Source organism: Diceros bicornis, chromosome 24, assembly GCF_020826845.1.
Source record: "Diceros bicornis minor isolate mBicDic1 chromosome 24, mDicBic1.mat.cur, whole genome shotgun sequence".
NCBI lineage: Eukaryota > Metazoa > Chordata > Mammalia > Perissodactyla > Rhinocerotidae > Diceros > Diceros bicornis.
Genome location: NC_080763.1, coordinates 31,360,726 through 31,432,814, shown reverse-complemented (window position 1 = coordinate 31,432,814; position 72,089 = coordinate 31,360,726). Strand labels below are relative to the sequence as shown.

At 35.1% G+C, this 72,089-nt stretch overlaps 1 long non-coding RNA gene across 2 annotated transcripts; it reads left to right on the top strand.

Annotated features, from left to right (window-relative positions):
• The first annotated feature begins 31,523 nt into the window (after positions 1-31,523).
• On the top strand, positions 31,524-46,954 carry LOC131421000 (uncharacterized). Of its 2 annotated transcripts, none has more exons than XR_009223729.1 (4): positions 31,524-31,618; positions 34,037-34,189; positions 45,752-45,833; positions 46,791-46,954. It is a non-coding gene; the product is annotated as an uncharacterized LOC131421000 (long non-coding RNA). The 2 variants fall into 2 exon arrangements; XR_009223728.1 differs by having other exon boundaries at positions 34,037-34,373.
• Positions 46,955-72,089: the final 25,135 nt, after the last annotated feature.

Here is a 72,089-nt window from a genome sequence, read left to right as displayed (position 1 = left end):
AATAAATGGATAAAAAGTGGAAATGTCAGCCTCTTTCTCTGTGAAAACAGGAAACGCACACTTCGGAAAAAGACAAGGCTAAAAGAGTCGCTGTCAGAATCCTTCACTCTCTTGGAACAACTGCACAGCTTGCCCTTGAAAATCGAGTGAAGTGTTCCTAATTCAGAGTTATAGCAGTCCTGCTAAATGAAATCTCTTAATATTAGAGTAAAATGTGAAAAATAACTATATTATTTTTCAAGATATAATCATTCGCCTATTGCCTTTTAGGAATTTTATTTTACACACCGGGTCCTTTTCCTAGACATATAACATTATTTCAGTTCCAAAGGTGTAGATGAGGAAAAACAAGTATGATGTGGTTTAGTAAAAGACAGAGAATAAACATAAAGAAAAAGAAATGAAAAAAAAAAAGATAGTGAATAATACTGACCTAGCTTCAAATAGCAATTCCATCAGTTAATAGGAATTGACCCTTTATATGTTATTTATCCCTTTTGCCTAATCTTCATGTGCATAAAATTAGTTTATGCTGCTTCACAGGGTTGATAATGACATTTAACCAAAACATGTACCATGTGCCTAGCACAGTGCAATATTTGTCCCATTTTGGCAGCTCACAGTAAAAATAATATAGGAAATCTCTTTTTCTTTCTTGAATTATTGAATCTGCCTGAATATACCAACTTCTTAAGCATATTTTCTCTTATTACCGAAGCAAGTTAAAATTTCTCTTTTTTATAAATGCCTATTCACTTACATCCAATTAGACTCAAAATAAATTTATCATAGCCTGTCTTATATTACAATTTTAGAAGTCTTCTTCCCGCAAGATGACCCCTATTTTAGAGCACAAGAGCCATGATTTATATTTTTGCATAAATAACCTCACTCAGCCTTCATCTGGCATAAAGTTGTTTTGTCTTTAGTTGTAAAATGGTTGTTGTATGAATAGCAGACCACCAGCAATGGTTGGCTCTTAGCTTTGGCACAAAGTGTAGGGAGAAATAGATGTGAAGGTTTTCACATGCTGTTTTCTATCCCAAAATATTGTAATAACAATGCCTTATGAAATATAAACTGTTAAAAAAATCTAAAAGTCAATGTAACAAAACACCCACGTACTTAAACAAAAGATTGTAGGGGATCCTGGAACACTGTTTAAATTGGATGGTGGTAAAGAAAAAGTTAAAGAATGACCCAAATGGAATGCCAAAGGAAAAGAGTTCAGAAAAAAAGATAAATGAATGCCTTTGGAGCAGGCGAGGCATTGTAGAATGTGGTTTTACTTTTCCACCTATTTTTTGAAGAATACAGGCAAGAGCAATCATCAAACATATTTTTTTCAAGTGAAAAGGAGGCAAGATAAAGGAGTGAGGGAGAGACTGTCCAGGCCTGAGAAAAGATGACCCCTTTTAATGTTCAGTTTGGCTGTATCTCAGGAGGGCACCGCTTTCTCATTTGGGGTTCAGCTTTATGTGTTTTCCAAGCAAGTTGCTTAGCAAGTTGCTTTTTGGCAAGCCCTAAACATCACTGTAATATAAAGTCACTTTCTTCATCTGGTGTGAGGTTTCCTGAGTTCTTCATGGAAAGCTCAGTATCTTTAAATAAGTAAATATAGCTTAGTGAGAATCACAAATGTTAGCTGCTTTCTTGGGATTGCATCCTAACTGGAGCATGCCCTTGCAGAGGTTTTAGAAGCTGGATGTTTCGGGAGTTCTCGTCCCTGGAGATTACGCAGGGTGTTGATGTTTTTGATGACCAGCAAGAATGGAATGGGCAGTAAATCAAGTTGTCTCCTTAGACCAAATTCTTGTGGCTCTCTAACCATTGTATTAGGTTTGGAGACTGTGTCATGTAAATAAAAGGATAAAGGGAACCAGATACACATAAAACCCACAGAGTCCAACTGGCCATATAGAAGAGGAGCTCCTGCTTCCCCCTCTGCTGGACATTTATAGGCTGGTGTTAAATATGTTGATTAGCATTCTGCATTTTTATTGGGAGAATTTGCAAAACCACCAACAGAAACCAGAAAGCAACCACTATTCTTATGAGTTTTTCTTTTCATTCTTTCTTTTCTCCTCCCTCTCTTCCATCCTCTTAACTCCTTCTGACTTTCTGTCTGCTTTGGTTTGAATCAGGTAACTTAAATATTTCACCAGATTTTACAGAAGGCAACACATTACTTCTACTTTTGGTGGCCTTTGCCAACTATTACAACAGCATTGAATTTAAGCCTTTTAAATTTGTTGCTTAGATACATTGTCCGTTTCAGTCTGTATCCAGACGTATGTTTTTCGGTATCAATGTTACTACTCTGAAAACATCCCTATGCATTGGTCGCATCTATTCCTTGACAGACTTAGGTATCTAACCTGAATATAAGTTACAAGTGTTTACCCAGGCCAGAAGGTGTCTGTCATTCTGTTTTCCATCTCTAACACGATATCATGGGAAGACAGCTATATTTCCAATGTTAAAACTGTTCTGTAGTCCTCTGGGTAATGTTAGGATCCCTGAGTAAATGTACAGACCCATAGTTTTCTTCTTTTAACTCCGTATGATATTTGATAGTTACTGAATGGACCTTTTAAAAAGTTATTTTTAATCTTGGTTACTTTTTTAAAGTGAGTCTTCAGTCTGTGTGTGTGTTGTGGAATCAAAAAAATTGAATTCAAATATAAACTCTATACATTAATAACTATGATTTGAAAAATATATTCTCTAAAAATTTAAATTCCTCACATATAAACATGAAAAACAGCCCATCTTCTCTTTTAAAATTGATATGAGTGTATTAGATTACGTATTTGTGCTATTTTTGTAAATATCATAAAATTCCATAAATTTGAGTTACTTTTATTATCTTTCAACCAACAAAAAAGGATTCTAAATTACATCAACAATAATTATATTAAAAATGAAATAAGATAAATATAATTCCTTGTAAGGCTTTCTGTAATAATCTATAACTTTGTTAGATAGATACCTACTTAAGATTTATTTTTTCTAGGGGAGTATTTTTTGTCTAGGCTTGTCATAGTTGTCCACAATGGCCAAATATGCCTTTTACAATTACTGAAAGCATCGCTACCTAAAACTAATCACTACGTTTCCCTTCACAAACAATATAAGGCAATTGGTAGACTTTACTTCTAATTATCCTTCTCATTGTCCGTGTTTCTATTGTCTAATTTTACCTCCGTCTTCTCTTTATATCCCATTAGAATTAGTCATTGCTGTTATTTTCACATTATTTTAGTGCTAATGTTCATTTTGATTTATCTACATATTTACCAGTTTACTTGATCATCATTGTCTCTTGTATCCTACTTCTTCATTCTGTATCAAATTTTTTTCTATTGGAGAATCTCCTTTAGTATTTGATTCATTGAGTGTCTATGAGCGATATATCTCAATTTTTGTTTGTCACATAATGTCTTTATTATTAATGTTTGGGGACTTCTGGTGACAATTTAATATATTTCATGGTACATGTAAGATTGAAGATAAGGTGGGCCTGGGTTGAAGAACAGGATATAAGTATTATATATTCTGACAGATAAACATGGAAGTAACATGATTAAAACATAGTGGGCAAAGAGAAATGACAAAGTAAAAGAAGAAACTCATTGGTTGCTGTGTAGGTGATAGGTGGTGTTGAGGGAGGTTTTATTTAAAATGATAAAACGAAATAATAGAAGTCTAGGGAATGGAAGGGAGACATAAGGCATCGTAAAATGTATTATTAAAAATTTACCACTGGAAAAACTATACAAACTTTCTTAAAGATAAAATATATACAAAAGAAAATAAAAGGAAAAGAGAATGCAAAGAAACAAATGCAGTAAATATGGTACACCTACTAAATATGAGTTAAAATAATATGAGAAATTTCAGATAAAATAAAATTGTATGTAAATAGATTCATAAACCTACATAAAATGGATAATATTCTAGGAAAAATGTCTATTTTTTCCTAGAAGAAATAGGTAAATTTATAACAGAACTCTACCTCCATAAAAATACACCAAGTCTAGAGGGGTTCACAGAGGAGTTTTACCAAACTTTCAAAATCTAGATAATCCCCATATAATTTAGAATAGCTCCACAGTGTAGGAAAATAAAGAAAATTGTCAATTTTTTAAATAAAGTAAGTATAGCTTTGAGACCTAAACATGACAAAAATAATACAAAAAGAAAACTAAAGACCAAACTCACTTATGAATATCAATGCAACATATTAAATAATTTCTTAGAACACAGAATCTAATAGCACATTGAAATAATGTATAAGGACAAAATGGGTTTTTGTTCCTAACAGTTTAAAGATATTTCAGTATTAGGAAGCTTGTAACATAATTTACCACATCGATTGATGTGCGGAGAAAAAATATGATTGTCTTCATAGACATTAAACAGGGCTTTGACAAAACAGTCATGAGAAAACAGTCCAGAAAATAGAACAGATACTTCCTCCAGATGATTTTCACGCGCAAGTGTGTATGTGTGCACATATGGCATCATACATATGTGTGTGTATATATATGTGTGTATATATACATACATACATATCAGAAGTATAAATGAGAGACTAATGAATGGTTGAGACTAGTGAAATTGTTGTCTATACGAGTAGGATGGAATAGGGAAGACAGTGAGTCTTCCCTGAAGATATATTTTTAAATAATTTTGACTTTTGAATCATGAAAATGTTTTACATAATCACCAAATAAAATTGTCATAAAACGTGAAAAAGGCACCGTAAAATTGAATGCATACACACACAATAGCAACAATAGCTGCGCGAGCCTATGTTTGAGACTGCCCTTGGACACCCACTCACTCGTATTGCATGTTTATTTACTGCTCTGGCTATGAAATTTCCTGTGTATTTCTTGTACCTGAAGATCTCTCCTTTTTCTTTCAGACTTGCTTATATATTTAAAATTTTAAAAATATTTCATCTAACATTTCTATGTGCTTTAAAAGGAACAGGGTCTTTATTAAATCATTCTACCAGTTGCCCAAATAACACATCTTTGATAAGACATTCTTAAACAATTAAATTTATCCCAGTAAAATTTTTAAAAATCACAAGTACATGTGTGTTCTTTGGCTAATATACAATTACATTTTAATTTTCTTTTCCTGAAATAGGTTTCAGGTCAGTCTCTCCAACATACATTCTTCAACCAGGTTGTAAGCTGCTTGATGAGAAACCGTGTTATCCACATTTTCCCCAACATTATTAGAAACTAGCATAAAGCTAAATCTTTGGAAAGTACTCAATAAAAAATAGAAAATCTATAAATATTAGTTATATTCTGATAAATTTATAATATTGAGAACAAGACAGAATGTGACTGCCTTGTGCAGCAATAATGATTAATCACTTGGACCATTGCTCTTTGGGGCTTGGTATTAGCAATGACCCTTCAATTATCTTGACTTGTAATAATGCAGCCCAAAGCTAATATCTACAGAAAAGACCAGCATATAGGATTACCTTTATCTTAACAACAAATAGACACAGCATACATAGCCATAGCTCTTGCCTCAATTCCAGGCTATCTTGAACATTTGTGTACCCATTCCTGTTGCGGAGATTTAAATGATCATGTGACAGATCATCCGTTCAAGGTCAGGTTGGCTCAGATCATTGGTATGCTGATTTATTGGTTCTGTCTACTTATGTTTCCTGAAGGATTATGCTATATTGCTAGGTGCTTGTTTAAGAGTTTACTTAGATTGTAGATACTGGACCACAGAATGAAACTCATCCACTCCCTGGACTACACATTTCCAAACTTACATAGGGAGGTAATTCAACAAAAACAACACTAATCAACATAAACAATACAAACAACATTAACACTAGAGAATTCAACATAAACAACACTAAATATAACAGCTAATGCTGACTGAGGACCTCACATGGGAAGGCACTATTTTAAAGATGCTGCACTAAAAGACTCATTTAATCCTCCCAATATAGGATCTGAGCACCATTGTTTTGCATAATTCTATGTTTTCTCAAAGTTTCATGATTTACAAGTGGCCATATGATTTGGGAGCTGAAACAAAGTTCAGTTTCATGCTTTTAACCACACCTCACTGCTTACTCCTAGTCCACAACTTCCTGGTTTTAACATTTGTTTTTGATGAGAGAGAGAGGTAAAGAGGAATTACTCATTCTTCCATATTATTAATTGGAGTGAATTTTTACACTTACTTTCTTTTCACAAAGGAATATTCAACACGTTGATGGGGGTGAAGAATGCCACAAGAAAGAGTTGGACTGATGAACATGTGCCATTGTGCTTGGAAATAAACTTTTGCTGTAATTCCTGTGATCAAACCAAATGAGCAAATCTCACTTTTAACTTCCTGAGACGAACTGCACGTTTCAACTTGCTTGCTGTGTCGTGAACTTGTTACTGGAAAAATCACTTTCGAATTACAGTAGCAGTTGTTAAAGAAGCTCCTTACAAAGCATCACAGATGATTTATACTTTCTACATTTATAAGAAAAATTCCATTCTTCACTGCAAACCTTTCAGGAAGTCCTTGAGAAACCTTAAACTCAATCCTGCAGACATGACGGGCTGATTAAACATACAACATGTGGGTCCTCCTTCTGAACACCTTTGAGGGCCATCCTTCATAAACAGTATCAGTGGCTGCCACATGGGCTTAGTCACACAGAAGTAAGGCATTTTCACAGCTTTCTCTGCCCTCTCTGCTAGATGCATGTGAGACCTAATTTTTAATTTTTTCATCTCTGGGCCTTCTTGGAGCAGACACTAGCAGTTGTGCCAGAATGTACAGGGTTTAATGATGTTCAGAATTGCTTCATGGCCAAAGCCAGAGAGAATAGTCCTTGACCTGGGTACATTGATGATCCTGGACTTCTGAATGGAAAAAGGAGAATACTGAGTTTTAATATATCCTTTCTGTTTTACACCCAAATCTCATGCATTGTCAGTTTGAAAATAACAGTATTTATTTTTGAGTGGCTGAATGTTTGTTGATATTTATAGCTCCCCAAATGAGTTGTATACTGACATGTGTTGGGAAGATATTGGGAGTTTTAGACACTTTTTACACACTTTGGGGACAAATGTGAATGTAAGCCCTGAGGCTAACAGTTTCAAAGAGGAGAACAATGGTATTTGAAGATGGATCTAATTATTAATAAAAAGGGATGTTCAGAGAGAGATTATTATCACTCGATCTGTGGTTTGTATGCATTAAAATTAAACCAATTATTATAGAATTTTTTTTTTTTGTAATTTTAGGAAGAGTATTATAACTATTAGAAGTTCCAGGCTATATTCTGACACATTTTAAAATATTTCTAAATTGTATAGATATGGAACATGTATTATCAGTAGCAATTTTATTTATTGAAATTTCCTGAAGGCATTTAGCATAGTGTTTTTGAAATAAAAATATTGTCACTTAGTTTCACACTTTCAGTAAAATTTTAACATGATGTTTTTTTTTGCCTAGAAGACAAGAATGCATATGGTCCAAAGTTATCCAGAAAAATTGTTAATCAAATAATATTGGCAGCAATAAATCTAGGAAGGCAGCTCTGCTTTGAGGAGCTCCAATAAAGTAACAAGTGGAGTTTTGCAATATTTTTTACAAATTTGAAGCAAAAACCAAACCACTTTTTCATGCTTTTAGTGGTAGTGTACAAGCCTTGTCTTCACAAAAAATGAACTTAATTATTAGTTGTGATACATGGTGAGCAATTACTATAATACATACACATACATATATACATGTGTGTGTATATATATACACAGTTGACACTAATTATATAAATGTAACTATGTTTAGAAAAATGTCTGGGAAATATCACAAAATATTGACAGTTGCTAATGAGTGGTGGTACTTTTTGAAATCTTTTTCACAGTTTTTCATATTACTCTCAAGTTCTATAGTGATTCTATATTACACTTATAATAGATTTGATGTTAGATTTTAAGGTGAGTTTGAATACAGGGCAATCCCTCATTTTCATTAATGGAATATAAAAAGAGAAGCTTTTTGGTCAACTTGATTATGTAAACATTTAAAAATGCAGATGAAATAGTCACATATCCCCCATAATATTTACTCTACTCTTCAGTAACATATATAAAATCGCATATTATATGATATAATCTGGAATTTTTTTCTATTGTTTCAGATCATAGAGCAATTTTTTCGACTTCTTAATGTGGATCCTGGACATCAGTGTCTTCATCGACACTAGAAATACTTTCTGACTTCGTTGTCACTGTAGTTCCAAGCACAGTCTCTTTCATTTTACTCTATTTTGTTGAGATACAGCACTTTTAAAACTGTGTATGATGTTGCTACTGAGAATGTTTGCCCAAGTACACAAATTCTCCTTTGCACGGTATTCTGACATTTCCCCCCATTCATCCTGCATTTGTAAATTTGTGATCTGCACAGTGTAAGCCCTTACTGTATTTCTTTGTTAGTCTTGTAAAAAAAAAAAGCATGATTAAGTTGGCGTCTCCTATGGAACTTGCTCCCAAAAGAATTGTTACTAAATATGAAAACAGCTCTGAATCATCCACCTCCATATTTATATATGTATGTATGTGTGTGTATATACATATATATATGAATTGTTTAGACAAACTGCATAAACTTACCAAACTAATGATAATTTGTTTATTTTCTGGCAATTCTTTTTCTCCAAATGATATTTTGTTGTCTAACAGAAAGCAATTAAGAAAGAACTGTGCTATAAAGACTACAATATAAGATGACTCTCTTACATGTTAAGGGTACTTTTAAGAAAAAGGAGATGTCTTGTCTTATATTTTGGCATAGAGCAATACAAATATTATTTTTAATCTGTAATGTGCATATGTTGTATTGCTTGAGAATATTGCAGCTTGTAGTTGCGGACAAAGAAAACAGATGGGTGTGAGGAAATTCATGAGTTAGAATAGATAAATTGTTGTTGAGTAGTGCATATGTATGAACATAGAAAGGGATGAAAGGACAAAATGGCACCCAACATGCATGAAACACTGAAGACACTTAATATACATGAGACTCTAAATGTAAGAGATCCTAAATGTTCATCAGGTATTAAATATACATGAGGTATCTCAGGCATTGAATATTTATAATACACTAAATAAACATAAGGCACGTGAGACAGACAATAATCAGGCAGTCTTGGTTAAGCTTCCCATTGGTGACACCCTTTCTGTGCTAAGTGTCCTCTCCCCAAGAAGCACATGAAATCCAGAGATGTCCAGCCAGCTAATTGGTGAGCTACAGTTGTGGCCATGCAGATGCACCCTTGCAGTCCTCAGGTAGGACATGCGTGTGTCATTGGCTCAAGTACTCCCCACACTATGAGAGAGAAAGGATATCTGAACAGTGTATATCCCAGGATTTTTGTGGTCCTTCTGCTCTGTACTGTATCCTATGCGTGCTCTTACACTGTCACTTTGTTTTAGATTCTCACAGCACTCATTTCAAATGGATTTAATAAACCACACAATGCAAGCATTTTAATTCAGTCTGTTGAATGTTTCTGTCCCATATCTCTAGGATAGCTTGCCTGATAGTGTACTTTGACACTACCGTTGTATCAAGATAATTTCTTCCATGACAAAATTAACTTGCACCCCAGCTCAGACTTCACCATTATCATCAAAAAAAAAAAAAATACTTAATGTGTAAGAGAAGTATCACAGACAGGGTTTCACTGCACTCTTTCTTCACACTTGAAAACAAAAGGGGAGTTTGCTCTGCAAAATTTTTTCAATTGAAATGTAGATGTTACAGTTAAGAAAATTCAAGCTGTCTGGGCTATGTCCTATGTGTGTGTGTTTCTGAGGGTGAGGCCTGGAAAGAAGTAAGATCCTAAGGTAATGGCCTTATAAAAGTGTCTGTTCAAATATAACTAAAGCCAAGAGACAATTGTACGTTTTTGAGACGAGAACTTGAAGACTGAGAGAGATCGTGATGATGCTAAAACACGAGGAAACACAACCTCTCATATTTGAAGGGCCTGTCAGTAGGATTTAAATTTACAATTAGAGAATTCTTCTTTGACTTTTATTAAGGCTTTCTGAGAAGACTAATTGAGATCCCCTTGGGAAAATTTTATTCAGAGAGTGCCTCAACCTCAATGATACCATGGCATCAAAGGTATTAGAATTTGTGATTGGATTGAACAAGAGCCTCTGTTGTCTGTAAACCGAGGTGGTGAACTTGGAATATTAACCTTTCAGACAACACAAGAATGTAAAATTCTAGTTGCATTTCTTTTAAAAATGTAAATAGACTTAACATATCCACCCAGGCTGACCTGACAACATGTCAGGTTACAGAATTTTTAAAAACCTTTATAGATTGATGTCTTCCTATAGATTTTGGATTCCAATGAATTTCCTGCAAGTTTTAGGGAAAACTTCACAATCTTCTTGTTACAAGAAGTTATATATCTGCAGGTTTCAAAATCTAGATTCTCCTGTAAGTTCACAAGAGAATATTTTATGATAATCTCTCCCACTGACATCCTTACTTCCATTCTGATGGATATTGTCCTAATTCCATACATATCATCTCTAATGTAAATAAGGTAAAAATTTCAATATTTTCATTGTTTTATGCTTTCTCTGTGACTGTACATTTTTTAGTTTTCATAATTTAAGTAATCTTACACGAATAAACTATGCATTTGGAAAATGTGGAAGAACATAAAATGAAAACATCTACCATCTATATGTTTTTAAAAGAGCTATTTGTACCTATTTAGGGACTTTTGTATTGGAAGTGTGTGTGTACTTTATTTATGTGTTTTTGTCTTTATTTTGAATAATATATACATTATCTTGTAAGCTGCTTTTTTAATTTAATATATTATAAATATACTTGCATCTTAAGAACATTTTCATCAGTATCAATTTTAGGGTACAAATATAATTCAGTTTGTTGTATATATATATATTTCAATAATTTATATAAATAGTATCTTGAATCAGAACCACCACTTTGCAAAATTATAGGACTATCTATCTGTATGTATCACAGTTTACGTGAATTGCTGCTCTCTGTAAGATTGTGCCTGATGGCCCTGTCTCAAATCCATTTCCAATAATTTCAAGTTTTCATTATTGAATAACAATATAATAAATATCTTAAGGATAAAACCCTTGGACACAATCGTAATAATTTGCTTAGAACAAATTCTTATATTTAGTATTGCTTGGACGAGGAGGAAACTATTGAGCCACTTGATACATATTAATCAAATCTTTTTTCATAAAGGATAAATTTATCTCACCTACCAAATGGGTGTGATATTGTTTTTTCCTTGAACTTTCATTTGTATATCATATTATCATTAAAAATATGTCTACCGGGCTGGCGCCGTGGCTTAGCAGTTAAGTGCGCGCGCTCCGCTGCTGGCGGCCAGGGTTCGGATCCCAGGCGCGCACAGACGCACCGCTTCTCCGGCCATGCTGGGGCCGCATCCCACATACAGCAACTAGAAGGATGTGCAGCTATGACATACAACTATCCACTGGGGCTTTGGGGGGAAAATAAATAAATAAATAAATAAGTAAGTAAATATGTCTACCAGCTTAAAAGGTAAAAAATTATACTGTTTCAATATACATTATTTGTTTATTCTGTAGTTTGAATTTTTTCACGAGGTTATTTGTAATTTTTATGTCTTATTTGATGAAATTTTCAATTTTAAACTTTGGCCATTTTGTCTTTCTGAGTTTTTTTAAGAAATGTATTTTTCTTACTGATTCCTAACAGCTGTTTATTCTGAAATGTGTCTACTATATATGTTAAAATTTTTTTTTCAAATCTCTAATTTACTTTTCAGCTTTCGAAATTTTTAATAGTTCAATTTACACATTCTTTAATCCGTGTATTCTTCCTTTTCTGGACATCAGTGTATAAACTTATTGTCATTTTTTTTTTTTAATCAAAATATGCCTTAAGCCTCTCTTTATAAATTTCTATTGACCCTTGACTGGTCTCCCATGATCCAGCCTGAATCAACCTTGCTAGTCTTGTTCTTGCCTATTGTATTTAGTTTCAATAAAAATGCTAAAGAATTTTGTGACTCCGGGGTTTCTTTCTCTTTACACTTGTCTCTCTGCCTAAAATGTAATCATACCTCAGATATGGCTGTATAAATTCTACTCTTCCTTCAAGATCCTCAACAATGTCTCTTATGTGATTATCTTTTGCTAAGAATCCAATTCATAATTAATTGATCAATAACATTTGCTTTTTGTTTTGTGATTCCTTCAATTACAGGAGATATCCTACTAAGTTTTCCATCACATTTGTATCTAACTTTTACTTCATCTACTAGTTTTTTACTTGTTTACCAAATATATAAAACTATTATTTAGTCTTTTTGTTATTAGTTTATGAGCTGTGAGGTCAGGGGCTCTGTTTTCATATATTTCTATTCTCCATAGTTCAAAATAGAATATGTTTTGCTAAGTATACTCATACTTCTAAGAAAAATAGAAGAATAAGTTCATTAAGTAGCTTTAACCCAGAAAATGATTATCAGAGAATTCAAATCATTAAAAGAGCTACAAAATAGTCATTGAGCTTTTGATGAATTCTTCAAGAACAGACAAGATTACCTAGTTCATATGTTATTCTTTTTTTTTTTATCCTATGCCAATTATTTTTACCACTTTAGATTTAGGTTTCTACATTAATTTAGTCACACAACATATAATAATACAGTCATATATCCACCAGGAACTTCCACCAAATCATTTTAAAATCGAGTAAATGTTAATAATTACAATGACGTTAGTTGATTTTTATGGTGTGCTTACTTACTACATATCAAGCACTTTTTTTTAGGTATTTTCTCTTTGTCATCAAAATGATCATCTAAGACAAACATTATTATCCCTGTTTTTCAGGTGAAAAAATTGAGCCTCAGAAAAATGTAAATGATTTGCTTTGCAGAGTCAGGAATCCAATTCCAATGACCACCTTCTTTTTCATGTACAAGGCTGCCTCCTTCGGTTTACCTTCATTTAAGTTGCTCAGGAGGGATTTATTTGCATAAAATATTGTAACAAAAACTTTCCATTCATTTGACTATATTATGAGGGCCTTCACTGAGATCCTTATTCTAGAAATGATCTCAAACAACTAAAATGAACTAGAGCTGTATAAAGAACTTATGAATTCTGGTCCATCTACAAAGACAATTCAGAAGCATCAGAGAAAAATATCATGGTAATGAACTCTCTGGCAGAGAATGGCCCTTATTTTCCTCTCTGATGGGGTTTCAGTTCACTTTGCCCTGAATAGATTCAGTCTTAGAGAGAAACTGAAAGTTCGACTGTCACTTGCGCTTTAAGTCATTCTCATTGATATTTCAATGATTAGAGGATTATAAGTGAAACATTCCGACAGCCATACCCCTGAAATGACCTGCTTTTGATAGCTCTGAATATTGCTCTTTCCCAGTTGGAAATCTATTAAACTGAGACAGAGGTAAGCGCATACTGAGTGAAAATGATATGAAAGCTAACAAGATAATACAGAAAATCGGGAGGGTCATGAAGCCTCTTAGAATGCCATTTGAAGCTGCTGAATTTGTTGTTGTTTGCACTAGAATTCATCTAATATACTAGAAAGAATGCACTCGTTACTGACCATTCTTTTAGTTTTCAATTAATATGTTTGTGGCAACACTCTAGAGTTTCTGGATGCAAATTGTCATTTCTTCTCTATCGTCTATTGTTAAGTCAGGCAGTTCTCAAAATTGACTGGTCAATAGAAATACCTGTAATAACTTGTCAAAATCATGCACATTTCCAATCCTGCTCACTAAATCCTGAGACAAGATAAAGTAGGGCTTCAGCATCAACACTGAAAAAAGATATACGTATATAATATATATTATCTTCTGCCCCTTATGGGTAATTAAAACTGGGGAGGGGAAACCTATGAAAATTTTATATATAAAAAAAATTTTTTTTTTGGCTTCGTTCAACAATTTCTGAGTCTATACCAAATGAAATCTACTTCCTATATAAAAATATCAGTTGGTTAACAGACTAGCAAGCAACACAAATAGGTGTTGTTCTTTACAAAAATACGTGATGAATTCTGTAATCAAGGCATGATTCAAATGCTGAGACATCACACAGAAGGTAAGTTGTTCTATATTTTCTCCTGTATTATAGATTTCTGAGAGAACAGCCTCCACATGTCACAGGGAAAGTTAATTTTTCAGCACCCTGCTTCTCCTACATTATGCTTCAAAAATTTGAAAGTTTCCCACAGAGGGCTTTTCTACACAGGCATGGAATATCTCAATTTTTGATTGATATCTAAAGATTATGTCTGTGTATCAACAATGATATTTTTGGTTTCAATAAAAACAAAACAAAGCAAATCAAACAAAGAACCAAAAACTACATAACAACACATAAAAAATTAAGAGCTTCCTTGGATTGGCTAATTTGCTAGATGATATCAAGGCCAGTTTTCCCCCATTTCTGTGGCTTCCATTCAGGGCTGGAAGATGGCTGTGAAGCTTTGAAGCTTCTAGCACAATAGCCAAGAAGGACAATGCAAGAGAAAGAAGAAGAAAAAGAGGAAGTTAGAGATAGTTGCTTCTTCTCACATTACTCCTCTCTCTTTTTTTCCTTATAAAGGAGGGAATCTTCTCAGAAACCTCCAGCAGGCTTTCCCAATTTCATTCGCACTAGTGGATCATGTGCTCATAATCACTGGAAATGGGAAATTGAGTGGTCATATTGTTACTGACCCAGGTGGGCTCACCTCCTGGTGACTTAAATAAGACTCTACATCAGTGGAAGTTGTCTCACCAAGTAAAGTGTATTTGAAGCAAATAAGAAGTCATGAGGAATCATTTCCAAAGTCAGGGCGTCCCCAAACAAAAGAAAGTAGGAACTTTTATTTGGTTGGGAAATGAATATTCAAAAGGGAGAGGTGAGTATTTGCTTGCACAGGCTCAATTGGAGAACATGCTTGCACATAATGAGGCCTAAGCTCCTCCTGGAGAGATCTTTGCATTAAAAAGAAGGCAAAGGTCATGGGTATAGCTCTTGTGGTGAGGCTTGGTCAATTTCAGGATGGCTGGTGGTTACAGCTCCTTAACATATAAAAGGAAAAGAAATAACTTGGAAAAACAGTCAATTGCTTCCAAACCCACCTTAGAGTTTCTTGAGGCACCTAGTCCGTGACAATATTTATTAAGGTAGATCCTCTATGATTGGGGAGAAGGAAAGAAGGTGAGGTGAATAGATATCTTCCTTGAGTTTATTGCTAGTTTAACTTGAACAAGATCAGATTGCTCATATGAAAGATGGGCAGAATTGCATTTTGATAGGCAAGCAAGAATTTGGATGAATAAATGCCAAAGTATATGGCTTTTGATTAATCTTTGTAAAACAAGGGAAAAGTGAATGGGTAACCTAAAATATCAGATTTTAAAAATGAAGGCTTTATTTTGAGCTATGTGATATTGTATCTGAAGCTCTCCTTACATTTGTATTCTAGAATATTCCTTCCCTAAGAATATGTCAAGGAGATGTGGCTTATAAACCTGCTGACCAGAAAAGTGGACAAGTAAGAGTTGTATAGATCACGAACATTTCTAATCCATGGCAGCTCTAAAGAGGTCAGGCATCTGCTTTATAGTTCAAAGTTTATAGATGTAACAATACTTAAAAAAAACCTCAGGAAATATAGGGTGTCCTGCCTGTGGACATCAATATGAACTAGAAATTTTAATGAGACGATAGCTTCAAAATGAAATAATCCTGCTTTAAAATTTACATATATGTGAAGAAGGTAACCCCAGAGAATAAATGAATATTTTCTTAATTTATTTATTGTTTAATTCCCTTCATGTAATGTCCCCTCAAATTCCATTAATTTGACAGCCTGGGCTAACACTTCAGAATCTTTTGACTAATTCTCTATAGGCATGAACCTGTACAATGAACCTAATGGGAGTCCTCAAAGTGGCTCAGGCAGGATCAAGTCCTATTAAATCCTGAGCATCATGACAGTGAGGGTTAAAGAAGATTGCTGGGGATTATTGAAAAAGAGAGAAGACAGAGGGAGCGGGTGGCCCAACTGTGATTTATTGTTAGTAATAAACTTGGCCAAGAGGCCAACAGGCCCCAGAATTAATCTTACCCAAGAAATCACAGTGACAGTTCTCTCAGAGCTGGTTTTAAGCAAAACCAAATACTTTCTGAAGAACTGAGGAGAGGTATGTTCCATACACGGCTCCAGAAAAGTAGGTCAGTAGATCAAATGACAAATTTTGAATAGTGAGACAATGCTAGGGAAGGAGAGGTGTGGCTTGGGAATGAAGAACTATTTCTATGCATTGTGAACAATTAGCAGAGATAATATTTGTGTGATGATTATCATATGGGAATACATATCAATGGTATACCATAGAACGTAAAGACAGCATTTATAAGTGTTTACAGAGCGCTTGCTCTATGTCTACCACTGTTTTGAAGGTATAAGCACCCTCTTTGTCACACTTTCCAGTGCATTAGTCTATGTTCAGCCTCAGGTCTAAAACCAACATGAAAGAGACAGAAGGAGAAGCTTGCTTTTAGGGAAACAAACACTGAAACATGTTGGTACCCAGGATGACAATTTGTTCCCTGTCAGCACTTCACTGGTGACTTCAGGTTCCTTTATGTTGGTCTTGGCAAGGAATGAGCCAACCAAAGCTAAAACAATAGACTACAATGCGTAATGCGTTATCCTTCATTGTGTTACTATATTTGTTTTTCCCTTAAAGTAGCCAAAGCTGTTGCAGAGTCTGGGACAGCTGAGCACGTGTTAAAACTGTCTACACAATGCCCAAGCAGTTGCTGAAAAGCTAAAACAAATTACGTATTCAACCGGTTTCTGCCTAAGGACAAACTAATATTTAGCTAATCTTTACTATCAGATACTCCCAGAGTGGAATCAAATCAGTTACAAAAAGCTATGAGTATGATACTGTGGGAGATCAAGATTTGGCCATCCTAAAATCTATCTTTATCTTGATTGTTTTCTCTGAGGGACATTTGACCTTCCCCACTAACTGAATAAAGAATTTGACATGGTGGCTCCTTCCTGGAACAGATCTATCATGATGGTGATGGTGCTCAGGGCAAGCTGCCCCAGGAAGCACCACTCTGGTTTGCGGATTATTTCGAGCTGAAGACAATAAGGACATTTGACCTCCCCCACTAACTGCCTAAAGAATCTGACATGGTGGCTCATTCCTGGAACAGATCTTCTATCATGATGGCTATAAAGATAAGGTAAAATAGATGTTGCAATGGGAAGGGCACCAAGCCCCTTTTATCAAAAAAACTCTATCTCTCCCTGACCAAATCATCAATAGATGACCCTGAAAAGAATTGTCCTTCTGCCCTCGAAGTCCCAGGCCACTACCCACCCCCAACACGTTCCTTCGCATTTAGCTGCAATACTTAAGCAAGCAGCTTAGACAGAGGGACGAGTTGCTCATTTCTGAGTTTCTCCCATGTATACATGTTATTAAACTTGGTATTATTTTCTCCTGTTAACCTGTCTTGTTGATTATTTGGCCAGCCAGAAGAACCTTAAGGGAAAGGGCAGAGGGAGATTCTCCCTCTTCCCCGACAGTTTTGGCGAGCCAGGCAGGAGCCACACTGGCTGGCAAGTTGCCTTCTCTGGCTGGAAGACCTGCCTTCTCCCTGGACTACTGCAGATGGTGAGATACGGGAACGCCTGACGAAAGCCGGCAAAAGGTAAGACTTCTTACCACATCAGCCTCCCGGAATCTCTGTCTGCGGAGTCCGGCGGAAGGAAGTGGTGAGAATTTTTTCTCTTTCTAAATTTAGATTGGCAGGAGAAAATATTTGGGAAACTAGTTTCTTGGGCTTTTAGTGACTCTTGGTTTAAATTTGGTAGAGTACTCTTGGTTTTTGATCTTGATCCCTTTTCCTCCCAAAGGTAGTCTCTGTTTTTCTCTTTTGTCTGTGTCTTTTGTCATAAGAAGGAAATACCATAGGGTAGGATGCAAGCATAGGCCCTATAAGCCTGCTGTCCGGGCCGGCCCCACAGACTGGTGAGTTTGCGGGTCTCACCAGACCGGCGTCTACAAACTTTGCTGTGGGTTATTATGCACATGAAGTGAAGGTCATTGCCAAGGGCATCTTGGAAGCCAAAAAGACCGCAAATTTAGGTGGGCGCGGGTCGAGCAGTTAAGAGCCATTAGGGCGCTCGCCACTTTCAGAAGACTCCCGTGACAGGATAAGTTGGGTCACGGAACGGGGTAGATGACACAGGTCCCCCGCCAACTGCAAGAAAATGTCCGTGCAACGACGAAGTACTCTGTAAAAGCACACAGTCCCCAACCCCGTGGCACCTCCCCCACTAGGTATTATTCTGGCTCCAAGAGACCTAAGGCGTGGCTAAAGCTGTCATTGTGCACATAAGAAAAAAAAAAAAACCGGATGAGGTTTTTCCTTCTTGTTCTGTGTCCTGAGAAAACTTGGCTTTGTGACCAGTGAGAATATTTTCCTTGGTCTCCACCATACGGAAGGTGCATTTACCGGGGTGCACCTTGGTGGCCAGTCGAGTAGACTGGGGTTCCGAACTGTCTCTGTCCGGCTGTGCCAAGCTCTCAGGGGAGTCTGAATATCTTTGGGAGTGAATTCTGTGGATCACGGGGGCTACATCATCTGCGCCCTCACCAGGGACGCCTCTTGCGTCCATAGTAGATTTATTCTAAGCATGGAAAGTTACCTCCGGGTCTTTCCTTAAAAAGGCTTATTGGTTCGAGTCACTATTGGAATAAATATACAAATGAAGATCCTACTCGTCAATGGCCAGACGACGGATCCTTTAAATTGGAAAAACTTCTAAATTGGGGGAAAAAAAATGTTTTGAGAGCTCTCACATAATTGCTTAATTGGTACCTAAGAATTAAGGCCAGAAAAAGGAAGGGAAAAATTTGACTAGTCTTAAGACCTTGACTCAGGTTACAATTGAATTGAGAACATGTAAAAGTGTAAGTGTTGATAAGATTATAAAGATTGGAATGTTTGAGCTAATTTTATGCAAAGAGGTTACATCAACTTTGCCTGAGTATGTTTTAAAATGTCTGACTGGGAATGCTTCTCTTGTCCAAAATTAGAAGATCAAGACCTATTGATAAAAATCTTAATGATAATTATGTTTAAAGGTATAAGAGGTGACGAAATTTACATGAAATTTTGTAGGAAAAAAACTGATGTTATTTCTATTACAGAACTGGTTAACAAAAATAGTAATTTAAATGATGGCTAATTTTATCTCAAGTCTTATGAAGTCTTGTAGGCAATCTAAATAATTATTGGGAATAAGTAACTAAATAGTTGTGAAAAAGATGAATGTTGGATGAACTTTAAACAATAATTATGTGTTATGGTGGTTACAGCTTCCAAACTCTTTTTGGTGACCTAAAACTTCAGAGTTTTGCTGAATTTTATGATAAAATTTCTCTGAGTATCATCATTTCCAAATAAGATCAAATATTAGACATTGATTGCTAAACTTACGTTTATCTACTTTTGGCTTTTCATCACAGGAAAACTAAAAGGTGTTTTGGGTCTATTGGTAAACATGTGTTTTATTAAAAGATTGTACTATAAAGTAACATGTTTCCAGAAATGATGAAGTAAGTGTTCATAAATTTTCCAAGCCACAAGATACTAATGTAAAAGAAAGTTTATAATTGTTTACTTAGTTTTTACTTAGAAATTAAGGTTTCTAAAGGTTAAAATTTCTAATTAGTATATGTGATTGAAGCTACTAAATATTAAGAAAAATATGTCTGTGTACAAAGAAAGTAAGATGTATAAAGGTACAAAGAATGGAAATATTTTGTTTGGTTAAGAAAGATAAATTTGTCCTCAAGTACTAGGCGAGAAAAGAAAGACATGAGACAAATTCTGAATGTAAAAAGAAAGTTATAGAAGGTTTGTGGAAGAGGAATTCTGGAAAAAGAGTTTTTGCATGATCAAGTTGGCTAAGATTGAAATGAATTTAATTAAGTAAATGAGTTTTAATAGCAGAAGTAAGTTGGTGCAAAATTAAAATTTGGTCTTATTTCTCTTAAAAGGATAATTTGCTTAAACTTGATAAAGAGGTTATAAAAGATTTTTCTTTACCTTTGGGTAAGTCTACCTAAAAGACAGAAAAAAAAAAAAAAAAACTGTTAAAATAATTTCCTGTGTTCAAAAGACTGAAGTCTCTCTATTAAGGCTTTTTGGACTGTTAATGCTCTGTTTGCTTTGACTTTTTATATTTTTGACAAGCTCCCCAAAATTCATATCTTAAATAAAGTCTTTTTTTTTTACTTTTTTTCTTTGAGAATTTTCAAAGGGCCCTGGAACTTCTCAAAGAAATTTGCTCTCTTCCTATAAGGAGGAAGATACTAAACTTATTAGGCTTATTCAATATGTTCAATTACATAAAAAACATTGTCAGACAAGTGATGATAAACCTTCTTAGGTGGTATTATGTGGGCAAATGTTATTGACATAGGTGTTTTAAAATTAGATAACATTACTAAAATTCTGATCTGTCCTGGTTATCAGTCATAATTCTGGTTATTTTAAAGTGTTGTATGTCACAAAATTAACCAAACTTCTTTGTCAATTGCCATTTTGAGGTCTTGTTGTTTACAGACATTTCTTTGCTCTAATGCTTTTACAAAATGTTTCAACTTCAGAAAAATTCATAGAAAGGACTCTGACATTTACACTGAAGTACAGGCTTCTGTTAAACTTTCTGATCATAAAACTGAACTTGGTAAAAAATTACAGAAATCTGATAGAGAGACTGATAACTTCATGAAGCTGCTAACAAAAAGATTGAGATCAAAAATGGATTACACAGGACTGAACGAACTGATAAAGATGATTATAATTTTTAGGATTTTTCGTTTGAAGTATTGCTGAATTTTTAATGTTTTGTTTTTTCAGATTTAAGGAAAACTTTTTCTTGTTTCTCCTGAGCTAGCTATGACTTATAACAATTTGGTAAATGATACTTTTGTAAGTAAAATGGAAATATTTATCTTTTTCTCTCTACCTGATCCCTCCAAGATTTGGAAACTCTTAGTAAGTGAGTATTGTTGTTATCATGGCAATATAGTTATTTACATAAGTTCGGTAAAAATCTGTTCTCCTTATAACAGGACACGATTGGAAACACTGGTTATATTACCAAGGTTGTGACTGGAACATCATATTTGCCATATAACCATACAGCTTTTGAGGAATGAAGATTAGACTTTATAGAATAAAGCCAGGTGAAAATATTGGCCTGGTACCTTATGTTCCAAACAGCACTTACCAGGATAAGTAAAAAATGTCACTTATCTGGCAGGTACAAAGAAGCTCAAAATATTTGGGGGGAACCTCGGAAGAGAGGGATTCACCCAAATCTGTAGGTATTACAGGCAAAGTCTGATGACAAAATGCTTGGCTTGGCTTTCCTGGCCTCCAGAGACCTTTCAAGTTCAATCTGAGATTCCTTATAAAAAGTTCCAGCAAAGCAGATTTAAAAGAGCCTATGTGATCAACTGCTATTCTTGCTGTACCTATGTAAATAATCCAACTCTATTGAAACTAGACTTATTTTACAAACTAGTTAGTTTTAATTTGGCTATCTTTGATAAAAATGAGGGTGATTTTAGAAAAAAAAATTATATTTCAGTAAAAACTATTTCAGTATAAATTTGCGGATATTAGATCCTAGTTTTGTTGTCTTTTGAGGTTTTTGTTTTATATCTGTTGACTGGACTGGATCCTGATTTCTTCTAGTCTCCTGAAATATCTGGCTACAGATGTCCAAACCAACGTTTTTGATTTTTTCCATCATTTTCACTTAAAATCACTGAGAACTGAACCTGCCCTTTTTCCTGAAGCCTTACAAACTGAAGCTGATGAACTTGATATAAACTTAAGAGATGACCTGACGACACCATCAGAGACATTTTAAACTGCAAAAGATACTTTGACGCTGACATCTAAAATTCTTCTTCACTGGCTGTCCTCTGAACTCAAAAACTGGTTTACAATTTGCTCTAACCACTAACCTTGTTTTTCTTTCGTTTGCACAAATATGCTTTTAGAGTCTGCCATGCTGTTGGCACAATTTAGAAATCCAGTAGATTCTTAACTTCTGCAGGAACTCCTATTGCTAATGGACACTTAATTGCAGCCTTATTACAAGCTATTCACCTTCCTTCAAAAATTGCCGTTGTTCATTGTTCAGCCCATACTAAGGAGACTGATGTCATATCTTTAGGGAATGACAGGGCTGACAGAGCTGCTAAACATGCAGCTCACTATGGACCCCCTTATCCGTTTTCCACCCAATTCTTAAACCTGCCTTTATCCCTGACTGATGTTATTAACTATCAGGCAAATACCCCACAATCTGAAAAAGACAATTGGATACAAAAGGGTGCCAAACAATTATCAGATGGATTATACATTGGACCAAATTGACTTCCAGTAGCTCCTTTTCTTTTGACTTTTTGGCTTGCACTTATCTCCCACCAAATGGGACATATGTGCAAACGGGGGATAGTTAAGGAACTAAAAGACAATTGGTTTTGCCCTGGCATCCATAAAATTTCTGACCAAATCCCCTCCCAGTGCACAACTTGCAAATCTTATCAAGTCTCTGGGAGAAATCAGTGTGATCCAGGAAGTCCTCCCAGGCCCACGCTGCCTTTTGCGGCACTCCAAATGGATTTTATAGACTTGCCTTCAGCTTTAGGTTACTCTCACTGTTTAGTTATTGTCTGCATGTTTAGTGGATGGACTGAATGCTATCCGACCAGACATGCAGATGCCACAACAGTGGTAAAGAAATTAATAACTGAAGTTATTCCTCGCTTTGGCATTCCTTTATGGATTGAATCAGACCAAGGAACTCATTTTACAGCAGAGATAAACCACTTGCGTACAAAAACTCTGGGGTATTCATTAAAATTTCATACCCCATATCACCCTCAGTCATCAGGGCAAGTGGAACGTAAAAATCTAGATATAAAAAGAACTCTAGGAAAAATCTGTCAAGAAACTGGACTTAAATGGCCAGAAGCTCTGCCCTTGGCCCTTATGAAGATTCAAAATACTCCAAATAGAAGGCATAGACTGACTCCTTTTGAAATAGTTTTTGGACGTCCGATGCCGACTGGTGTCTCTAAACCTTCAAGTCCTGGATTAAATGAATATTATGGGAACTTAAGTGAACAATTTGATGCTATGACTTGTAAAATACAAAAATTAACTAGTATACTTGAAGCATATCGTCAACAGATAAAAGAGGCATAGCCACCACCTTCTGACAATCCTTGCCATCCCTTTCGACCAGGAGACCGGGTGTACATCAAGGTCTTTAGAAAAAAACACGCACTGTCACCTCGCTGGGAAAGACCTTATGAAGTCTTACTGATGACCTGCACTGCCATCAAAATAAAGGAAAAATCCTCCTGGATCCATGCGAGCCACGCCAAAATAGACCCAGAACATCGCTCTCAAGACAACTGGGAGATAATCCCCACAGGTGACCTTAAACTAAGGATTTCGAGGGCCAAAACCCAGGCCCCAGAAGCAGCCGACATCACGAAGTAGACAGCTTTTCCCAAGATCACGGATCGAGAAAACCTACTTTGACCCATTTCCTCCCCCTTGCTTCAAAACTCCCTATATATATACACACTCACACACACAAACTATTAGTGGATATATATATATATATTTTTCTTTTAAATCATTTATTAGAAAGCTGACTGGAGAGTGCTGGTCTCTTTTCCGATCTGTGTCTTGCTTTTACTAACCCTCTCCTTTTCAACAGGTCCGGCACAGACCAAACACTCCCTTATGCCAGTTTACCAAGCCCTAGCCACTCTAACTAATCAATCTGACTGTTGGTTATGTCAACAGCTAGATAGTGCAAAAGAACCTGAACTAGTCTTTGTTCCTGCTGATGTGAACACCTGGTGGACTAAGTACGGAAGATGGATGAATAACAGAGTATGGTATCCGCAACAAGGGAAACTTCACTCTGCTTCTTCTCCTGGTGAGTCACTTGGGCCCCAGAAAGACTACTTAGAAGGTCAAGCACTGTCCCTTTCCCAAGTACAAGCAATAGGTGAAAGTTTTTCCCTCTGCATTGAAAGTAAACATGGCGCTGGACCTTTCCTGGGTGACATACCAAGACAATATTGCCGTCAAACTCTGTGGTTTGATTCCGCAGGTGGCATCTTCAGAACTCTCAAGGGAATTGTAAGTGACTCTATCACTACTCCCTCTGGCACAAACATTTGCCAAATCACCAAGTGCTCTGGATGGCTTACGAGCCACCCGTGTGCAACTTGGGGTATCGCAGCTATCCGCATGGTTAGGTTGCCCAATGTCACAGACTATATATAGGTGGATCAAAAATCTGGACTCACCTGGTCAGGTGACAAGACCAGGCTTTATAGCTGCCAAAATCAGACTGCAGCCCTCCTGTACCAGCTATTCCGCAATCTGTTCTGTTCTCGCAGACTGACAGGAGCCCATGGGAAATAGAGATGTTTAGGTAGTAACAGTGCAAGTGGCACAGATCATGAAATAGTCCAGATCCTGGGAACTACAGACTCAATTCTAACCTTGTCTTTAAACTACACTGGTCTTTTCATTTTATGCGGCAACAAAGTGTATAAAGGATTCCCACCTAATTGGTCAGGACGATGCGGACTTAGATACCTGGCTCCTTCTGTCACCAAACACTCCACCTTAAATGCTAGCCAAATTACAAACTTGGGTTCGTTTGTTCATAAGATTGTGCCACATAAACGTGCCAGTCGAGAAATCGAGGAAAATCCACTTGTGTATCACAACTCCAAGTTCTTTTCAGCCTTGAGAGTCCTATTCCCCAGCTTTGGAGATTATGAGTTGGAGAAAGCAATATTAAATCTCTCTATGGTAATGGAGCAAGAGTTCAACACCACCATGCAAACCTTGAACATACTCCAGTCAGAGATTAACAGCCTAGCATCTGTGGTGCTCCAAAATCGACGTGCTCCGGATGTGCTCACTGCCCAGCAAGGAGGAACATGTGCAATCATTGGAGAAAAATGTTGCTTTTATGTGAATCAAACAGGTCAAGTAATATCTAACTTAAATCTATTAAAAGAGAAGATTGACATTTTTCATCAGATAAACGAAGCTCACACATTTTATTGGACTGACTTATTTCCAGGATTGGGGGACTGGTTTAATGGAGTGTGGGGAAATGTGCTCCGATTTGTTCTTTTCTGCCTGTTTATCCTCATTCTAATCTATGTTCTTTTCTCTCTTTGCAGACTTCTTATCACTCGGATACTAACACGATTTCTCTCTCCACAGTCACCAGCTCAGCTTTTAATATGTGAAACTTCTAGGGAAGTTTCAGAGGAGGGAACTGATGGTGCTCAGGGCAAGCTGCCCCAGGAAGCACCACTCTGGTTTGCGGATTATTTCGAGCTGAAGACAATAAGGACATTTGACCTCCCCCACTAACTGCCTAAAGAATCTGACATGGTGGCTCATTCCTGGAACAGATCTTCTATCATAATGGCTATAAAGATAATGTAAAATAGATGTTACAATGGGAGGGGTACCAAGCCCCTTTTATCAAAAAAATCTCTATCTCTCCCTGACCAAATTATCAATAGATGACCCTGAAAAGAATTGTCCTTCTGCCCTCTGAAGTCCCAGGCCACTACCCACCCCCAACACGTTCCTTCGCATTTAGCTGCAATACTTAAGCAAGCAGCTTAGACAGAGGGACGAGTTGCTCATTTCTGAGCTTCTCCCATGTATACATGTTACTAAACTTGGTATTATTTTCCCCTGCTAACGTGTCTTGTTGATTATTTGGCCAGCCAGAAGAACCTTAAGAGAAAGGGCAGAGGGAGATTCTCCCTCTTCCCCGACAATGGCTGTAAAGAGAATGTAGGATAAATGTTACAATAAGAAAGGCACCAACAAGCCCATCTTATCGGAAGTTCTGTCTCTCTGGCCACATTCTCTGGATGGCCCTGCGAGGAGTTGCCAGACAAACATTTACATTTATAAGGGAAATCTCCATTTGTAAAGGTATCTCCCTCTCTGTTTTGGGAAGAGGGGGGGATGGCCTCATTTCTAGGGGCTTATCAATGTGGAAGGTGAGGCCTTAAATCTGCATAATAACCTTACTCTTGTTTACTGTGCTTTAGTGGTAATCTCCTGTAACTGACTCCCCCCACCCCCAACATCCTCCTTTGTCGTTGGCTGAACATGGTATTTAAGACAGAATTTCTGCTATTGTGTTGAGAAACGCAGTGTCCCTGCTTTCTCCCATGTATACATGTTATTAAACTTGGTATTATTTTCTCCTGCTAACCTGTCTTATTAATTATTTGGCCAGCCATAAGAACCTTAAGGAAAAGGGCAGAGGGAGATTCTCCCTCTTCCCCCGACAATATACACATACTCCCCTAAATTATTAAAACAAAACATATAATTGATAACGAATTGTGCAGACATTAGCTTAATTCTATATATAGAGCAAAGCTTCCCTAGAGAATATAAGAAACAATTTTTAAATAAATTGTCTTTATTAGGTTGAAAAGCCCCCAATTTAATCATTTCTATTTTGAAAATCATTAGTCAAATACATGCTTATTATATAAGGTTATTTCATGAACATAATGAAATATCTTTAACCCTTTAAAAGCCTAATTGAGTAAAATGAAAAGAACATTCAATATTTAAAATGCAAGTGTAGTTGAGCATGTGTTTTTCTGTCTGAAAAAAAATTATCATTTTTGACATTTTTCTGGCATACAATTTATAAAAATTAAATTGATGTTGTACTAGGTTCTTTATATTGAGAATGGATTTTAAAATAGAGGGAGATTAAATAAAAATAGAGGCCCTATATATTCCTTTTAATTTGTTTGGAAAAATTATTTTTAATTAATCACAAATTGAGTCCTTATGTACTTCAGGCATTAAAAGTCCCCATTGACTTTATGAGGTATGAACTTATCCAGACTCTTAGCTATGTTAATAATAAAATGCTAAAAATATAATGCTGAATCAAAGTTATGATTTAATAGGTATGCAAATGAAGAAAATGCAAAATGTTTAAATCTATAAGAGCAAGATTTCCTAGCTCCAGGTTACTTGCAAAAGGCACTAAGTGCAAAGTTGGTCTTTTTTCTTATCTGGAAGTTGTCATAATTAACTAAAGTCACAAGAAACATTTTTGGCAGTGGTTTAAGTTTATTTTTCACATATTCATCACACAAAATGAGCTAGGGGATTTTTCTCAAATGTTGCGATTAACATTCACCTTTTCATGAACCTTATGCCTAGAAAAACATCAAAAAAGAAAAATTTCAGGAAATGAGAAAAACACAACAATAGGTATTTAAAGTCCCTAGTTGTGGGGAGCTTAATTGTATCAACAATGTGATCATCGGTGAGCATTATTCCTCAAGGGACGCTCATGCTGCCTAATGGACTACGAGAAGGCTTTCAAAGAGCCAAGCCTACTTATCAGGTTGGAGAGACTCTTGCTGGGAATCATTGCTTAATAGATATAGCTTTCTCCTTTGCCAGGAACTTGATTTTCAACACATCTTTCTAACAGATTGTGCCTTCAGAAATATTTAGTTGGATCCCACTGTGGAAGATCACGATTAGTGACTGTAGAATGCAATTCTCAAGTGCCATTGTGCCTGAAATCTACCAGGCAGTAAATGTTATGTACTTTAGACTAAGCCTTATCCTTTCCAGGGATGCATGGAAAATAAATAAATATTAACTCATATGACACTCTAGTGTGACTCCATTATAAACCTTTTCCTTCATTAAACAAAAGGGCCTGGGAAGCCTTGGTGCCACTGAGGAGGGAAGAAGAGCAGATGTTTGTTTCACTGAAAATAGGGAGGCGTGGCCTCTGCAGGTGCACTTTCCATATTCACAGTTTAGCAAACAGCTAATTCATAATGGAAAGACAAAATAGGGCACACCTGTATCATGACCCTGTATGCGAGGCTGTGTACAGCTGTATATTCACGGGGATAATGTTGCTGAGCTCATGAAATAGCAAGGTGCCATAATGAAAAAAAAACTAACAATCGACTTTCATTGATTCTTTTTTGGAATGTAATCTGGCTATACTTATAAGAATTAAAAATACGTGTGACTGGATAATTTTTGGTATATTGCATGATGCAATTTTTTCATTTACTTTTTCTATATTGTCTCCCTTGCTCCGGTCCTATTTAAACAGATAATTGACTTTTTTTTTTCTTAAAGAGAAGTGTATGGTAGTGTGAAAAGTACAAGTTTGCTAAAACAGACAGTATCTAGACTGTGTTATTTTTAATGCTTAAATCCATCGAAAAGATCATGTAAAGGTTTTTAGAAGGAGAATATAAAACATCAAGAAAAGGAAAAGGACTAAATGAGATTCACCCCAGCTAGGGGAAGACAGCATTAAAGGTCTCATAAGTAGTGGAGAACCGTCCCCTATTCCAAGCCCACAAGCAAGGATACTGCATGAGCAACTGACTCCTGTTCCCTATGTGTCTAACTGCTGCACTGTTACTGCCTACTCGACACCCACCTAAATCTACAAGGGACTTCCTCAGACTTGGGAGTTGATTACAGAAAAACATAAATTGGGTCTGGGGTATAGACTGTATTGTGTTGTATGCTGGCACTAACTACAGGTGGCTCCTAAAGTATTCTAGCTCTCTCTAAGATTGTTCCTGAAAGACAATGGGAAGACAGATTTTTCCACTTGGCAGAACATCAAGCAGAATGTTTCATTGTCCATTTGTCCTGCGTGGAGATATAAACTAGAGTATGGATTTATATAAGTGTCTGAGCAGTGGCTGATTGTTTGGCTGGATGTTTAGGACAAGGAAGAAAAAATTAGAAGGCTCGAAGAGAATGAGCCCAGAATATGAGTTTTAGAATTGTGTCTCCTTTGAATGCTAAACACACACACACACACGCGTGCATACACGCACATGCAGGCAAAATCTCATTGCAGACAGTACTTTCCGTAAACCCTTGGACTAGATGAACTTCTATGGACTTAAATTAATTTCATCCAGCACCTCAACTGCTTGTTCAAAAGCCTCTTGAGCAAAGTATCTCTAGTGGCAGCAATGGAAGTTATGCCAAGGCTTAAAAGCGTGGACTTCCCATTCACAACTGTTGACTTTGTAGGTCCCACTGCTTGGTACTAAAAGTACCAGCAGCAATAACCAATTCTGAAACCCCAATACATGTAGTACTATGTCCTGGGATGACCAACCAGCCACCTGATAGAAATTGATTTCAATAGAATACTGGAAGGGGGAGTAATTTTCCTCACCAGTTCCCAACCCAAGCCCCTTTCTGCCTTGTGCTATGGTTTGTAGAGTTGTGGAATACCTCATGCCATTGCCATGATATCACACACAATATTACTACAGATCAGTGAATTCAATTTAGCAAACTATGTTAGTCAGAGGACCAAGGCCATTGAGATTCGTTAGTTTTATCATGTACCCAATAATCAGAAGCAGTTGACCTTATGGATTGGAGTCGTTCTTTAGAAAATTTAGTTACAATGTCAGCTCTAAGATAATACCATGTTTGGGCTTGAGATGCTTTTCAACAGGAAGCAACATATACATTTGAATTAGTTCCTGTTATAACTCCAATATATCAGTCTAGAACCCATGGCTAGAAGTGAGAATGGAGCTCAACTGACAAACCTAATGACGAACATACCAAATATCTCATGCTTATCTCCACAATTATGGTCTCTTCTGTATTAAAAGTTTAGTAATCTAAGAAAGAATGTTTCCACTGAAAGAAAACAATGCCCCATTAGTTTAGAATACCACCTGGCCATTCTTTACACTGGGTGCACAAAAGAAAAAAAAGCTTTTAATGTTAACTAAGGTGACTGATTCTAAATGTTGTGGGGAAATAAAGTTAAGCTGTATTTTACAGGGATTCAATCACACAAAATGCAAAATGATCTTGCTTATTTCACTTTTATATTCATATCTATTTTCTTTTTTAATTTTAAAAATTTTATTTATTTTTGAAAGAAGCAATTTTGTATTGTGTTGTGGAAGAAATGAGTGTTCTTTTGGCATTCCAATAAAGAGAGCAGAAAAAAAATGAGTGAGAAGGTTAGAATAGGAAGATTATCATAAAATGCATTGTATTTTTATATCACATATAAATTTTACAGGATTTTTTTAAAAATCAGTTTTACTGAGGTGTAATTGACAAATAAATTTGTAAGATATGTAAGGTGTACATCATCGTGATTTGATATACATATACATCATTCTCCAGCTGTTACACCCAGAACAGTGTTAAACTACAGCAGATAGTGTTCATCCTTGCCACGTTGTCTTGTCTACTCTCTAGGGGATAGTTTTTGCCCCATGTTGTCAATAGGGGCCCCCATGGTACCTAGACAAAAATCCTATTTAACACATAGTAGCAGAGATGTCCATTTTTTCAAACAAAATTTTAAAGGGCATTCATTCTGTGAAGGATAGCAATGCCACATTAGTCATGTATGTTGCAAATGTTTCCAAGTTTATCTTTTAAATTTGTTTGTGAAACACTTTTTTCCTCAATTCATCAAATCTACCAATTTTTTCTCCATTTTGCCCTCTGACATCGAAGCTCTGTTTATAAAGTCTTTCTTTACTGTGAAATTGTGGGAATATTTGCTTCTATTTTCTTCTAGTACCTTTCTAAACCATGACATGTTAAAATTTGTTTTATTACCAGATAATGCATAAAGTAGACATCTTCATTCTACTGAGGGTAAGAATTAATGTGGAACTATTTTGATTTAGGTTTGCAAATTGGCAGCATTAAAAAAAGCCACATCAGAAAGACCCTCCAAATCAAAAAGCTAGGTTCAGTTGGTTGCACCAAAACTTCCTATTTCCTCAATTTCTACCACAAGAAATATAAAGATTCCCATTTTCTGCCCTATATGTGGTAGAGAGTCCCTTCTACTGTCATGAATTTGAATTGTAGGTGAAGCAGCACGTCCAAATGCAGCACTGCTGTGTTTAAAGGAATAATTAATGAAGATACATGCACAAGAAATAGCTTTCTCTAGATTTACACAGCATAGTGTGTGTGTATGCTTGTATGTGTGCGTGTGTGTGTGTTTCTGACTGCACCTGTCAAGTACAACATATTGACATTACTGAACTTGGATGTGAAAACCTCCACCCATGCCATACTTTTTGTCAATCTTACCAACACCATACCTCTAAACAAATGATGGGGCAACATCGTATATCCTTTTGTTGTTTAGTTGCTGACTTCTTTCTTTTTTCTTTTTCTATTTTTTTTTTAGCATTTGAGAAACAAGAAAATATACATCTTTAAAAACTTCACTAAATGTATGCCCTCAAAATGGCCTTTTATTCTCAGTTAGCAGACATTTTCTTCCAAAAGAAAGAAAAGTAAGTAGTTCTCCTCCTACCTATAACTTTCATCAGTAAACACAGTAACGCAAACTTCTTTACATCTTAATAATTGCCAGCCTAGATTAACAAGCTGCTAATGTTTTGATTTACAAATTGGAGGCCCATTTGGTTTGCCTGGCCTTCAAGAAGATTGAGCTGTCTCCTCTATTCCCTGCAACTAAGTAAATGACTGTTTATTCATTCTCTTGATTAGAAGGCTGCCCTCCAGCCAGATAAAAGAGGTTCCATAATAAATGTGAGACTCTCATGTTTTGTTTTGCTTTCTGGATTTAGTACTAAACATTAAAAGGAATTGGAGATTGATTTTTGTTCGGGGACCAGTGCCAGATAAAACAAGGCGTGAGCGAGCAGGCTGGTTTGTAGACATGAGCTCCTTTATAATGAGGAGAGGGTTTGAGTTTTAATGTAACAGCAACTGAGTTACTCCAGGTGTGTGTGATGGGGTGTGTGTGTGTGCATGTCTGTGTGTGTGTGTGTTTTCCCATCTCAGCAGGACTTCTTCATTCATTCTCTCTGATATTCTGTTGGTAGCTGTTGCTGTCAAAGATCAAAACTAAATGCATCTCACCCACTTCTTTAGTCATGGAAACCAAAAACTTCAGTTGAATTTTCTTTTCATTGAGACCAATTCTACAGGAATACACTGGGGATTAAAACACACACACACACACACACACACACACACACACACAGCCACGCAGAGGATGAAATAAAAGTGACTTCCATAGATACATTATTTATGGGCAAACTCCCACTTTTTCTTTTCTTTTTCTCTCCCCCTCCCACCTTTTGGAGGGCTGTAGGGTTCCCTTTGCTTCAGAACTCTGTCATTTGGCATTGCCTCACAAATCAATTTCTTCCAATTCATATCCTCTCCTCTTGCCTTGGGGACGATCCTGTGTCTCCTTTGACTTGCAATGGAGCTGCTCTGCTTTCTGAGTTGCTGACAAATTGGCCAATAACTGGAGTAATGGATGCAGCAGTCTCTTGCCTCCCTCTAGCAATTTACATATCAGGGCTAAAGTGTCTCCTCTTTAGAATCCAGGGCTCAGAGGAGTACCCGGTTGCAGCTACTAATGGAGCTGCTAGTCCAAGTGCCTAATGTCCATGGATCCATAAATAAAATTATCTCAGTTGCTAAGTGTACGTGCTGCACTTTGATCCACAGAAACAAGAAAGGAGTGGGATAGACTGAGAAGGGGTAAAAAGAAGAGGTGATAATGTAACTGAGAATTGATATTTGGGTGTGTCGGGGGAAGAGGGAGAATCTCCCTCTGCCCTTTCCCTTAAGGTTCTTCTGGCTGGCCAAATAATCAACAAGACAGATTAGCAGGAGAAAATAATACCAAGTTTAATAACATGTATACATGGGAGACGCTCAGAAATGAGCAACTCGTCCCTCTGTCTAAGCTGCTTGCTTAAGTATTGCAGCTAAATGCGAAGGAACGTGTTGGGGGTGGGTAGTGGCCTGGGACTTCAGAGGGCAGAAGGACAATTCTTTTCAGAGTCATCTATTGATAATTTGGTCAGGGAGAGATAGAGTTTTTTTGATAAAAGGGGCTTGGTGACCCTCCCATTGTAACACCTATTTTACGTTATCTTTATAGCCATCGTGATAGAAGATCTGTTCCAGGAATGAGCCACCATGTCAGATTCTTTAGGCAGTTAGTGGGGGAGGTCAAATGTCCTTATTGTCTTCAGCTGGAAATAATCCGCAAACCAGAGTGGTGCTTCGTGGGGCAGCTTGCCCTGAACACCATCAGGTGCATACTCTCCTCTATTCCTAAGCAGTGGACTCCAACTGGATGCACCATTATGAGTTGTGATGTTAAAAGCTGATGTTGTAAGCTTTATGATAAAATAAACATGAAAACATGGATGAAAGGAGTGTTCAGTGTTGTAAGGACGATTTGCTATTTTCTTTTATTTGTCAATTCAGCCAATCTTGTAAAGAAGTTTGGTTTGTTTTTAGCACAAGGGAAATCGATGTCCACATTTTTCACCTCACTTGCAGGAATCCATCTCCAAACCTCCCAAAACTAGTACTTTTGTCATATTTTCTCTTGACTCATAGGAAAATGGTCTGATGTTTTACTTAGATTACTGAAAACACACTAGCCATGATCTAACTCTGGTGTAACATGTCTCTAGAGACAGGAAAATTCTTAAAGTAGGAATCAGTCACTTATTTATTCATTCATTTGTTCATAGCTTAAGAGAAAACAGAGATGAAGTGGTGGGGCATGGTGGACACTAATGGGATTATTTTCCTTTGTTTTCATTTCCATTTTTTAAAATGGGCAGTGTCCACATTGTTGTACAGCAGTACCATAATGTATGCATCTCAAGTTATTCCATTAATTTCATGTCTCATGTCTTATTATTTTATTACAGACATTTATGACCAGCTCTCCTGAAGGCCAGGATTCATTCACTTCTTTACTCATTTCATAAATATTTATGGAATTTCTACTGTGTTCTTAATGTTATGAACAGGACTAAGGTTACAGTGGGTAACAAAAGGACAGCACCCCTGCTCCAAAGGAGGTAACTTGGAACCAGTGTGATAATACCTGAGAGCATCTCAAATTATTCAGAGCAATGCCAGGAATCAGAAATCCAAAGATGAATGAAACTCACGTCCTGCCATGATTGTTAACAGTAGTGCACATATACAGATACGTAAAGAAGTAATTACTTAAAAATAAAAGCTTTGAGCCATAATCGCAAGGTATGTTAAGAAAACATTTAACCCAGATTTTCCTATTTTTCCTGTATGCCTAATCCAGCTTGTATATTTATTTTCCCTAAGTTTTTCTTCCCCTTTCCTTTCCAAGATCTTTGTCTTATGGAAACACACATACTGATAACCCAAATGATCCCATTTTACTAATTCTTTGCAAATTGTCACTTTAATCCTTTTGCATAAACTGTTAAACTTATTAATGTCTCCTAATTAATAAATTATAGGGACAGGTTTATTAGTATATTATTCCTGAAATTTTATGAGGCTGTTATATGATGAAAATAACTTTTTTCCTTTATTTTTATTTATTTATTTTTATTATTTATATATTATTTATAATATATAAAATATTTAAATATTTTATATACTATATAAAATATATAAATATTTATATATTATTTATAATATATAAAATATTTAAATATTTTATATACTATTTATAATATATAAATATTTTATATATTATTTATAATATATAATATATATAAATATTTTATATATTATTTATTTATTTTTCTTTATTGTTGAATCCCCTTTCCCTGCTCAATCCAGTAGCTAGTGGGCCTATTAGAAGACATTCTATAGTATATGATTATTTTCTAACAACCTCAGAGGAGTTTCCTTAGGGTTGAAAATATTAGAACTCTCAGGAAGTTATCCTCTTTTTAAAATACTAGCCAAAATGCCTTCTTCTGGAAAGTTCTACTTAGGTTTCCATGTCATATTCTTATCAGTATCTTTCTTTTTACAAATTAAAAAAATATGTTATAAAAAGTAAACACAATTCTATTGGATCAAATTGATTTCCTTTTTTTTTTTTTTTTGGATGTGGTCTGTCTTTTGGCATGCAGTGATGTTTTAGAAAGCTTGGGGGAAATGAGATTTACATACTTTTTCTCAAAATTTGTTCCCATCAGGAAAATTGTCACTGGGATGAATCTCCTCTATGAAATAGTGAGTTATAATTCTCTGGGGAAAAACATATTATATATACATGTGTGTCACTGTGAATAAGGCATGATTCACACTCATTAATGGAAATCATCGAAGGCCAGTAAAAATCTTTTACTAACAAATGTGCTATAGAGACTTTTTTAAAATATCTATTTCTCTGCAGTCTCCAGTGATATGTGATTTCTTGCTTATCTCCTCGTAACTTTTTCTTGCCATGACATAGAAACTTAGACTATACGTGTTGATTTGATTTGTTTTATGTTTTTAAGCCCCTTACTCAGTTAAATGTAAGAAATCGAATCTTGAAAGAAAAAAATATAGAGTGAAGGTAGAAGAGGAGGAAAAGAGAGAAGATCCTAGGAGAGCAAGATATTTCAACTTAAGTTTAAATTGTGACACAGCGTTTATAGAACAGTGTAGTTGTGGCCCTATGTGAAGCTTAGACTGAGTTTCTACAAACAAGGGCTCTCAATTTTCAGCTAAAGGAAAGAGGACATGGTTGGTGCCTGGCCCTGGGAAGACACATTGGAATTTTTTTCCTGAGGAGAGAAGAATTAGTGACAAACCCTAATGTAGTTCTGCTGATGATGTGTCAACCCTGCTCTGTAATGGCAGCAGAGGCAGCCAGGAGGCGTCTTGTCAAAGGAGTGAGAGAATGTGAGCAGATTCATATCTCATCACTGAGAAACCTGGAGATGTCTCTCATGGCAGAGCTGGGGCACACGTGCTGGAGGGCCCAGATCAGCTAGTGTCGTAGTAAGTGACTAAAAACACATTCTCTATTGATTTAATATGAACCATGTGTTCCCATAGGTTGGAAGTCCTAGAATATATGAGAAAATAAGACTGTGTATTGTCAAGTGCTGAATTCTATGGCGCAGATATAGTTATTGGTTTAATGAAATGACCAGCTGGCATTTTGACACTCTATTATCCGGTGGATACCAAATAAACTTGTCACCCTCTCTTCCCTTTGTCTCTTAGCCATCTCTACATAGACTTGAGGTTTCCCTTTTAAATAAGGGACAAGAGTCATGGTGTGACTCCTAGTCTATGCTATTCTTAGAATAACAGGATGACAACACTTGTGACAAAGGTACATTGTAGAAAATGACTTGATATATTGTATCCCAACTAATAATCCACAATGAGGATCTGAGGGTGATTATTTACTGTTGTTATTGTTGCTATTTTCTCAAGGAACATAAACCTTCAGTTATTAAGATCATGAAAGCTGCATAAATAAATTTTTCCCCGTTAAAAATAAGAGAAAGGTACATATTTTTAAAATAATCATGGACCTACAATTCTTATATGTCACTAAACTATAAAACTTCTTCCAGAAGGAGGGAATTTCAACATTCTTACTAGAGCGCCTGGCCACTTAGTTCTTTGCTACCCTTAATTAATAATCAAGAGAATGGAACCATTTGTGGAGATACCATGTAACACATTCATGGGGATGACTAAACAGAACCAAAACCGTTTCAATGACTGTGCTTCTCTCAAGCACACTTCCTAGTTTTCAGCTTTGGTTTTCAGAGGCGAACCACATTTGGAAAGCTGGTGACCATTTAGTTTTATATATGGGTATATAAATCCCCAAAGAACTGTTATGTTTAATTGTTATTGCAGATTGTATTTTATAGTTGCCCAAGGTTGTGTTAAAGAGGGTGTTTTTGCTTTTTCACTTGGGTATGTTATCTGAAATATGTTATTTTACTGATTCACAAACGTCTCACAAGCTGAATTTTACTAACCATGTCCCCAGTAAACCATATTCCTTATCAGGCTTCATTATAGGTTCAAGTTCTGGGCCAGAGATCTGGCTAAAACTGAGGTAGGAGAAATATCTATTAAATTACTTGGTTTTTGTAACCTTGAGTTATATCTTATATGAATACCTACTCCCTTTTATTTGACTAGCTCCTGTAGATTGTCCAAACAACAAACTCAGTTTTTGTGATGTTAAAAATATAGTGATTTAACTCTTTCCTTCATAAGCTTGGATTAGAGAAGCTAAGCTATGAAAATATATTACTATATATATATAGAGAGAGAGTGAGATAGAGACAGAGATGTATATCTCATATATATCTCATACCAAATTCATCTGATAAAGAAGAAATGATCACGGCATATATTAGTTAATACATACTTCCTCTGTTTATAAAGTTCTTGATAATTCACATAGGCCTTTGAAATATACTATCACAGATGGTCTATATAACAATTCTATGAGATATAAATAGGGCCTAAATCTTTATCTTCATTTTACACTTGATAGAAAAAAGATTCAGAGAGAAGAGGTAATCGTCCTGTAGATAAAAGATTAGTAAAAGATGAGACTCAAGGACAAATACTGGCCTTCTGACTCCTCATCAGAAAATTTTCATATTCATAAGCTGTCGAGTCAGGAATCTTGGCAAACGTGTGATCTCTGTCCTTTGTAAGGCTACACAGTGTACATTTAAGAAGCTTTGAGATAAACTTGACAAAGTCGCAAGGTAAACTTTATAATTCCTGCAGCTTTATTTTGTGAAATTTCATCGAGACTTGTAATTCACTTCTGCGGAGTGAGAAGTACTTGCAATCACACTTAGTGCTTTCTACAAATGAAATACAAAATGGTTAATAAACTTAAAGGTGGCCACATTGAGTCTATTGCACCGTCAAGCTGAGTGGGCATAAAGGGCTAAATTACAATGATATATTCCAATACAATGGATACATCATTTGTGGTACGTAATATTCTATCACTACCCAGAATTCCCAGTCACCAAAAATACCAGCACAATTTAGGTGCATAAATTTGTGTAAATTATATGAAAAATGGAATTTAAACACAAAAAGAGGAGACATCTAGGAATAGTGCCAGGACAAAACTGTTCATATTCATGATTATGATAACACAATAATGAGATATCTGCAATACAACCTGGAAACCACGGAGAATTTATACCCTTGGTCTCCAACAGAGTCACTCTATTTCCAAGACTTAGGGATTCTATCCACACTTTCTTTTGCTCCTACAAGTCTCCCCCTAGTTTAGGAACTTGTCCACGTCTTATCAGCACTCTGACACTTTTTCGTACAGTCCAAGCCCTGTCCATTCAATCCAACCTGCATTCAGCTGCATATTTCTCAGATAAATATTTTTATCTCATCAGTCCCTAGCAATTGACCCTCTTTACTGCTTATTAACAAATGAATTACTTCCAAAATTTTTTCATGTCACATAGAAAATTATATTTATACAACGTGTTGGGGTAAATGGAGGACATTGGATGTGTCTATACGGGGCTTGGTGGACAAATGCATTCTTTCCATTTTACGTAAGTAAAAGAAACACAGAATAAAAGGACTATGGGAGATATTAAATTATGAAGTTATATAAAATTTCCAATAGGGTAGTCTCAAAATTTTAAATAAAAAACTTAAGTTCACTTCTGTGAACATTTTTTTTTCAGATTTTAACCTGAAAATTGATCAAGATTTTTACTGATTTCTCCAATTTTTTTAATATCTTCTTCAACAAGAAATTTTATTCACACATATATGTCGTAGCAAATGGCAAAAGATAATTTATTATTTTTGTGCCACTTGAAAGAAATTTATCTGTAAGCATTAACAAAATTTCAGAACAGTCAGTCTCTAATTCATACTCCAAATGTGTATTGATTCTTTAAATCTATCACTCTTCCTTTTATGTTATTGACAAAGAAAATGTTGAAATTTCTTATGGTAATGAAAATAGATTTAAAAGGCAAACAATTTCATATCTTGAATTTCAAAATATTGACAGAATATTTTCTATTAATTTTTATAATTATTCTGTATGATTCAAGTTAAAAGACTAACTAAACAATACCAGTGAATATTTTAACCATACTCTCCCAAAGTTAGGTTTTGTTTAAAATACGTGAACTATATCAATATATAGTAATGTATTTCATGTAGTTTTTGCAGTTAAAAAAATACATTTACTCAAGGTGTTCAAAAGTTTCATTTCAATTAACTGCTTTGGGAAACCAGCAATTATTCTTCAACAATCTGCAAAATGATAATTATCCACAATAATTACAAATAATTACACACACATTTTTAAAAAACATTTTTTAGCTCATAAACTTTTGACAAATTTTTTTGCACAGCGAAAGCACTTCACATGAAGAAAAAGATGGTGATATTCTTATCCTAGTTATTTGCGTAAAGCTGAGAAATATAGTGACCTGAATTTTATTAGAATCACTATCTTTTAATATCATTTAATATAGATCCAAATCTACAAGAGATCATAATACATATGGTCTTCTCTGTGAATTAAACAATGTATTATTTAAACCCCAGACTTCTCAGAGTAAGTATTAATTAATGTGACCATATAATTTATTTTTTGTAGCAAGACATTTTTGTGGGTACATGGGTGTTATTAACAATTAGGCTATGGCAAGAAGTATAAACAAGAAGTACCTTGGGTCAATTTAGTATTAATTTGCTACTATAACTAATGTTTACTAATATGGCTAATATTACTAATATTAAATTACTAAATCCTCATAACAGTCTATGATGGAAGACATACTGCTCTCTTCACTTTAAAAATTAAAGTGCTAGAGCAAAGAGTGTTTAAGTAGTTTGCTGTAGATTAAACAACAAATGAATGGCAGAGTCAAGGTCTGCCCCATGCAACGCTGAGATTTGGGTGCATTGATACGGGTCTTGCGGTGACGCTTAACTTTATGAATTCCTGCCTATGTACATACACGCATATAGTAATATCATCTTTTCATACAGTCTTGTTTTAAAAAATATTTATTTCCACTTGAATATTTGTTCTAAGTAGTTTATTTTGACATTTCCATGAAGAAAAAACAACGTTCTTCCAAGCATTTCTCTTCGTGGTTTCTAACCAATGCAAGGTTTTCTTTTTGTCTTCTGAATCAACATGGTCTTTATTCGTTGGACATATCAGCAATGCATTATTCCAAATAGTGTCTTTTCTATTGCTTTGCTTCATTGGTCCCAAACACTAGCTTGGGATATTAGTTTATGCAAGGTAGTAAAATAAGCCTCTGTAACGTGTGAAGAATTTTGGATTTTGCAATTACTTGTGTGATCTCGTGACTAGCTACTTTAGTGTGATCTCATACTGCTGAAACTAATCTCATGAGGGTAATTTGTTTCTTATTTTGTACTTGCAGACACTTAAAAGTGAAAAACTCTTTTTTGCCCCATGTAGACATTTTTTTTACAAGGCGTCGGTGTAGATAACTTAGCAATATTGTTTATTTTAAAAATATAACTATAAAAGGTTTAGGCTGAGGTAGAGAATTACAGGGAAATATGAATGCAAATATAAGATAATCTTCATTGTATTACCTAACTAATAATAAACTTTTGAGACTATTCTATCTTATGTTAGATAACTTTATGGTTTCAATCAACTAGTTACCTGTGTTGGTACTAAAATAAGAATTTATGATAATATTTAAAATATGTATATACTTAAGGGAGTTACTGGCCTTTATGGCCTCAGAACATTGACTTTTCAACATATGTATGTGGCAAATGTCTTTGGTACCTCATATCACATCCTTGTGGCACAATTTTGAGTCCGGCCACAACTGCGCAAGACAGTTCCATGGGGAACTCAGATATAGCTCACTCAGGAAGGGTCACTCCTCAAACACAACATGCTCTCTTTCACCTTTCTGCCTCAGAGCCTTCTCCAAAACAAAGAAAATCATCTACAGTCATGCCCTGCATAACGATGTTTTGATCAATGATGGACCTCACATATGACAGTGGTCCTGTAAGATTGGTACCATATAGCCTAGGTATATAGTAGGCTATACCATCTAGGTTTGTGTAAGTACACTCCATGATGTCCCCACAACAATGAAATTGTCTAAATACACATTTCTCAGAATGTATCCCTGTCATTAACTGGTGACTGTAATTCCATCCTAGGTACACTGGGACAGAGCGGGAGAATTAACGCTATCTAGGGGTCACCAACAACTAGCGGGGATTGGTAGTGGGTGGAGAGATGCCCCAGTCACGCTTTTCTAGACAGGCAAGTCTAAGAGGCCTCTTGTGGGCTGCTCAGTACATCCTGGAGGAGCCTCATCCTGTAGCCCACAGAAGCAATTGGAACAACTCGACTTCATACTGGCTTGTCTCCCTCCCTACGTAACTCTCTACACTCCCTCATTCCTGCCTCCTCGAATCACTTCCTTGACAAACCACATGCTCTGCACTCCCTGTTTGAAACACTGCTTTTCTGGAAAATGTACAAAATAAAAATATGATTTATATGCATTAATGATCAAAATGTTTTAATAATCAATTTTTGAATTCTGAAATATCCAAGTTCTCTCCCTTGAAATATTTGATTGCATTTTACAGTCATTTCTTTTAAAATATAAAAATAATTTTCCTAAAAACAATAATTCATTTTGAAATTTCATCAAAAATCAATATTTGCCTAATTTTTAACATTGCATACCAAAGATAGTTGATAAAGACAGATGAGGAGTGGGGAGAGGGAGCAAGAAAGGAAATAAAAACAATTTAGACAATAATGACTATCTTATAACACACCTGTAATTCACTCATAGATCACAGCTGTGTTACAGGTTTTGAGAGGTTCTAACCAAAAGCAAAGAACCATGCCCCAAACCCCACTCTCTCTCTACTCCCATGAATACACTCGTTTTCCCAACCTGGTCCTAAACATCTCTTATTATTTTATGTATTAGGCCTTTCTTTTCAATTAAACCTATGGTTTTGAAATTTCATATCTATTTTCCTACCAATCTTCCTTCTTCCCTTCCTTCCCTTCTTCCTTCCTTTCTTTATTTCATTTGGGATCTTCTAATACACTTACCTTCTCATGATAAAATTTTCCTTCTTCCTGCCTGTCAATTCAAACCTAAAACATCTTTCAAATCCCAACTTAGAAATGATCTTCAAAATACTTTATCTCACCAAAGTTGTAAACTAATTTGAAACTGTTTTGTATAATGTATTACTACGGTATTTAAAAATTAGATATTTAAAGTTAAGCATTTGCTATATCAAAGCAATGTGCTACATGCATTATAAAAACGTCACTTATTTGTTCTTTATAAAACACTAGAGGGAAGTAATACTACTTTTATCCTTCAGAATGTTATATATCCTCTTCTAGTCTACATAGCTAGTTAGTGACAGACCAGCATTTGCCTCCACATTTATCTTACACTCGTATCCATCTGTACACATTATGGGGGCGAGGTGGAGGAAGGTCATTGCTAACTCTGAAATTTATATTAATATAATTGAGAACATAGAAAAGATTGTATGTAATGTATACATAAATTTTTATACAAAAATTAAGATAAAAAATTGTAAAACTAATACTAAAATTAAATATGAGCATATTTCTAATTCTGTAGTATCTGTGTTCATTCCTTCCCCAGTCCATGTATCTAACACTAACCCCACCATATTGTTTAGTTCTGCTTGAATTGAGCTTTACACAAATGAAATTAAATTGTAGTTAATCTTCTGTAACATTATTTTTCTATTTGATGCTTTTTAAAAATATCTATATGTTTTTACATATAGCTCTAGTTTATTTATTTTCACTGCTTTAAAATATTTCATTGAGTGAATTACTATAATTTATTAATCAACATTATTTTTGATGGCCATTTGTTTTTCTTTCTTTAGTTTTTTTTTTTTTAATTATAACAGTGCTTCTAAGAACATTATTTTCCATGTGTCCTATTACATATGGATGGTTTCCTCTACAGCAAAGTACAATTGCCGCTTACACACATGTTCAAATTTACTAGCTAATTCTTGCTTTTCAGTAAATAAAAATACAATCATATAAATGTACAATAAAACAGAATCGCATAAATGTGATAATTTATAAATGTGATAATTTCCTATTGCCAACAGGGTAAAATCCAGGATCTTTACCTTAGAATTCAAATCTCTTGATTATTTGACCCCAACCTACTTTTCTATAACAGATAATGTGTATTTCAGGTAAATCAAACTGTTCACAATTATACAATTATGCCCTTAAAATTTTTTAGCTGTACGTCTTTCTCTTCAGGTAGTTGAGGTCTGTCTGAAGAAAAAGCAAACAAAACAATAACATGCAGGTATTGGAACATTTTGATGCATATCTGGTGGTTTCCATATTCTCTTCCCTTGCTGACATACCAAGTCAAGTATATTCATATATGTTTAAGTAATCTTTAATTCTATGCATTTGCAATATTCTCAAAATAATAAAACTTGAGTGGAGGGCAATGCCAGGAAATCTGCAGTATAATATCTATACTAAAGCCAATACTAATATCCTCAATCACATTCTACCTTGATTGATTGATTGATCGATTGATTGATTTGAATAGAAAGCAGGCAAAGTAAGTGAAGGATCTAGTTAATGACCACTGGTCCCAAGATATGTTCATAGTCCTCATTCCACATAATATAAGTATTCCAGGAGTAGTCAATCTACTTACTTTAATTTCATTGTTTTATCTAAGTGAAAAGTAGTAAGAGAAAATAGAATAAAAACTTATTTCAACAATTATTGAGTTTGAATATTTTTCACTTTTTGGCCTGCTATTATTGATTCTTTCTTTTGTTATTATCACATTTGATTTCAAATTAGATTGCTTTAAGGGGTGCAACATTTCAATACTCCTGATTTCAGGATTTAATATTTTACTTTCATCACTTCATTTTCTTATTAAATTACTTCCCTGGAAATCAGAAAAAAATTATATTTCTAATCATCAAAATAATATGAGACTATTTAAAGTAACTGGCACTAATATCACAGTTGGCATTCATATTAATGATTGGCATATGTAGCTACAACAAGCATCTGTTTAAGATTTGTTTTTTAATTAATAAAGTCAAGAAATTGAAATAATTAGCTAAATTGTAGCAAGTTAAATACCTACTGCAATTTACAAAATGACAACATGAACAGCTTTTTCCTGATGCTTTAAATTTAGCAAATTTGATAACACTTTTTATGTACCCATAACTTCTGACAATTTGTAGATCTTTAGTTTGATTTTTTCCCCTCAATTTATAATTGTGGTTTAATTTACTCTAAGGATGCTTATCTAATATGCTAGTTTGGGGGCCGGCCCCGTGACGTAGTGGTTAAGTGTGCGCATTCCACTGTTGGCAGCCTGGGTTCGGATCCCGGGCACGCACCGACGCACCGCTTGTCAGGCCATGCTGTGGCGGTGTCCCATGTAAAGTGGAAGAAGATAGGCACAGATGTTAGCCCAGGGCCAATCTTCCTCAGCGAAAAGAGGAGGATTGACATGGATGTTAGCTCAGGGCTGATCTTCCTCACAAAATAAATAAATAAATAAATAATATGCTGGTTTTATGATTATGGACAGATACATTTAAGTGTTTAATACCTTTGAAGATAAACTCTGACTATGGTATAAACCGTGATTAAGACTGAGGGACCAATTAAAGGTAAATTTTTTAATACCAACATAATACTAAAAGAAAAAAAGAGAAGTTTTATTGAGTGTGAAATGTGATATCATTATCAATTCATTGTAATACAAGCTTCCCAAGATTATTTAACATTCTTGAGAACACATGTTATTTTCTGAAAACTATCTTCCTCATTGTAATAATTGTTTTTCATTTGAGCTTTTAATTTTAGAGTATCACCAAGAATATATGCAGAAAGGAAGCATAGAAGCATTTACTATTAAAGTTATTGGAAAGTTAATAAGGACAAACCTCTTAAAGAAACTTTCATCACACTTAAAAATTTATTCTGGGGGCCAGTCTGGTGGTGTAGTGGTTAAGTTTGCGTGCTCTGCTCTGGCGGCCTGGGGTTCGCAGGTTTGGATCCCAGGCAGGGACCCACCCACCGCTTATCAAGCTATGTGGCAGGCGTCCCACATACAAAGTAGAGGAAGATGGGCACGTATGTTAGCCTAGAGCCAATCTTGCTCAGCAAACACAGGAGGATTGGCAACAGATGTTAGTTCAGGGTTAATCTTCCTCACAAAAAAAAAAGAAAAGAAAAGAAAATTTATTCTGCATGCTGGACCTTAAACTTGTCCTTAATTCCCACTATCCCAAATAAATAAAACATTACATTTACAAACCAGATCAAAAAATAACATTTCAAAATATTTTGGAGAAAGTTGGGAACTTAAAATACCTTAAAAGTAAAGAAAAATCACATGTGAAAATTAGCATTTGAGGGTTCAAATAACCATAATCAATAAAGATTAAGAAAAACAAGAAGAAATGTCTATAACCTTCCAAAATACAAATATACAAATTTTAAACTACAAACATCCAAAATTTATTCCTATTTATTTCTTAAAATTCTTCCTATTTGTGTGAAGATCATGAGGGAAGACAAGCAGTATAAAGATGGAGGAAGAGGAAAGGCTCATTCAGGTGTGGAGATTCCATAATGCAACTCAGGTAAGAAGCATGGAGATACTATGGCATTCAAAGAAGAGTTATAAGATAGGAAGCCTCATCAGATGCATAATTTGATGAAGCAACAGTGCAATGCATAAATTAAGACAGGGACAATGGCACGTAGTCCTTTGTCAAATGTTCTAGGGAACTAGCTATTTAGAGTCCTAGATATGTGTACAAGCATTTCTGCCTTTACATAGGCATATCATTTACCCTCTTGTCTAGTGATAGAAAGGTTAGAGGCCAGTGTGACAAGTGTATAGCAGTAGTGATTGTACAGAAAGGCATCCTGAGTAAGAGACACAGATTAAAGCATTAGGAAACTACTCAGCAAATCAGGAGGAGACAGGAGGAGATAAAAAAAATAATAATAATAAATCTAAACTTTAAATTTTAGTAACATGTATTTTTGTTTTAATTTGTTTTCTCAGTAGAACTTCATTCTATCCAATTCCTTCCATTGGAAATGAACACACACACAGATACACTCACAGATTTTTAAAAAAATAATGCTCAGAGTATTTAGTGATGGTTAATAGACAGATTGACATCTTGAGAAAGAAGGAAAACAAACATTGTTAGAAGGGTAAAAAGTTCAAGCTCTTGGAGAATTCCAAGTTCCTAGAGCTTATTACGTATTTTATTATTATAATTTTTTCTTTGCATGACTGTGTTTGGGCCCCTCATAAGCTCAACAGTTTGAAAGAAAAAGATGTGAGCTGTAGTCAGACAGGAACACCTCCCCCCTCTTCATATCTCCACCCCAAATCCAACAATGCCTCACAAAAATATCAGCTCTCAGATTAAAACAGAATAACTTTTACGTTCAAAAATAACAAGTCTACGTCAGTGTGTCTACTATTAAAAATAATTTTAACTCACTTGAGAAAAACCATGGAAACATTTCAAATCTTGTTATTACTATCTTTGTGGCCTTCTTTTCTCTCTTTGATCTAGAATGGAAATCTGGCAAAGTGCTTACCGAAGATGTTGACACCAAGAAAAACAAACCTGTTATCACAAATGCTGCCTATTTGCAAGAAGATGTATTTCTTCACAGATGATATCATGAGATTTATATTTATATGTATGTTTTGCAATGACATTAAAATTTTCAACTTCTAACAGCTTATAGTTAGTTATTAATTTCAACTTCTTTTACCAGGGCAATTGGGATTCTTGAATACCGTGACCATTACTATCATCATTTAGAGCAGGAATTTGGATTAAAAACATTACAATCCACTTGTCTAAGGATATGAAATGCCTTTGGCGGTCAGCAAAAAGGTACTTACAAGTTCATAGGATTATATTAAGTATCTGCATTAGTACAGACAGTAAGGCACATTCTTCTGCTGCTAGAAACTGGCCCATAGAAATGTTCCCACATTTATCACAGAAGAAAGCCTCTAGGGTCAGTTGAAGAAGTGAGGAACTTTCAAAGGATGGATTTTATCATATAGATTCCAGCATTCACAGTTGGGGCCCACATTCCACAGTGAATTCTTCCATTGAGTTTTCTACTTCTGCTTCCAGAAGAAACTTGAGATAAGAAACACATACATGCACATGCAAATGAAAGCTAATAATACAAAGGGATTATCTGAGTGTCCTCTAAACTTAAGGAGAATTTTTGGTGAAAATTAAAAAGTTTATTTTTGTATCTAAAATAGACATTTGCGATCGAATATGTGTTACATTTCAAGGACACAAATATATTAAGATGAGCAGCTATTATCTCTAATAAGAAAGACCCAAATGTTAAGTAGAAGGGAAAGACGTACCGAATCAGATATTGAGTCAAGTAACTGGTAAATTTATTTGCAAACAAATGTCATGTTATAATGATTTTAGGAAGGAGTTATGAGAAAAATAATAAAATTGCAAAGATGCCTAAGAAGTTTTGTTTCACTCATAAGTGGAAGATAAAAACAGTAACAACAACAAACATAGATACAGAGATTAGATTGGTGGTTACTAAAAGGGAAGGGGGGAAGGAGAAGGGGATAAAGGGTGATAGATCATATGTATTACGGCAAACTTGTATTAAGTTTCTACAAGAATAAGAGCTAGAACTGGGATTTGAAAGCAGGCATTCAGAGACCAAGGACTACACTGTTAGAAGAAAACTTTGAAAATTAACAGCTTTAAAGCATCTATTTCCATAATTGGCAAAATATATGTCTAGAAAATTCTAAGCAACCAACATTAAATTCACTTAATACTATATGAACAAAGATGCTCATTTATTGTACTCAACTCCAAAATGGTTTATATGTCCAAATATAGAATAGTGAAATAGATGTTGATATATGCAGTTATTACTAAGTCGCCATTAAAATAAAATTCACAAAGTTTTTATTACCATAGTATTGCATTTCCACTACAATTCTAATGGAAGAACTCAGAACAGAAAAATGAAAATACAACATTGTGTCAGCTATGCCACAAATGCACAGATAAGGAACTGGGAAGAAAATGTTTGTAATCTTGTCTTGATGGAGGCATATGAAGACGATTATTCCTTTATTTCTCTATATTCTCTATATATTTGGCAACAGTCATGTATTACTTACGTTATTAAAAAAAGCTAAATACGCTATTTCTAAGTTTTGTTTTAAAAATATCAAGAAACATTTTCGATTTCAGTGTTCTAAGAGAGGGTGTGCCACAAAAAGGAAAAGCCGCTTCTGGACCCATGAACTTGCTCAGCAGTTGACCAGTGTCAGGCTTGGATCAGCTACACTCAGAAGCTATCTGCATTTCAAGACAGAGAAAACTGAGGTTCAGAGAAACCAACTGGCACACTGGGATGTTCCGCAGATCAAATCAGATAGTGGATAAGAAAGGGCTTTAAAAACCCTAAAGGCCCGTAGAGATAAGGTATGACTGCATTCTGGTAAAGTGTGAAACCTGAAGTTGAATGAAATACTTGTGATCTAATGGCCCAGAAAAATCAATAGTATGTTATTTTAAGCTCTAGGCTTGATTTATTTCCTACTCAAAGAACAGCTTCAGGAAGGAAAGTTAAGTTTCCTGTCCTTGACGTTCCCCTGTTGAATAATGCGTAATGCCCTTTATTTCTTTGAAACACGATTTGAGATCAATGTATTAAAAGAATTCAGTTCAAAATATTATTACTATTACAGCATGACATATTCCAGCCTACAAGATTTTAGGAAATGACATATCCAAATTATTTAATGGTTCAAACTCTAACACTAAGCAGGCATATGATTTTCTTTCTTCAATTGGGTTAAATTCCTTCATGGTAGTATTTAATGTGATTCTGTTACAAATCCAGAGGATATTGGGTTGGGTGTTAAAAGTACAACTGAAAACTTTTAGTCAGTTTAAATGGTAAATATTAACTAGTTTAAAAGTTAAACAAGTACCAGAAAACACTCCATAAAAGAAGCTTAAGTCTGGGCAAAGCCATAGATAAAGAAGGAAAGATAGAAGACCAAGGTGGCCTGCATGGAGGAAGTGTTTTATTAACAAAAAGCAATGTCAATGGTCACGGCTAATAGAATATTTTGATTCTTTCCTACCATTGATCTTCTATTATGATCAAACCCCAGGGCCAGGAAATTAGGAGCATTTCTCTGAAAGACTCAATTACTATTAATTTAAATGCCTTTTATTTCTTGATATAAGCCAACCATGACAGTTGGCCCTATTTCATGTCTCATCTGTAGTAATTCTCACTTCTATGTCAAAACTACAACCACTATTTGTATTCTCAGTGGCAATTATTGCTTACATTACTTGGGGTTTGTTTGGTTCATGATTTTTACCGAGTTTGTTTATGTGACCGTTAACATAAAATGTGAATAATTTGCTATAGATATATTAGAAATCAGTTGTTAAAACAGTATTCTGAAAGATCAAGATATATTCTACAAGAGATCAGAATTTTAATGTCCCTTGAATGCCATAAAACTCTATTCTTTTCTTTTTAGTGAATGTGTACATTTTATTACTTTTACGGGTAAGGAAAACAGGACAGATGGCACAGAAATGGAACCTAGGCAAATTGCTTACAGTGAAACCAATTTTAATACCCTTGCTAATAAAGTTCTCTCTATACATATGGGCCTGATCTTTCCAGGAAAAAGGGAGTAATTCTTCATTTTGTCCAGGGAGTTTAACTCTTTCAATACCCCGGGGCACTATACGGTCCATTAAATTAGACTAAATAGCCCAAAAGAATTAACACACTTTCCAAGTCAAGTCTTTTATTTCTTTCTGCTGGGTAACATCAGGCCATTGATCATATTAGAAGGTCTAACCAACTCCCACAAGGCACTTTCCCTTATGTCAGAGCTAGCCAGGTGTGATGGTTTCCTTTCTTGAACTCCAATAAACTTTATAAGACCTATTCAACATCACTCAACTAAATCACATAATGACAAATTTATAACCCAATGGCGCTAAATGATCTAGTTGGTTGTCTCTACTCCTTGCTAACTAGATATTAAAAATAAAGCCAGCTAACCCAACATTCAACTAAAATTGTGTTACTTGGCCTTTATCATCCCAAAACAAGCGAAAAACTTTATGCCACACCGTATTTCCCTTAATTATGTCTTTGCCCAATTGGTCTTGTAAAATGGGGGAGCCAGTCAAGCTTTTTATCCCACCTCAGGGGGTCCAGAGAATAGGAAACCTGTCACTAATTCCTTTCACCTCACAGGCAAAACTCCTTTACCCAATTAACGAAGACCAGGTGTACCCTCCAGTGAGTCTGAGGAATGCAGAGAGCTCACAAACCCTGCATCCATATGGCAGAAAGGGAACCCAGTCTGCACCTGATTAGCAAGCTTTGCTGGGACTGCAAAAAAGTTGGTAAATGGACATATTTTTCCACATGAAAGCTGGGAAAGATCATGGATGCTGTATGTAAATCATGACTGTCCTGGCCAAACAATATTCAGAGCACTTTGTACATTAGCAAACCTATCCTTCATAGGAATCAGTTTATCAAGATAGACAAGTGGCAGCCACTCATGCAAATCAGCAACCACCAACATGTTAAGCTAGCATTTTGACCCAGGTTGTCTTTAACTTATGCCAATGATATATAAGTGTGTATGAATAATTGTTTTAAATTTTCAAGAGTGAGCATAAACATAATCAGACAAAATTAATGGTGGAAAAACAGTGGCATAGGGGTAAGAGAATAAAAATCCTAATTTGGAAATCAGTAATGACTATCCCAAGTATCAAGCTATGACAAAGGTGGCACAGCGAGTCGTGGTTACATAGGAGGATGCAGGAGTCCTAAAGACTGGGATTCAAAACTTTGACTGAGCTATGACTGCACTAGTTGTATATATTTGCATAAATTCCTTAATCTCTCTCAGCCTCAGTTACCTCATCTGAAAAACTGGAAAACAAATAATAATAATAATACCTACTTCATAGGGTTGTACTGAAGATTAAATGACATAACGTAATCAGGGTTTAGAAGACTGGCAGGCACATAGCATGCACTCAATAATTGTGCACTCTTATGATTATTGAAGAGAGTTAGTGAAAGCAGCAAAATAATCAAATAAAAATACGTTCTTTCCCAGAAGGCAAGTCTATTAAATGAGAAGTTAGGGCTTTGCCTCATAATTTGGCACCACTTGACTGGGATCCAGGAAATTAAAAGGAGCTGGTTCAGAGCTGTGATTTTCAAAATGCTCTTAGCTGGGTCCTAAAGCAGTTTTGGAGGTGCCTTAGGGTCCACGCTGGGGAGGAAAACAGGTAGAGTGGAGGTTGAGTAGGCAACGTTTCCCACTCCCATTTCAATCAAGGAGCAAGTTTGCTTTGCTCTATTTTATATATTAGACATTATCATACAATTTTATTTGAAAATTGTAAAGCTAAACATTTTAGAACACACACTTAGAGTAACTCGAAGGTGGCTGCTGCTGAGAAGCTGGTTATAAGAATTACACGTGCCCTACTCTTGGATTATCTCCCCACTCCTTCTTAGGTAAACACTGAAAATGCTGCCACTAGCTTAAAATTAGTGTATTAAGTATTAATTAATCAGCACTCACTTGCTAACTCATTATTAAGTGATCACATGACTTTTGATTCACTGGAATTTCTCTAGTTTCTTTTAGAAATTACACCCTACCACGGGTTTCAAAAACCCTAACGGATTTCAAGTTCCATATGAAGCAGTAGTGAAGGGTGTTTGCTTGTTGCTGGTGACATCTGGAAGAAGCTTAAACCAATCCTAACAAGTCAGCCATTGACCATTTCTTTCCATCAAAAGAGCCTGAAATTCCTTAAGAAAGCGTGTGTCCAGGAGGTTGCTAAAACCCTCATTTTCAATGTACAGTTTCACAAGAGGGTTTTAAGATTTCATCAGTGGAGTAAACCCATGTAATACCACATAAGCCTCATTTTTCTCTACAAAAATCCCTCTTTCTATTTCAGTATCATCTGCACGTAGTCTCTGTGACTTTGGTGGTGCTGTCTAAGAAATGTAGTGGCTTCTGTCTGTTTGATTCGTGCTCTGTTACCTGAGGAGTTCAACAGTCAGGCAGCTGGAATGAATACATACTTGGCTCAGGTTTACAGTGAAGACTTTTAAGTTGGATCTGGATACCTCAGGTTCTAAACCATGAACTGTACCCTCCAGAATGTTACGTGAGCAACTATAAATTATGGCCCCCACAAGGCTTTGTCTCAGCTTGAAATAGTCCAAGAAGTACAATCCAGCAACATAAAGTACTTTAAAAAGAATTTCTGTCTTCACTTAAAGACTCTCAAAGAACTTCAAAGGAAATTTAAGTTGTAAACCATGGCAACACTATTGAAAATTTCTTTTTTCCTTAATTCTCTTTCCCCTGTTTCTTCATGTCATTTGCCAGTCACTCTCTCTGCTTCCCACCCTTGACAAGTTCCACTCTCTACCCCAAACCTTGAAGAATTATGCTACGTTTCCTTTCCAGAGATGGCACAGAGTTTAGCACCTTTTCTTTCTTCACATACTTAAATTAGAAATGGAAGTCCTCCAATGGCCCATAATATATTTGTATTACCGGGTCATCTAGTGCTGTCACAGACAGGTAGGTCTTACTGAGGTGTTTAGATTTTGTGTATAAATAGCTGAAATTTATGATCAAATGTTTGGGGGAAAGCCAAAATATTGGGATAAATTTAATAAAAAATTATTGAAAACATTAATCATCTGTATATTTCTTACTTTATTTTATAAAACAGCCACATCTTGAATCTTTTTTTGTATTAATTTTCCGAGGCAGTATACCACACTCCTCCTATTTCCTATTCCAAAAAACAGTAATACATGATTTTATGTCATTTTACAGCTCTGGACCTAGAAACCAATAAATTCCTGAAATTTTAGAGACTATTAAATAATTTTTGCCAATTTAGGTATATACAAAAGTATTCTTTTTGTAGACTGGATTTTTCTCCACAAGAGTTGTTTTAAAACGTTTTTCATTAATGAGCAAGTATTTTTCAGCATAACTTTTTCAATGATTCTTCCCATAATAAATCCAGGGAAAAACAAAATTAATAAAAAGTACTTTTTGAAATGGTCCAAGTCATATATGTAAGCTTCCTCAATAAAATTTTGAAATGTTTTTCTTTAATGTCCACTACGGCAATAAGCTCACAGCAGAACAAGCAAACCCTTGATGAACTCGTGTGGATATTGAATTAGAAATCTGTGGATATAATAATGAGTGAGGATGAAGAATATGTGGAGTCCAGTTCTATCATTCCCTGTTACCCAACTGGGTGACTGCAAAGAAATGTGGGGGGACATTTTGAGGTAACTTTACTCTCTGGATTTTGGATACTTACTTTTTATAAAAATGAGGTAATACTTGCCACTCCTACTAAATAGGATTAGTGTCAGGCTCAATAGAAATTATTTAAAATATAAGAATAAAAACTACCACTTAAGTGTTGCTATATGTCAGATATTTAGTGTAATTGTATCTGTGTTTGTTTATACACACATATATACACTTAAAATAGTTAATACATATTTTAAAATCTAAAATAATTCACCTAGATATAAGCTTCCGTAGGGAAAGATAATCAAATTATTCCCATTATTTTTCTACACCTGTGCTGTCTAAAGTGGCAGCCGCTAGTCACATCTGATGATCGCGCATCTGAAATGTGTTTAGGATGACTAAGGGATCTGAATTTTTATTTAATTTTAATTAACTTAAATTTAAAAACAATACTGATTTTAGTTAATGGAAAACTTTTAAGCATGTCTGGAATGACTTGGATATGTGAATCAGTGTTTTCACCTGTAAATTTTATGAAATCTAAATTCAGATGTATATTTCAGATGAAAATTTATCATCCAAATTGGGAAGTGCTGTGAATATAAAATATTCATTGGGTTTTGAAGACTTGGTATAAAAAATAGAATGTAAAATATCTCATTAATAATTTTGTATGGTTACAAGCTGAAATGATAATATTTTGGATATATTGGGTTAAATGAAATATTTCTTTGAAATTAATTTCACTTTTTTTTTTTTTTTTTTTACTTTTTTAATGTGGCTACTAGAAAATTTAAAATTACCTATGTGGTTCACACTGTATTTCTTCTGGGCAGAGTTGTTACATATTAACAGAAGAAATCAAGTTGAAATGAACATAAAATTCAGGTTTTAAGCCCAGGAAAAGACAGCATGGAGCCCAAGGGTATGTACAAAACAAGGAAGCTCAAATTACTAGTCTTTGTGTTTCTTGTTACAAAGCCTATACTGAACTGGAGTAATTTCTTGACTTCACAAATATTTATAACACAATTTAGGTGGTATAGAATGTTTTTATTTTATTGATCTTAGATTCATAGCTGAATCAAAAAATGAAATGGATTAGAATCCCCTCAGCCTCCACAAAATAACATTTGGGTGGCAAAGTAAAAATTATTTCTTAACAACATAATGAGTTATATTGTTTCCTCTTCGAAATTTATGCATCCTAAGCATCACGTTAAATTAAAATTGACTATTTGAATGATATTCTCCAATATAGCCATTTTAGTTATTTATTCAACAAATATTTATTTACAGGCACAGCCCTTGGCACTGGGATAGAATAGTAAACAAGAAAAATTTAGGCTTCATGTCCTAATGGAACTTACATAAACCAAAAAAATTAAATAAAAATAACTACAAATGATTTAATAAATATACATAAAGTATAATAAATCTTTTTAAGCAAATAAATAATGGAATTCAGGAACAATTTTTATTGAATACTGGAGGATGCACACTTCATTGGATTGTACCAAAGAGAGAATAAGAAGTGAGAAATTAGAGTCATTTTATCTAGGCAGCTCTTTCTGAAAGTCTGACTACAAAGGAGTTCTGTGAAAAGATGAAATACCTGAGGAAAGATTTAGGGATCAATGTAGGATTTTTAAAGATGAGACTTTCTAGAAGAGGTCTTTAAAGGTAACAGGAATAACCAGTGGAAAGCTATAATAGTAGAAATAGTAGAACGGGGGTATTGTTGTAGGAGAGTGAGAGGATAACCAAAGCAGAGAGTTTTTTAGAATCTAGAGGGCATGGCATCTATAACACAAGCAGAGACATGGATTTCTACAGTAGAAAGGCCACTTTATGTGTTATAACACAAAAGAAGAAAAATTGGACTTGAATGTGAACAACAAGAAGAGAGAGGAGTTCCCATCTGATGAACATGTTTTACAAATATAAAACAGGATCACCTGCCAAGGTCTTGAGCAGGTATGAAATTGTTACATGAAGGCAAGAGAAAATGAGCCCACTAGAGAGACCCGATAGGACTCCTGGGCGTTACTTAGCACCTTAAATTTGAGGTTTAAGTTCAAGAATTTAAAAGAAGTCTGTTTGGTTGTGTGGCTCTGGTTCTGGTGTGAAGGAAGTTGATAAAGGATTCATTCAGAATTGAGATTTTGCCGAGGGAGGAAGCAATGCCCACGCAAGTGATTATAATGATGGGAAATGTCAACTAGGTTGGAAAAGGATATAAGTGGGACCAGGAGTAAGAAATGAATAGAGGGAAAAGAAAACATGGATTGGAGCTGTTGATATGCCAAATAATTTGGGCAATGGAGGTAAATGAACAATTTAATCCCAAGTATAGAAAATGCTAGTTGCAAAGTGAATACTATCTGAAATTAAGAATGCAAAGACATCTGGTTGTCTGATATATTAAATCTAAGGCATAACCATGGGAGTTTTTGGCTAAAATTGATTGGTTTTGGAGAAGAAGATGTGAAGACTCTGAAAGGTAGGTTTTGAGTGCTTTATTCATGAGGATGTTGGTGTCTCTGAGAATGACCAAAGGATTTCAATGGACAAGAAGATGGGAGCAAGAAACTGAAATCTATAGTGATTGAAGGGGAGTGATTGATACATAGTAAATAATAGCAATTAAGAAAGGATGGGGAGAATAATGTATCTTTATGGAGTAATTTCAAATAAACATTGTTATGGGCAAGAGAAAAGAAAAGTAATGCTCTAAAAGCAAAATGGACATCAACGGTACCCCATGACTCTGAAGCATCGAGGTTATGCAAGAAAAATAGTCTCTATTCAGGACAAAACTAGGTTCCAGTTAGGGCAAGCTTCCAGAAGAAATAGTTCTGAGAAGGTGCTGAGAACATGAGAGTGTCCTGAATGTAAACCAGGAGTTCCAGGGCGTGTACTGAAAGGGCGTGTGTGAGAAAAAAGGTAGCCCCTAATGGTTTAGATTGGAGAATGAATAGAGCAGCATAGGAATGTAAAGCAGGATAGGACTAATTCCTTCTTCTCTAAGACAAGGATAGGGACTCAGAACTAGTATGCAAACCCCAAACGCCTCCTTTGGTATCATGGTAGCCCAAAAGGTGAACGGTTTCTGAGGCTTCCAACCTTGCAGATATGCTTATGCAATTGCAGCTTTTGGGGATGCTTTAAATGATTTTCTTGATGCTTTTAATCCAAGATATAGTGATATATTCAACACATTTTAGCAATATGTGACTTTTAGTCTTGATTTTCTATATGTATATATATTCTTTTCAAATTTCAATTATACAATACAGTGTTATTGACTATAGTCACTGTATTGTACTTTAGATCCTCAGACCTTATTCATCTTATAGCTAAAAGTTTGTACACTTTTACCAACCTCTCCCTATTTCTCACATCTGCAGGCCCTGGAAACGTTTTCTACTCTCTGTTTCTGTGAGTTTGACTTTTTTTTTTTTTTTTTCAGATTACACATATAAGTGATACCATGTAGTATTTGGCTGAAAAATATTCGTATGTACATATATGTGTATATATATATATATCACACCTTCTTTATCCATTCATCCATTGGTGGACACAAGTTGTTTTCATATCTTGGTTATTGTGAATAATTCTGCAGTGAACATAGGAGTTATATCTCTTCAATATCTGTTTTCATTTCCTTTGGATATATACTCAGAAGTGGGATTGCTGGATTATACGGTAGTTCTATTTTTTTCTTAAGGAACCTCCATGCTATTTGCCACAGTAGCTACACCAATTTACATTCCCATTAACAGTACACAAACGTTCCCTTCTTTCGACATCCTCGCCAGCGTTTCTTATCGCTTGCCTTTTTAATAGTAGCCATTCTAGCAGATGTGAGGTGATATCTCATTGTTGTTTTGATCTGCATTTCCCTGATGACCAGTGATGTCGAACACCTTTTCATGTACCTGTTGGCCATTTATTTGTATGTCTTCTTTGGAAAATGTTTATTCAATTTATCTGCCTTTTTTTTTTTTTTTTTTTAAGCAACAAGTTTCATCACCATTATCACAAACCTGCAGAGCTTTAGGCCCCAGAAAATTTTTTTTTTTTCTGTTTTTTTCGCTGGGAAAGATTCGTTCTGAGGTAACATCTGTTGCCACTCTTCCTCTCTTCTTTTTCTCTTTCTTTTCTCCCCAAAGCCCCAGTACCTAGTTGTCTATTCTAATTGTAAGTCCTTCTAGGTCTTCTACGTGAGCCACTGCCACAGCATGGCTACTGACAGATGAGTGGTGTGGTTCCACACCTGGCAACCTAACCCAGGCCACAGAAGCAGAGCGCGCCGTACTTTAACTGCTAAGCCATCAGAGCTGGCTCTATCTGCCTGTTTTTTAAATCAGGTTCTTTGTTTTTCTGTTATTGTGTGAGATATTAACCCCTTATCAGGTATATGATTTGCAAATATTTTCTCCCACTTCAGGTTGCCTTTTCATTTTGTTGATGATTTGCTTTGCTGTGCAGACGCATTTTAGCTTCATATAGTCCCATTTGTTTATTTTTGCTTTCAGCGTCAAATCCAAAAATCATTGCCAAGACCAATGTCAAGAAGATTAACCCTATGTTTTCTTCTAGGAATTTTATGGTTTCAGGTCTGAAAATTAAATCTGTAACCCATTTTGAGTTGATTTTTATGTATGGTGTCAAACAGGAGTCCAGTTTCATTCTTTTGCATGTAGATATCCAGTTTTTCTGACACCATTTATTGAAGAGATTCTCCTTTGCCTATTATATATTCTTGGTGCCTTTGTTGAAAGTTAATTGACCACATATACATGAGTTTATTTCTGGGATCTCCATTCCATTCCATTGATCCATGTGTCTCTTGTTATGCCAATACCATGCTATTTTGATTACTACAGCTTTGCAGTATAGTTTGAAATCAGGAAGTGTGATGCCTCCAGCTTTATTCTTCTTTCTCAAGATTGCTTTAGCTGTTAGGGGTCTTTTGTAGATTCATACAAATATCAGGATTGTTTTTTCTATTTCTGTGAAAAATACCATTGGAATTTTGGTAGGGATTGCTTTGAATCTGCAGATTGTAGATTGGGTAGTATTGATATTTTAACAGTATTAATTCCTTCAATCCATGAGTGTGGAATGTCTTGTCATTCAGTGGTGTCTTCTTCAATATCTTTCATCAAAGTCTTATAGTTTTCAGTTTACAGATCTTTTACCTCCTCAGTTAAATTTATTCATAGGTATTTTATTCTTTTGAATGCAATCATAAGTGGGATTGTTTTCTTAATTTCTCTTTCTAATAGTTTGTCGTTAGTGTATAAAAACAGAACTGATTTTTGTATCCTGATCCTGTATCCTGCAAATTTGCTGAATTTGTTTATTAGTTCTAACAATTTTTTGTTGGAGTCTTTAGGGTTTTCTATATATAATATCATGCCATCTGCAAATAGAAATAATTTTACTTCTTCACTTCTGATGTGGATGTCTTGTATTTCTTTTTCTTGCCTAATTACTCTGGCTAGGACTTCAGTACTATGTTGAATAAAAGTGGTGAGGGTTAGCATCCTTATCTTGTACCTGATCTTAGAGGAAAAGATTTCGGCTTTTCACCATTGAATATGATGTTAACTGTTGGCTTGTTGTATATGGCCTTTATTATGTTAAGGTATGCTGCCTCTATACCTAGTTTGTTGAGACTTTTTACCATGAATGGATGTTGAATTTTGTCAAATGCTTTTCCTGCTTCTGCTGAGATGATCATATAATTTTTATCCTTCATTTTCTTAATGTGATATATCTCATTGATTGATTTGCAGATGTTGAACCATCTTTGCATTTCTAGAATAAATCCTACTTGATCATGGTGTATTATCTCTGTAATATATTGTTGAATTCAGTTTGCTAATATTTTGTTGAAGATTTTTGCATCTATGTTCATTAGGGATATTGACCCGTAATTTTCTTTTCATGTAGTGTCCTTGTCTGGTTTTGGTATCAGAGTAATGCCAGCCTCAAATAATGAGTTTGGAAGTGTTCTCTCCTCTGCTGTTTTTTGGAAGCGTTTGAGAAGTATTGGTATTCATTCTTCTTTAAATGTTTTATAGGATTCACACCATGCCACACCAGAAGCCATCTGGTCCTGGACTTTTCTTTGCTGTGAGGTTTTTGATTACTGAATCAATCTCCTTACTAGTAGTGGGTCTGTTCAGATTTTATATTTCTTCATGATTCAGTCTTGATAGGTTGTGTGTTTCTAGGAATTTATCCATTTATTCTAGGTTGTCCAATTTGTTGGTATATAATTATTCATAGTAGTCTCTTATGATCTTTGTATTATGATGATATCAGTTATAATGTTTCTTCTTTCATTATACTTTTATTTGTTTGAGTCCCCTCTTTTCTTTTTCTTGGTTAGTCTAGCTGAAGGTTTGTCTATTTTGTTTACCTTTTTAAATAACCAGCTCTTAGTTTCATTGAACTTTTCTAATGTCTTTTTAGTTTCTGTTTAATTTATTTTCACTCTAATTTTTATTATTTCCTTCCTCTACTGATTTGTCCTTCTTTTTCTAGTTCCTTTAGGAGTAAATTTAGGCTTTTATTTGAGATCTTTCCTGTTTCTTAATGTAGGTGTTTATCACTATAAACTTCCCTCTTAGAACTGCTTTTGCGGATCCCATATGTTTTGGTATGCTGTATTTCCATTTTCACTTGTTTTAAGATATTTTGCAATTTTTCTTTTGATTTCTTCTTTAACTCATTGGTTGTTCAGTACCATGTTGTTTAATCTCCACGTATTTGTTAACTTTCCAGTTTTTTTCTCGTAATTGATTTCTAGTTTCATACCATTGTGATTGGAAAAGATGCTTGATATGATTTCAAACTTCTTAAATTTATTAATACTTATTTTATAGCCTAACAAATGATCTATCCTGGAGAATGTTACAAGTGTGCTTGAGGAGAATGTATATTTTGCTACCGTTAGATGGAATGTTCTGTAAATGTCTGAGTTCATTTGGTCTAACATGTAGTTTAAGTCCAATATTGTTATTTATTATTATTAATTTTCCTTATTAATTTATGAATTATTAATAATTTTATTAATTTTCTGTCTGGATAATCTATCCATTGTTGAAAGTGGGGCATTGAAGTCCAGTACAATTACTGTAATGCTGTTGATTTCTCCCTTCAGGTATGCTATTGTATGCTTTATATATTCAGGCGCTCCTATGTTGAGTGCATAAATATTTACAAATGTTATGTCCTCTTGTTGGAGTGACTCCTGTGTCATTATATAATGACTTTCTTTGTTTCTTACTACAGTCTTTGGCTTAGAGTCTATTTTGTCTAAGTATAGTTACTTTTGTTTTCTTTTGGTTTCCATTTTCATAGAATACCTTTTTCCATCCTTTCCCTTTCAGTCTACGTATGTCCTTACATCTGAAGTGAGTCTCTTGTAGGTCACATATAGTTGGGTCTTTTTTTTTATCTGTTCAGCTGCTATATGTCTTTTGGCTGGAGAATTTAGTACATTCACATTTAAATAATTATTGATAGATGTGGACTTACTATTTCCATTTTGTTAATTATTTTCCATCTGTTTTGTAATTCCTTTGTCCCTTTCTTCTTCTCTTGCTCTCTTTGTGATTTGATGAATTTCGGTAATGGCATGTTTAGATTCCTTTTTGTTTCACTTTTGTGTACCTACTATAGGTTTTGCTTTATGTTTAACATGAGGCTTACATAAAATGTTTCATATTTATAACAGTGTACTTTTTATTTATTTATTTGTTTATTTATTTATTTATTTTATTTTATTTTTTTGTGAGGAAGATCAACTTTGAGCTAACATCCACACCAATCCTCCTCATTTTGCTGAGGAAGACTGGCCCTGAACTAACATCTATTGCCAATCCTCCTCCTTTTTTTCCCTTTTTCTCCCCAAAACCCCAGTAGATAGCTGTATGTCATAGTTCCACATCCTTCTATTTGCTGTAGGTGGGACACCGCCACAGCATGGCCGGACAAGCGGTGCATCAGTGTGTGCCCAGGATCTGAACCCGGGCCGCCCGTAGCAGAACGTGAGCTCTTAACCACTAAGCCACGGGGCCAGCCCCTATAACAGTGGATTTTAAGCTGACAACAACTTAACTTCAGATACATACTAAAGCTCTACATTTTTACTCTCCCACCTCCACATTTTGCTTTTGATGTCTCAATTTACATCTTTTTATCTTGTGTATCTATTAAAAATTATTGTAGTTCTAGTTATTTTTAATACTTATGTATATATATTTTTAATTCTGAGTATATACATATTTATTTGTCAATTAATTTAATAATATTAAAAATGGATATAAATACCTAAAATGTTTTCATCTGGAAATGTGTTTTATAAGGTAATAAATCATTCTTTTTATATTCACTTTCATGAGCATGCTGTACAAATCCAAAGAAATGAGAAAACCTGTAATGTCCAAACTCTCATTCAATAGAGAGTTAACGATCTGACATAATTTCAGCTTTCAAACTAATTTATAATGTATATGGAATGCAAATCCTTGGGATGTTATCAAGACCATACAAAATGTGTCTTCATAGCAGTCTACTCTCTGGAGATCCTTGTTGTAGTGTTAACAGGAAAGAGTTTAATAGGCTCTTCTTCAAAATTGCTTACTTTACACTCAAGTGTGATACATCATCAGATTTTAAATGATACTCTAAATTCATTTTCATTGTCAGAAAAATTTAATTTCTTTATTCTTATTTTAAGTAAAGTTACATTGTAAAAAGTTGAGAGTCTCTCTTTTACTGTCACAATCTTAACTCTTTTGAAATTAATTCTGTCACTTAGCAAGAACATATAAGTATTTTTACTTATGTAGACTCACGCACTTCAGAGTATAGAGATAATTTGTTTTCAATGTATTATATGGTTGTGGAAATTAAAGCACAGAGATACTAAATGATATCTAAATAAGAGCAGAGCTAACATCACTCCCTAGGATTCTGGGTTAAAAGCTTTTTTTTGCTATCACACAAAGCCATATCCTTGTAGACTTTATTTTGAAAACTGTATATTCACTTTTTTCTCTTTAATACTTAATTCAAGGTAAATGGCTCATTCTAAGAAATGTGACTTCAAAAGGATCATATGTGAAACATCTGTATCTGGCACACTGTCCACAGAATAAATTCAACAGGTTAAAACTTTTAAAGTCTCCAGGCGAGAAAAAAAATGTTGGGATGAATGACAGACTTAAAAAATGAAAAAGTTGTGCAGTGTGAGCCACCATGTTTCTGGTGAGGTCATGAGGAAAAAATGGGTGCTGTGTTTAGCCACAGTAAAGTGAATGGATCTCGTGCCAACTTGAGATGATATACATTCCCCTTAAAATGTTGTGGTTAACTTCTCCAAAGAATGTGAAAGTTGGTTTAAATAAGTTTCCAGAAACTGAACTGTTTAAACCAGACTTCTCTCAAAAGCTTTGATATGTAAATCAATTTGGAAACAAAGATATTTTTCTCTCTTAATATTTCCATCTTCTATGTGTGTTAAATGGCAACCTTGGAATAATTTCCCTTGATCAAAGAAATAAGACTAATGTAGATTTTTGTGAAGGTCAGTTTGAGATGAAAAGATTTAATCCAATCCAACCAAAATGAAACACATTTGTATTATGCTGGGCATATGAAATAGCAGTATCTGGGAACAGACTTACATTGGTTTGACACAGTGGCCCAAGTCAAGTCAATGGGCCTTTTGGAACCTTGTTTTCATTATGTATGAAATGGGGACAATCATATATACCTTCTGGGTTTTGGAGGAATTAGAGGTCATGCACATGAAGGATCTAACCCAGTTCTGACTTAAGGTGAGCACTCAATCAATGGAAGTTACTGATTTGGTTAAGTTCACATTTCTGAATGTTATATGGGCCAAGACAGTGTTTCCTGTTGGATATACTAAGACGAGTAAGACCTTATCCCTGAAAAAGCCAAAAAATAAAAAAGTTTCGAGTTCAGTAAAGAAATAAAAGATTTTAACGTATTGTGGCTGTTCTTATGTGTTTGAAGTCTGGCACCTAATAGGTCAATAATATTTTTCCTTTCCCTTTTTTTCTGAGGATGACATTCAGCCAGTATACATCAGGATGGCGCTACTGCTCTATGTGGCTAATGTCCATTCTGATTGGTCAGTGTCACTGTCATACAGGTTGTTAGATATTTTGAACATCACCCCTACCTTCATGCAACATTGTAGATGTATTAAGACAAAAGACACAAGGATCCTCTGATGGATACTGAAATCACAGATTGTTTTCTTGTTCTGAGTATATTTTTCTTGCTTTGAATACAAAGTCTCATTCACATCTCTTGATAGGTGAATAAATTGCGGTTGTTCTCAGATTTTAGATCTATAAACTAGACAAAAATAAATCGTATCAGATCTTTACCTATCAAAAAAAAAATGTTTTCTCTTAACCTGGAGGGAAAGGTGGCTTGACCAGGTTGAACTTAATCTTAGCAGGTTTTCCCCATTCTGTCTTGTGAAACACTTACCATATGACCAACAGCTGTGTTATTTTTTAAACAAACAGATTTTCACTAAAAACGTCATTGTTGGCATTTTAAAACAAACAATTAAGTGAAAAGTTTGACACACCAGTAGGAAAATGCTGTGGGTTTTTAAAAACAGCATCTTTCACCGATTCCAGTCAGCCTTTACTTTTCATAGATGTCAGTAACAATTGGTTTTGTGTGCTGATCACTTACTGTTTATCAACAAAATGGAAAGTATTATGATTACCGATACTTTTCATTCCTAATCTTACACTGAAGCTGTCCTGTTGACTAATGATAGGCAACTTTTTTTGGAAATAAAAAGTCTCTAAAATTCCTAAACAAGGCCATGGAATACCATTTATTCAACAAGTAGTATACAGTCAGTTCTGCTATAATGCTATGTGTTATTCCTAAAAATGTATATTCCTAAAAATCACTGTGGGTGTAAAATTGCACAATAAAATCCATGAGGCTTATGAGAAAAATGGAGATGGGTCACAGCACTCAAACGTGTCATTAGTAACATATTAAAAAACTGGGAACTTAATAAAAATGATAGTAACACATGCTAAGTTGTTAATAAATACATAATTAGTATACTAAATATGGCACCTTAATTTGAAAAAGACCTGAAGCTTGCTTGTGGAAGTGCTTGTGGAAAGGGCTGCAGTTTGTGAGTTACCATGAAGAAGTAGAAGGAGGTTTATCTGAAATCAGATGGAAAATCCTAATATCAGATGTGGACAGATGTGGCTCATAACACATGAGGTGAACTGAGGTAGCTCATAGATATTTGAGGTGTGCGCAATTTATGTATTCCCTGGTGCTGTGTTTAGCTGGGTGCAGTTTTCTGTGTTCACACAGTGTTTCTCATGGATGAAACTGTACATAAGCAAATGTGTAACTTCCAGTTATGCTCAAATTGTTCCCTAAATATCAATGGCGTTAGAATAAAACTTGTTTTCGAATCAATCATTGCAGCAGTACTGCTCTATAATCATTTCTTGAGTCAGATTTCTGAAAACTGAACAGTTTAAATATTTCTACATTGAATAACATTTCTGATGTCCTGAGAAAGCCCCTGTACTGGCCTTCTAGAACATTCACAAAGCACCCAGGCTTTGAATCAGATGGCTTTGAATTTGATCCTTGCTTTACTTGTTTGATTTTGAACATTCTTAACCTCTTTAAGTTCATTTTCCTAAATTGTGAAATAAAGATGAAAAATTCTACCTCATAGGGTTACTATGATGATTAATAGATAAAATATTTGCAGACTCTTTTGAGAATGACTCATATAAAGCACTCAATAAATGATAGTTGCTCTGAATGTTTTTAATCACATAACATACTGTTATGTTACACATTTGCTGAGTTTATTGCTACTTGTATTATTTGAATGTAAATCTCAGTGATTTTTTATGATGAATCCTTTTAAAAGCTCATGTTTGTGTATATTTCTCATTTTCTTAGAATTAAGCATGACTGATTTCATGATATATGCTCCTCTCATATTTAGGCTAGCGCACATGAATGAGTGTGCATTTTTTTGTTGCTGGAAATTTGCAATTATTATTGGGTGAGTGGAAATTGTGGTTATTGTATCGTTAGATTCCTAATCTTTCTGGCTTTAATGTTATAGAGGTGAGGGAAGGTTTTTTCCCAGAATTGGTTATAAAATTAATCCTGAGTGGGCAACTTGAGGAATGTCTAAATTATTTCTGGTGTCCATCGCCATGGTCTGCTGATGATCTCAGAAAAAGAGGAACATCACACCATTGGAATGTGAAATTAATGGGAAGCTAACAGGTGGATAAGAGAGGGTGCAATATGGGCTTTTGGATTTTCCCAAGAAGAGGTCAAGTTTCCTTTGGAGATTGCTCTGCTATCACAGAAAATATAGTATCTTCTACATGTGGATAGATACATCTTGGCAAGTTTAGGACGTTATTACATTATTATCATTATCATTATTATTTTTTTTTCTTTTTTCCTTCAATCTTGTTATTTATTTATTTTTAATGATTTTGTGTTCCTTTCAAGCAATTTGTTAGGAGATGGCAATGCTGATGTGAAAACTGACGGTCCCTGAATATGACTTCTTGTTTCCTAGAGGAAACAGATATACGTCAAGAAGTCATTATAATTCTTATAATATGGATGAAAAATGCAATAATGGGAGTATGTTCATTGCACTAATGTGGCACAGAAGAGAGAATAAGTAACTCTGATTGGAACAGTAAAACAAATGTCCAAAAAGTATATCATTACTAAATATGTTTTTGAAGGATACACAGAAAACAGGAGAAGGGAAAAATAATGACAGACAGAACGGTCAACACTGTAAAGCATAGGGTGTTAGAGGAAGGATCAGCCATTCCCTACTGCTGGAGAGCAGTGGGGAGACAGTGAGAGCAGAGCCAGCTTCTGAAGGACATGAGCTGAGATGTTGGTGGAAGAACGTCAGGCTTTTTATTTCGCAGTTTATTCTCTGGTTATTAGAATCTCTGACACTGGAAATTACATTTTATGCTTGGTGGGGTTGTGTGGGAAAGGACTGTGGGGAATGTTTTGTGTTTATTTCTTTTGAGTGAAAACTTGACAATGAGAGGAATCATGAGCCACTCAGTGGCTAGGATACTAAAGAAAAGCATGTCATCCTGAAAAGAGTTAGGCATATTGGGAATATGGTGAATTGCAGAGGAATTTCCAAAGAACTTTAAGAGGAAGTAAAACGCAGGATCAGGGTCAAGACTCATTTGCATTAGCCACCCTATCTAATTGGCAGTACAGAGTTTTCTAAGCCCAAACCTTGGAAGCACGTTATTTATGGACTTTTATGTTAGGTTTAGCATCCTTAACATTGTTATCCAAACATTTGACTAATTCCATTCATGACCAATACTATATTGGACTGATCCCTTAATGCTTTTTGGGTCCCTCCCCAATCTGCCTCTTCTCTTTTCTTTCCTGCTAAGCCCTTTTTCTCTGTATATATTTAAATATTCAGAGGCTTCACCAATATTACAAAATAATAAAAGAAAACTTTTACCTGACCTGGCTGCTTATTTCATGTCATGTAATTTCTCTCCTTCATTCTACTGTCATTATTTTTTTCACGATTAATCTACACTCATTGGTGCTGTCTCCTATTGTCCATGCCCCTTTGATACTCCTGCTATCTAAATTCCAGGCCTATCATTCTTCTGAAACAGATCCTTCAGAGACCTTAAATGGCTTTCTTCTTGCTAATTCCAGTGACCTTTCTGCCGCTTCATATTCTTAATTTCTGGTGTATTTTGCATCACTTAACCATACTTCTTCCTTGACGTCTCTAACACTATTGTATATTAGATTCCATTCTTCCTCTCTGAACATTGCCTTGATTTTAAACAGTATCTCTTCTCAAGAAACTGCTCTATATACCAAAATTCATCCGTTTCACAGGTCCAAGTATTTCCAATATAATGTTAAATCCCCAAACTGAGATTACTAGATGAAATTTTGATATTTCAGGAATATCTAATACATTGTTTTTTGGTAAAAAGAGTTACAATGGCAAGGTTTTAGTGCAGTATTTGTGAATTTAAGAAAGCAGGAATTTCTTATCTTCTCATAAATATCAGATACTAAATGTCAGATACTTTATAGAGCTGTTGGAAGCACTAAGTTATCTGAGTTAATATTTGCAAAGTGCTTAATTCGATACTTGGCACACTGTTGGTACATGCATTTTCAAGTGTTAATAACTGATTTTTGTGAATAAAGTGTGTATGAAATTTAGAATGACACAAAATGTAGTCCTTCTTCATTTTTAATTTAACCTTTTTTCCTTAACTCATACTGATGTGGCATGGAAAAATTCCCACTTTTTTTCTTTTGTAATATAATGTACAAATTCTGTATCTGGTTGCATTTTTTGGTGTGCATATTTTCCCACTAACAAATACGGAACTGATCTCTTCCTAGTCTGAACAAAAGTCAGGGCAGAAGGAAAGCACCTAATCATGGATTTAAATCATGGATTTAAACATGGATTTAAACGTGGTCAACTTTTTCTATGACAAACTAGTTTTTCACATTTGAATCAAATTGCTTTATCCTGAATGATTAATAGCTGTTGGCATCTTATTGATTAAACTTTGCAAATAGTTTGCACCTGGAGTGTGTATTATTTATAGCAATTAAAAAACATTGATTTCGTTTTTGTAGAATGGACTTTACTTTTTTTAATATTGAGCTTATTAATAGCAATGCAAGACTTAAACTTATTAAATAGATAGTTGTATCCTTATTTTTAGGATATTATAGTAAGTGAGTCCAGGGACTGATATATACCAAGTGCTAAATTGTGAACCCAATTTTTATTTTATTTTATTTTTTTGGGGGAGGAAGATCAGCCCTGAGCTAACATCTGATGCCAATCCTCCTCTTTTTTTCTGGAGAAGATTGGCCCAGGGCTAACTTCCATGCCCATCTTCCTCTACTTTATATGGGACATGGGACACTGCCATAGCACGGCTTGACAAGCAGTGCGTTGGTGTGCGCCCGGGATCCGAAACTGCACACCCCGGGCTGCCAAAGTGGAGTGCGTGCGCTTAACCTCTGCGCCACCAGGCCGGCCCCGTGAACCCAATTTTTGTTTACTTGCTTTTCATAAAAATCCTCTTAAATCTTTATTTTTCATCAAAGTTTTATCTTTAGGTCTTGTCACTTTGGGTTACTTCTATGTGGCATGTTTCAAACACTACATTCTTCTGTCTATCCTGATCCAATTTCCTGGTAATATTGTGGTCAACTCCAATGATCATATAATTAGAGTTATATAGAAGTACTGACAAACTAGCTGACCCAGTAAAGGAAAGATCCAGATGGTGGAGAGGCTAAACAAAACAGTCTTCAGATAAGAGATGAAAAAACAGAGACACTTTTTATTCTGGGAAAGAAAAGAAGAGAAATATACAGCTATGTCTTCGTGTTTGAACAACTGTCATTTTTTGGGGGAAAAAAAAAAGATGTGGATTTATGTTATATTGTTCCAGAGGGCAGACGTAAATAGTGGGAAGCAAGGTATCCTTAACACTCACAAATAAAAGAAAGGAATACACTGCCTGGAGAAACAGTAAGTTCCATTGGAATTGGAGTAGCAATTTCTCAGGAAGGTTGTGCAAAGGATTAATGAAAAGTTTCATCAAATACTCTCAAAGTAGCTTTCAAAAGTCTAAGACATGATTACTCTTGGGCATTGCTTTAAATGTATCATTACCCTTCTCATAAGATGTTCAATTTGTGGTTGCAGTTGCTAACATAGCAAACACCTGAATGACTTAAGTTCTCTGAAATACGATCTCATGATAGTACCCAAATCAAGTGTAAACAGCCCCTGATATAATTAAGCTTTGAACTTCACCTCATGCATATATTCTCTTCCCTCTGAACCCAACAGATCTGAATGTGGAAATCAGTACCTTTCTTTGGTTTTATCCGAAACACCACAAAAACAATTTCTGTGAGTAGCAGATTTGACTAAATAATTGGATAGTTAGAGTCATTTCACGTTATGTACTAAATATTAGCCTCTTTGTTTTTAAAGTTCTTCAATAACATCGTGAATCTCCAATGGCCACTTTTCTCTTTAATCACAAGCCTCCTGCCATGTCACTCAACCCCTTTTTTTCTCTTATAGAGCATTTATTGAAACCAGCCTCACTACACTATGCAAAGCGATTTATCTCTCTGCTCGCTATCCAACTCTGGGGTGACTATGTACTCAAATCTCATTTATATATATACAGTATCCGGATACAGGCCGTCTACTCTGGCGCTCCACTTTCCCCAACACAGCCTTTCAAATTTCATGCCTAATCTCTTCCTTTCCCAAAACTCTATGTAACTGGAAAGAGATGATATAAATATTTCATGTGACATTCTATAAAGGATGGCAACATTCTCACTTTGTTCTCAACAAACCACATATACATCCAAGGAGATAGGTCTATATGATATTTCTTAAAATATTTTATATATTTCCTTTTATATACTTGTGTCCCTTCTTGTTTAGAATGAATCAATATTGTATCTATCCAAACTCTACTAAACTTTCAAGTTTGACGAAGTTCCATGTTCTCCATGAAGTCATTCAAATCACTCCAACCCGTATTGATCTATCATTTTTTTCTGAAAATTTACAGACTTGTTCTCTCAATTTTTTGAAAAGTTATTCCCTATATTTTGATACTATATCCCCAACTAAACTGTAAGGTCTTTGAAGACTGATAGAAAATACTACGTTCATGTACGTGGATGTGAATGTTCCCAAAATCCCAATGGCATTGTTGTTGCAAAGTATTTATTTCTGGGACTGCTTGGCTTGGTTAGAGCTGAGCCTTTCCTTGCCATTTCCTTTAATTAGCTTAATTTTCAATAGTTAGCTGCAAGGGGCATTTAAAAACTTCTAGTGAGGGCCGGCCCCAGTGGCCTAGTGGTTAAGTTCACCATGCTCCACTTTGGCTGCCTGCCTTTGGTTCCCAGGAGCAGACCTACACTGCTCTGTTAGCAGCCATGCTGTGCTGGCAGCCTACTTCTAACGAAAATTGAAGTCTAGATTTAACCGTCAAAATAGAGGCCATAGATCCTAAGAGACCTAATACTTTGGTTTCAGTTCTACCTAAAACTGGTAATCTTTGGCAATTGGAAGATCAGTCTTTCGAATATTACATTTTCGATTCCCACTTAACAGGCATGATATATGAACAAATTTTAACAACGTGCTTTCATCTTTGTCTTATAGACAGAAGCATCATCATGATTCATAAGAATGAATTATGGGACCGAACGCCACCATTAACACTGTTCTTTCTTATGCTCATGCAGTGCAGAACATTTTGATTCAATTAAATATGCATGCCCAAGGTTCAAATAATTTTTTTCTCTGCCTAAATCATATCCTAGTAATTCCATTGTCATTATCTTTATAAAACATCAGCTCTATGTATCCTGCTGTAGTCAGTACTAGGAAAGTAACAGAATTTGGATGGCATTCAGGCTTTGACCTGGATTAGATTACCAATTTTTGGAGAAAGAAGTCAGTCTATAGATAAGATAAAAACATAAACGGAGCAGGGAAAACACAGCCATGGTGAACAACTGAATAAGGAAAGTATTCCACCTTTGAAAATGGTTAGACATATGGTCTTGGACAAATCACTTCAACTCCTGGACCTAAATTGTCTTCCTTAACAAAATAGAAAAAAATATGATATACCTTCCAGAGTCTGAGTTTGAAAATAATACCTGTAAAGCTCCTATTATGATACCTTGCAAAGAAAAATTCTTCCATGTTTTAATTATTCTCCCATGCTTTTAATTATTATAATTTTATTGCTCTTAATATATAAATTACTGAGAATTTAGAATATACTTAGAATTGCAGTAAGATGGATTTTAAAACAAGCTTCATTAGATTAGTAAAACAACAACTTTATTTTCTCTGTGATAATATTTCCATACACTTATATGGAAATATGCACAAAACTGAGGCTGGGTCATAGGATTAGAAGTGTAACCAAAGAGGACTTCCTAGGGAAGTTGAGCTTTTAAACAATATTCCTGGAAACTATAAAATTCAGTGTTATTTAAGATCTCCTTAATGACTCTTTCTTTCTTGCTGTGTTGTAAGTCTCTGATGAATGTCAACTGTAAGAATATGACCCTATAAATGCAAGCTCTCTCCTGGGAAACCAAGACAAGTTAACTGTTCATGCTAATTTGTTTCCTATATATATCCATTTAGACATGGTTCACACTTTGGCTGCAAGATGCAGTTTTCGTGTTAAAGAACCTCAACTTATTTCAAAGAAGCATTTTTAAATCAGCATATTTTCTGATATGCTGATTGACTGAGAGAATCAGGTTCAATATCTAT